Source organism: Tasmannia lanceolata, unplaced genomic scaffold (assembly GCF_043159265.1).
Source record: "Tasmannia lanceolata isolate RefF3 unplaced genomic scaffold, GAP_Taslan_0.1 ptg000025l, whole genome shotgun sequence".
Taxonomy (NCBI): Eukaryota; Viridiplantae; Streptophyta; class Magnoliopsida; order Canellales; family Winteraceae; genus Tasmannia; species Tasmannia lanceolata.
In genome coordinates, this window is record NW_027518702.1 from 13830716 (window position 1) to 13893973 (window position 63258).

The window sequence follows — 63258 nt, forward strand, 5'->3', positions numbered from 1 at the left end:
CAGCCTCCCCATCCGGTTATTATCATATGTGGCATCAATATTTTTTTAAATCGTATATACAAAAAAGTAATTTGAAAAGGATTCATCCTTCTAAATTGGTAGTAAGTAGAATAATTTAGCAAAAAATCAGCCTCAGATAATATAATGTGGGCCCATTGTTTTTGGGTTCTAACTTGCAAGTGCATGCACGTCCACCCCTTACTAATGGAATGGGAAGTAGATTATTTTGCAAAAAAAAAATCAGCCGTTACTGGAGGAATAGGGAAGGAGGATTTTTCGCCTAGAATAGAGGGAGTCCATCAAAACATCTCTCCCAAACCGAATGATAATAAATCAACCCTCTTCACATCCATAAGATTAAGGCACACAAAACCAACACTTCAGTAGTCTTGGGAGGATAGATCAAGGAGATAAAATCATCTGATCTCAATAGTCTTGGGAGTAAAGATCAAGGTGATAGAATCATCTGATCAAGGTGGGGCAACAGAATTGGGATAGACATGTTTGATCGCTGGATCAATGGACATGATCATTTCCCCATGGCCCACGTAACATGACGCCAAATTTAGGGATATGATGATCCAAACCGTCCATATTATGGGCCACACTGTAAATGGGTTGTTCCCCAAAAATCATTTCCATAGGTTGACCCTAGCCCTTGGATCTAGAGGAACTGCTTATTATGGAAACATCTATATATGGGTTGGGATCATCCTATTGAGATGAATTATGGGGGGGTAAACCTATTTACGTTTGTGCCCAACCGAGATGAATTTTTAAATTATTATATAATGAAATATATTTCAACCCGTGCATTTGCACAGGTCATCCCACTTGTAAAATATTACTTTAAAGATAATAATTGACTTTTGGTTGTGAATTTGTCAGGAAGGGCAACATACGAGGACTGTGATCATGTTAGAAGGGCACTGGGGTCTTTTTCCCACCCGATTTTGAAGAATCACTCGTGTTTGATGCTTGTTTTAAAAATACCCGAAATCCTTAATTTCTCAAAACTCAAACCCCTATTCTGTACTTTTCTCTAGCTTGGAGTGTCTTATGTGAGACATAGACATAAGCTTTAATTAATACGATGGTACTCAAATACTTCCAAAAAAGTCCAACAAAGTGTCCTAAATATATTATTACCATAGTAGGAAATAATCTTTACGGTTTTTTCTTATAAGCTAAACATTAGGGATATTTTTGTAATATTGAACGAATAATTGGAATAGAGTCTCTAGCCCTTGGTTTCCATTTGTCGTTGTGTGTCTGTGTTTGCCAAATTCTCGAATGGCCACTGTTTGTTGCCTATCTTCCTTGCCAACATTACTAGATAATAGTTAAAATTCTAACCTTGTACAGCATTTAAATTGTGTAGAAGAATATACAGTAAGACCTTGGACAATCTGATGGATGCTTAGAATCCTAATGAGATCGTGATAAAGAAAGTAAAATCATGGATAGATAAACAGAGTAGGACTTAACTTGTGTTATGGTCTTGAGTGAGGACCCGCCTAAGTATGGGACATAGCCTGGTATGAGACAGGTTTAAAGGGCCTTGCCTAATGCGTTACATCATCTCCGGAGGTTTTGGCATATTGGTAAGGTACCCAACAACTTGGTTAGGATTTAAATGGATCGTGAAATAAGGATAACTGGATCCAATCCAAATTGCAGCCCCAGTTTTTTAATTTCCATCCATACTTTTAGGAATGCTAAACTGAAGGGCACAATTGCAAAAACCCAACCTCAAGGGCACCCCATTGGATTCACGTCAGCAAACAATATCAGTGTCATTATAAATTTTGTTGCATAATGTGTATCCAATGGGGCAACCTTGCAGCTGGGTTTTTGTAAAGGGCACCCTTAAATTTTGTTTTTTTGGTAAGTAAGCTGGGATTGAACCTCCGGAACAAAGCCTTTGACCAACTGAGCTAGAGTTTCAACCCCAACCCTTCAATTTACCATTTCTTCCTTTCCTTTAATTTAACATTTATAGAGATACAGTAACCCCATTTATGGACAAGAAATATGGTTTTGTGACAAGATACACACAAAAAGTTGAGTACGTAGGCTTTAACATATCAACTACTGATGCTGTTTCGATCAGACGATTTTTTTTATCGAGGTGGTCTGAGTGATGGACCAATAAAAAAAGAAATGAAGGTAAGATATACTAACCTGTGATAAGGTTTATATACAATATAGATTGAATAGCCCTAAGTAAAGGGAAGAGGTTGAGGGGCAAAGAGGGTGAAGGAAACTGCCAGATCTGTGGATTTCCAATTACTTATATCCACAGCATATTTGGAAATCTGATTTTTTTCAGTGTCAGTCACTGATTTTGATATCCAAGGATTTGATCCATATCCAAATCACAACACAAAAAGGGATGCAAATGTGAGAAATCCAAATCAAAATCTTCTCAGCATCCAAACGAGGCCTTAATTCATTTGAGATGCCTGCTCTCATGCAATAGCCAGCCGCAAAATGCCTTTTTGGGAAAGTCCTTGACAAATCCCATGACCATCTTTTAAAGTCCACTCCATCATCTCCATGGCCAATTAGACGCACTTTCGGAACAAGTAAGCTGACACCAAGCAAATGAAGAGGGTAGGATGAGAGTCAGTGAGATAGAGAAGACAAAAGAATGAGATGAGAGACAAGTAGGAAGGGCGTGGGGTGGTGGTGGTGGGTAAGGGCAACAATGGAGGAGGAAAGGGAGAGGAAGGAGTTTACAGTTGAACTTCACAACCGTTTAAGGGGCTGGGAGGAGAGAAAAAAAGGGGCAGATTTAACATTCACCAACGTGTAAAACGACACGGAGTATTCTCTTCTACCTCTACCTGAAGCCAAATGGTGGGCCCACTGAGTTTGCTCAGCTGAAACCAAATGGTGGGCCCTGATTGTTTATTGGAAATTTCAGTCCAATAATCGGTTTGGGGGCTCACGACGGCTGTCATAATAATCTTAAACGAACAGGGCCTTAAGATTATGGCAACCGATTTGGCACTCACAATCGGTTGCCATAATCTAGTATTTGGAAATGTAGAAAGCAAGAACGTTCATCTGGTCAGCACAACACGAGCAACCAACCATAACCCACCAAACATAGGGGCATATGTATATTTCATGTGGGTCTTGAAGTTCAAATTAAATATATATTGCCCAGAAATTTTATTTGAAGTAACAAAATAGTTCAGTTAAAAATTCTTGCAATGCTAGTTTGGGTTCAGGAAAAAAAAAATCAGAGCACTCTTCATAAATTTCCGTAAAAGTTTCTACAGCAAACAAAAGAAGGAAAACAATACATTCTTTCAATCTCGATCGTTCAGGCAAACGGTCCTGATGATCACAAAAAAGAATAACAAAACTTCTTATAACTCAAATGGGATGAACAAATGAAGAGGAATGAACAATGCCATCAAACCCTGCTACTAATCTACACATGAATCAGCAGGTAATGGCATTTCCTCATACATAGCTTCAACCCAGAATTCCCAATGCAGTATCAATTTACAGCAGCCTGACATTAAAAAAAAGAAAAAAAAGAATTCTTTTACAGGGGAAAACATCGAAAGCACTGTGGGAAGGCAACATACCGGAACAAATGCATAATATATAGCAGCAGAGAGAAAACTTAAAACCTCTGATCTTTCTTTCCGGCCCACGCACGAAATCACCAAATTCAGTGTTCTTGAACAAAGCCTTTTAAGGTCTTCAGAAAAGCTCCTCTGAATTGAGCTTGTTCCAGGCTTCCTGTTTTTGCATGTTTCTAGTGTTAAGTAATAACACACATTGATTCAATTATAATTACCAAATAATAAAATTAATATCATTACAAGGGCTACAGGGGCTATTATGATTTCCCAATCTAGATCTTTCTCACGATAATGAAATATTTGTGAAAGACCATGGCACAGATATTCAAGGTTCTAAGAACTATTGTTAGAGAAGAACAAATGGGTCACAGCACAGATATTCAATGATACACACGGGAACTCATATCCTGTACTGTAAGCTAAACAATGGCATACAATATTGGAGGGGCTGCTGTCAAATGTAGGGGTGCAACTCAGGTCGGGTTGGGTCGGCTTGAGGCCAACCATAAGTCCATAACCCAACCCAAGATAGCATTTCCTCAACCCTAACCCGACCCAACCCGAGCATCGGGTTGAGGACTGTCAACCCTAACCCAAGCCGCCTCCAAATTGGGTTGGGTTGGGTTCGGGTTGAGTCGGTTTGGGTTTGGGTTCATCTAGGGCCAAACAAAAAAATACAAGGAAAAAAACACAATCCTAAGAAAATCATGAAAAAAATAGAGGAGGGAGGTCGGGTTGCCAGGGCCTCAAACCCTAATCCAACCCAAAAATAAATCGGGTTGGCTTTTCCCAACCCAACCCAACCCGAGAAAATGCCAACCCAACCCGAGCCAAAATCGGGTTGAACCTGTCGGGTTCGGGTTGAGCCCGACCCAAGTTGCACCCCTAGTCAAATGAATGTCAGATACAATAATTGTAGGAAGACTTTATGAAAAATTTAAAAAAACAAGTTACAAAGTAGGCAAAAGCAAAACATCCCAGTACTAAATAAAATATGGACAGTAGATCTTTGGAGAGATCAATCATTAGTCTCTTAAAAGATAGGGTGAAATGGAAATAAGTAGTCTGCTACATTAAAATCATGACACAAAGGCCACATAATGTACCGTTAATCTACCATTACATCCCTAAACTCTTCCCTGCACATCATCGAGGAATGAACATTAATCTGATTGTCTTGTAACCAAAACTGGATCTATACCCTCGATGATCCTTCCTTTCCATATGCACGTAAAATAACCAGAGGATAAATCATTAGCATGGGTGACCGAGCTAGATGTCCCCATCACTAAAATGCACAAGTGAGCCTTGGGGTAGAGACACTGAAAGTCTCACATCCTAGAAGGGTAAACCACAAGGAAAAAGGATCTAAACCACAACCTCCAACCCCTTGTAATAAAACAAACAATGTGGACCAAAACATGGTTTTAAATTTCTACCGAAATTGACATGAAACAACCAAAATGTTTCCATTTCCATCCACACCGAAACCGAAATCGAAAAGAACAAAATGTATAAACCAAAATGGCAAGTGTAATAGTGGTATACTATATTAGTATATATTAAATAATTATATTTATATGAATTGCATGCCAACTATGGTGCATTTATTTTGTATGAATTGCAAGCAAGCTGTGGTACATGTATTATGTATGAAAATTTATATGAATTACATAGTGAAATTTTCTATAGACTAAATTATTAGACATGCACAACAATGTTTGTCACTAAGTGTACGATGTTTTTAAACCATTATGGATGGTTGTTTTGCTTATGTGATGGTTTCTGAGTGCATATTTGCAGTTATTCTAGCATTTCCTCAAGTTTCATCTTTAAAATCATATGTTTCCTAAATTTTACAGGATATCGGCTGAAATTTCCAACCAAAACCAAAACGTTTCCGTTTCCATGGCGACTGAAACCGAAACTGAAACCAAAATTTAAAACGACCAAAAGCATGATTACAAAGATGATTGCTGTTTCAAAATCAGTAAAAATCACAAACACTGGGCAGAGCCACAAAAACCAGCACCATCTTGCAGGAAGCCAATCTATTACTGGGCCCTCCCATTTGATGATCCAGTCTATTCATCTGCTCGCCAACCCTTTAAGTTTTGGAGAATCTCTCATGAATGTGTACCATTTTCATTTTCTTCTATAATCATCTATGTAAAGCATACCAAACAAAGGATAAAGATCAGTCGATCTGTGGGATTTTTGGAATAAGCATATGGTGCGATTAGAACACCCTAGTACCCTCTTTATTTTTCAAAAAAAATAAAAGAATACCCTAGTATTGATGATAGCAATCCTCAATTTATTTTACACTCATTATTCGGGCCAAGTACAAGCAAGTAAAGTATATGGTTCCAACATGTTTGCATAATTCATACCGTTCATCAGCTGGGCCCTGACCTAAATAGGTCGTGCCCCCAAAATCATGTCAATAAGATGATTCTAACCCTTTGATCTGCAGATGTTTGTATAATGTGTCCTCCATTTTAGAACCCTACAAGTCGGAGGGTTAGGATCATTGATGCAGTGCCAACTTGGGAGCTTGGGTGGGGTACCCAAGGTTGTTTTGAAATAAATGCTAAAAAGACTTTTTCTATACTCATTTATTAGTCCTAGTAAGTTGTATTTCATTAAGTGGTCTAGTAAGTTGTGCTTCATGAACTAGTGTCTTGTAAGTTGAGTTTCATTAACTAAGTCTAGTAAGTTTTGTTTCTTGTTTCCCTAGCCTTACTTTCTTTAGGCGTATTGCTTTCTTGTCTTTTCTAGCTTGAGGTGTATATAGACGATAGAAAGACTAGAGAGGCATTCCGGGCCAACTACAAGACTACGACTACAATACAAGTCATCAGCGACAACGAAGCCAAGCCGTATAGGCTGAAGCCAATTTTGTTTTATGTCGAAAGCCCCACATCAGCATTTCGAGAGCGAAGCGAGTCAAGTTTAAAAAAAAGAGTGAAACAAAACAAGCACGAAGTCCGCCCGGTCGAGCAAGTCAAAGAAAGAGTAAATTCCTCAATAAGTAGATGATTCCGTATAGATCTCCCGGCCCAGCCCACCATGCGAAACCGGTGGTTTCTTGGTCACGACCAGCTAAATCTAAAGTTCCATTAAAGAGAGTTTCCACGGAGTAGAGCCTCCTCAGGAATATAAGGTTTTCATGAGAAAGGCCTATACTCTACTAATAGGAATAGGACTACAGCTCTCTTCTTAGAGTCGTTCCGTTCGGTCCCTCTAATGAGCACTCCACTCATAGGACAGGAAGAAAGTCTAGTAAGTTGTGGTGTTAAGAATTGTAGTAGTTAATGTTGTGTGGAGATCCCTATATAAGAATTCTATATAATGTGTTCTATGAGATGGAGTTGGGGGATTTTGTACAAACTTATATTATTGATAATATATCAATTTGGTTGAGCATTGCTCTCGTTTCCTTCTTCTCTTGGTTTTGTTCTTGTGTTCTACTTTCTTCTTCTTCCTAACCACCAGCATCATCTGATATCAAAACTAATGTTACCTTCTCAGGCTAGCTTCACTTTGCTTCTTTTTCATCGTGGCACGGAGAGGTAGAGGATGATGCGGTAACCAAATGATGGAAGATTTGAGAGATGAAAGAGATGATAAACTTTAAGCACTTCGAAGACAAGTTGAGCAACTTATCATGTGACTTGAACGCCAAGAAGCTCATAGTGAGCGTGGTGGATGAAGCCGTAGAAATTCTGGTGATGAGTCTGATATGAACCCCTTCACCAATAATCATAAGGAGGCTATGTTGGGAAGGTTCTATCGAGATTTCAACACTGTTAAGATTGACTTGCCAAAGTTCCATGGTCGTCTTCAACCTATGGCGTTTCTTGAATGGTTGTGCCATTGAGAAGTTATTTGATTACGAGGAGATACCTGAAAGCCAACGTGCCAAGATTGTGGCTACAAGGCTGCGTGGCTACGCTTCGACATGGTAGGACAAAGTTCAAGAGATGAGGATCCGCAAATGAAAGAGTAAGATTTCTTCTTGGGAGAAAATGAAGTTTATGCTTAAGAAGAAATTTCTTCCATTGAAATTCAACAACCTATGCCAAGAATCCAAGAATGTGTTGTACTACACCGAAGAGTTTTACAAACTCATGGCTCGTAATGATATTCAAGAAAGTGAAGATCAACTTGTGGCAAGGTATGTTAATGGTTTGAAGTTCCCTATTTATGATGAGGTTGAAATGCACTAATCATTGAGGGTCAATGATGCTTATCAACTAGCCTTGAAGATAGAGGCTGAGCTTGCTTGTCATAGCGCCAAGAAATTTGTGGATGGTCGTAGTCTCTATCCTTCTCCCAAAGGTGAATCTTCATATGGTGGAGGTGTGATGCAGGAGCATCCCCTAGGAATTCTACATCGGCCCTCGAATTACTCATTAGCATAGTTTTACAACTCAAGGTGTCTGATATCCCATTTTGTACCTGGTAATCTCATATCGATCAAACCGCATAATAAATAGGCAATAGATGAGGCCAAACTTCAGTTACTTAAGTTTTTCACAAGAGTAAAAAATTATTATGAAGCAGATAAATGACATAAACATCTAGACATAATTCATGAAGTACCTTAAGGAGATCGAACACCTTCTCTGCAATATATTTTTGTTGAAGAGTGGCACCTTTCTGTTGCACCTTATCAGGATGGATGCACAAGGTTGCTTTTCTATAAACTTTCTTTACTGACGCAGCAGTAATTAAATCAGTCAAAGACACTGGCTGCCATCCACATTCAGGCCAAAGCACCTGCACATAATGTACAAGATAAAAGGATACTAATTAGGATATAAATAATTATATTCATTAAATTTTAAAATTATTCAGGGTTAAATAAAATTTGATGTCATTTGATGAAATATATAACTTTAATATAAACTCCATTAACGATACTCATCATACTAAAATCCTACTGAAACTGCATATGAAATTTCTTAAGTTTCTCAGTTTGTAGAAACTTTAGGCGAGAAGTTATAAGATCTGTGCAAAAGATGCACATTTTAGGCCTACTGCATGTAGAATAAGTGCATTTTCAAGCTATTTCAATAAGGGAAAAATATATGATTGAAACCGTGGTTTTAAATTTTGACCGAAATCCGAAATTCCGGTCGGGACCGAAACCGAAATTTTACGAAATCCAAAATTTCGGATTTCCCAGATTTCAGCCAGTCGAAAATTCGGAAATTTAGGTTGAAATTTTGTTAAATTGATTTTTTTTCAAAAATATATAATTTTTCTGGAATTTCGGCCAGAAATTACCAAAATATTAAAATAATACTTTTTAAAACCGAAGTTTAAATCCATGATTGAAACACAGCAAGAAAGAGACCAGAGAGAAAGGACAGATTGACTTCACTCATACAAAATTATCGCGAAATCAAACTCATATAAATATGCATAATATTGCAGTCCGGACATTCGGTAAATATCAGGCAAATTTTCAAAGATTAACCCACATATTGCAATGTCGATAGCAAAGCGCGCAAATTGCCCTCTTTTCCTGCAGACCACCGTTTTATCTCGAAATCCAGTGTTTCAGCAATCCTCTGAAATCAGTGCAGAACAAAAGAAAAATGATAATTAGCTTAACTGAAAACACCCAAACATGAAACCAAGCAAAATCCAAAATCTCAGGCACTAGGACAAAATATGTGAATGTGCATATGCATGTGTGCATGTACGTATGGAAGAAGGACAATTAAGATTATTATTTTTTGAATGGCTAATTAAGAAAGTATTATATTTCAGGAAATAGTGGAAATCCAAAATCACATTAGAAAATAATAAATTTAGAGAACCGATCTATAATTCACTATCATAACAGTACAGCTCAGCAGCATTGCAGTGTCAAGAAGGCATACCTGTCTCTCCACCTGATCCCTTTGTGTTTGAATGTCACGTTCATTTTTCTCGGCCAGTGCTTTTGCCTGAACATATAGACTCAATAAATTATCTAAGCATCAGAAGTTGATGACAAAGACATGTAGTTTTTCACCATTGGATAGCCATTCACTCTGAAAGGAAAATACACACAAACACACACACACAAGAGAGTGGGGCCACATTTTGGGTCGGATCCAAAGCATTCATTTGATGGGCGCTTTCATGGGTAGGGTGTCCACCAAAAATCAGCTCCATTAGATCACCTTAGGGTGTCCATTTGTGAGGCCAAAAATGGACAGATTTGTGGACAAACAGTATCTGTCCATTTTTGGCCCCATAAATGGACACCCATTGGTGATCCAATGGAGCTGATTTTTGGTAGGCCCCCCATCCATGATGGGGCCTTCTAAATGAATGCTTTGGATCACCCCCCCCCCCCTGTTTCTGTTCTCGAGCGCAGAAACCATCTCTGTCTCTCTCTCTCTCTCTCTCTCTCTCTCTCTCTCTCTCTCTCTCTCTCTATATATATATATATATATATATATATATATATATATATATATATATATATATATATATATATATGTGTGTGTGTGTGTGTGTGTGTGTAGCAGTGTGTATGCTATATGTATGTAAAAATGCAGTTATCTTCATCATAGGAATGGGCAATATTATAAGGGAAAACATATACCGCACGCTCAAGCGTCCTTTGGTGCCTCTCCAGTCTGGCCCTTCGTCTTTCTTCAGTTTCGCCTTCAACTTCTTGAAATTCTCCGGATGATGGCGCAGCTTTTCAACAAACAACAGTTGAACCAATTAGCTTCAAGATAAAGAATGCCCCAAGAGCGGTCCATCATGTTGCAGAGCTTTCTAGTGAAAGTAACAATTCCACAATGATGATACCTCCAAATATGGAAGTCAGGTCATCCACTATATTTGTCGTAGAAGATGCCTTTCTGATGTTAGATGGAATTCCAGAAGACGTCCTTCGTGCCCCTTCGAAGCTTCCTTGGTTCTGAACTTTGGGGTCAAAAGCAGGATCCTGAAACATCCAGCAAGTGGATGATATTTTGTTGATATCACAACAATAATAAAGATAAGGGGCTCACATTTTCTGGTCCATCGACCAAAAATAGGGTGCACCCACATTGTTTGGGTGATCCAAACCATTCATCTGATGAGCCCTGACATAGATAGGTAATAGGTTGTGCCCAAAAAATCCTCTCCATAGGATCATCCTAACACTTCGATTTGTGGAGGTTTAAAGCCGTCCATTTTAACCTCCACAAATCAAAGGGTTAGGGTGATCCTATGGAGATGATTATTTGGGAACAACCTATTACCTATCTATGTCAGGGCCCATCAAATGAATGGTTTGCATCACCCAAACAACATGGGACCACTCTATTTCTGGTCGATGGACCAGATAATTTATCAGGTCCAACGTACTAGAAACACTTTTCCCTAAAGATAATGCTTCCATCACAAGATTAGGTACTCACAGAGGCAGTAGTAGCCCTTTGCCTTGGTGCACTGTTTGGTCGAGCACCCGTACCAAAAATGGAATCCATATCATTCTCATTTTTCTGTTGCCTCTCTCTTGCAACAGCAGCAGCCCTTTCTCGAGCCTCAGCAGTAACTCTACCAACTGCAGCTCGTTCTGCCCTAACCCGTACTTCTGCTGCAGCCCTCTCCACAGCCGCTCTCTCCCGTGCCTTTTCCTTTGCTTCGGCCGCTGCCCTATCCCTAGCCTCTGCCGCCGCCCTCTCCCGTGCCTTTTCCTTTGCTTCGGCCGCTGCCCTCTCTGCGCGTTCCCTTGCCTCAGCAGCTGCCCTTTCACGTGCTTCATTTGCTGCTCTCTGAACTGCAGCCCGCTCTGCCCGTTCCCGTGCCTCAGCATTTGCCTTCTCAACAGCCGCCCTTTCAGCTCTAAGCCGAGCCTCAATAGCTGCTCTATCCCGAGCTTCCTTTGTAGCCCTGTCCACAGCTTGTCTCGCTTTCTCCCTTTCCCTCTCGATTTCCCTCTGTCTCTCCCTCTCTTTTTCAACTCTTCTTTGTTCTCTCTCTTTCTCTTCCCTTTCCCATTGTTCTTGTTCCTCATCTAATTTTTCCTGTTTCTCTTTCTCTTCTCGCTCTTGACCATCTTTCATAGCTTTTGTATCTTTTTCTCTCTCCCTCACTTCCCTGGCATGTTTAAACTTTGCCTCAGCTCTATCCATAGCCTCCTTCATAGTTGCAGCAGCCGAATTTGTCTCCATCTCTTCTTCGCTGGAAACAATATCTGTGTGTTCATCGGCATAAGTTTGTGACCTACCCATGGCAAAGGCTTCAAGTTCATCAATTGAAGATTTAGTAACCTTCCCTCTTGAATTTAAACCAGCAGAACTTTTGTGTGTCATGGAAACTCTTGCTGGTTTAACGACAAATGGAGGAGGGGGCCTTGAAGGCGGCGGAGAAATTGTAGGTTGTGTAAAGAGAGGAATCTCGGAAACAGTAAGCCATACATCACCTGTTTCCAAATTTTCTTCAGATTTTGGAGACACGTCTACCTGTGAATTTGTCTCGGCAGAATTAGCATTTGCATCTGACGGGAAAAAAGCACGAGAACCTGATGAACCTGTTGGCATGTCAAACAGTGTTTCGTGAGATTCTCGATAATTGTCAACAGGCACTTGCTTATGTGTTCTGTTCTCAAAGTTCTTTGTTGCTGGTTTCTCAGTTGTCTCATTGCCAGCTGTAGTATGTGAAGAGCTCATGTTTTGTCTAGCCTTTAAAGGACTTTTATCCTTCGTATTGTTAAACTCGGATGAAAATGAGGGCATTGATTTTGTTAGTCCATCAAAGGGATCAAATACTCCCTCACTAACAGATGAACTGTCAATTTTTGTGCTGCCAGAGGTAATGGGAGTACTAAACGTCGATTCAAATCCCTTACCACCTGTGGAGGAATGTGGTGGGTCCGAAGTCGATTCTAAAATGACAAAAGGATCGTCCGATAAGCTGGAGGCTGGTTTAGTTGAAGAAGCAGTTGATTGGTTGGGCCGATTTATCTCTGAAGGCCCCCTGTCCAAACGTTATAATGTTTTAGAGATAATAATGTGAATTATATAGCAAAAAGTACCTTTGACAGGGCAAAACTTTGAATGAACGGGTTCTGTCATGAAGAATCAAACAAAATGGACCGACTTCTTACATAAACAAGGTCACACAGAAATAAGAATGTATAGAACCGAATGTACCTGATGAGAAACATGGAACTCTAAACAAGTTACTGATAAGTTTTTCGAAAAAAATAAAATTGAAGGAGCAATACCATAATCTAGTTATGCAGTGAAGAATATCTCCATTGATGATTGGGGAGTTCATTTCAAACATTAACTTCATATGAATTACACACTGTGATTCCAAGTAGATTAACTACCATGAGCTCAAGTATGCCAGATAAATAGAGTAGAGCATCTACCACAGTTGGTTATAATTGTAATGTTGAGAAGATAACGTAAAACTCTTCACAGTGAAAGCAGAAAAAAACAACTTAAAAGTGGAACTACAACGACAAGGTAGAACAAATAGGCAAAGAAAAATAAGAGAAGGAAAAACAGCTACTGATAACATTAACTAGAAGAATTGAAACCTTTATTTGCTTTTTCATAAGAATAAATCTGAGTTCTATAAGCTTTTTGTGTCTAATCTAGCAAGTAAGTCCTACCAACTCAACTCAACTCAACTAAGCCTCTGTCCCAAACTAGTTGGGGTCGGCTAATGAATCCTTCAGAAAATATTCATGAAGAAGGTGAAAGGATCTACCAAGCTCAAATTGACTAAGTCTAATCCTGACACAAGTTGGGTTCGTCTACATGGATCATGTTCTTCCATTCTATCCTATCCAGGGTCATGTTCTCTGTTATGTTCCTAGCCCTCAAGTCTTTTCTCACCGTTTCTACCCAAGTTGTTTTCGATCTGCCCCTACCTCTTTTTACTCCATCAACTTGGCATGAGTCTTACCATTCAAAAAAAAAAAAAATTTCTAGCAAGTTAGTCCTCATCATCAGAAAATCAAGGTGACCAAAACATGCCAGAAAGGTTTACGTTCAAAAAGTACAAAAGCAGCATAATTTTTTATCTTAGACAGCATAATTAGCCGCCATGTAACCTTACAAAGGCTATACGTATAGCCAAAACATGTCAATGCTAACATACATAATGCATGCTTCTAATTTAGTTGGTATTATCATGCTATGGAATAAATTAGCAAGGTTTTAAATTTCTGTTTCTGTCGCCATAGAAAAGGAAACGTTTTGGTTTCACTTAGAAATTTTGGTGGAAATCTTCTAAAATCACGGAAATGTATGGATACATATGCAAATAATAGAATTTTAAGATAAAACTTCAAGAATTGCTAGAATAAACACAAATACACACTTGGAAATCATCACATAAGCAAGACATCCATTCATAATGGTTTCATAACTTAACACTTAGTGACATGCGCTATCGCACATGTAATAATTCAGTACATAACACATTTCACATATACCTCTTCTAAATATGCATAAGTAGTACATAAACCACATTTCACATGCAATTTATGTAAATATAATTATGTAATGAGTACTGAAATAGGTCCATGACTTCAAAACTCCAAAGCCCAATAGCAACCCCAAGTAAGATATATGTAAAGTTATATCTTATGACCCAACACCTTTGCAAAAGCATCAACAATATGCCCTTCAAATTGCAACCCCACCATCATTGTTGTGACACTTCTGCTTAGATTGTTTCTTGAATAGAATACAAAGACTAGAGAACCATAATCTTTAAAAGGAACAACTTCTATGACAATAAATAGGGCTCTGATTAGGCATATATGTTCCTTGCCCTCAAAACACTATGGGAACCTTTCAGCTCGTATTGCTCAAGCTCGTAGAACCTCAAGGCACCTCTGCCACCAGTGTGAGCTGGGAGCAACTCCAAGAGGTAGGCATAATTCAAAATTTGTTTAAGGTAAACGTCAACAACAACACCATGAAGATCATTGCATGTGGGATCAAAGATCTTACAGAGTACAGACACTTAATCCCCTCATCAACAATTGGAAACCATAGTTAATGACCAAGACTTATCTGTTTAGGCCACATCTTGCTAGCGAATCAGCCTTTGCATTAGCATCCATACCCACATGATGAAATGATATCTAGAGGTTGGCTCCAAGCAAGGCTTTAAATTTCGGTTTCAGTTTGGGTCATAAGCAAAACAGAAACATTTCAATTTCAGTACAAAATTTTGGCCAAAATCTTGTAAAATCATGGAAACATTTTGGTAAAAAATACGACCAAAATCCAGGTAAGATTCTTCACCAATAGTTTTTCCTTTTATTTATTGTTATTATTTTAGATGTCTTAAAGGAATATCGTTATTCTTATCTTTTCTGCAAGTAGAGCTGATTTTTGTCAGGTCTCCGTCGAAATGTCCATTTTGACATAAATTTTGTTTTTTTTTAAATCTAAATAGTTGCATGTTTCGCATATTTCTACCAAAACATTAACGAAATCTTGAAGTTTTGGGTGAAATCTGTTTTCTTTTTAATCCAAGTGGATTTCATTCGGGTAGGAGCCGAAATCAAAATATTTCCGCCGAAATGAAATATTTCGACCAAAATTTAAAACCATGGATATAAGCTCTAGAGATTCATAATCCAGCTGCTAATCACCAAGGATATTCATTTTATGATCGCATACACCTAATAATTTTAGTGAATCTGACTCAATTAGGTAAGGGTCTACAGAGAACGATGTGAATAACATGATTCTTTCCCTTAGACCTATACAGCACCTCTGTCTCGTTTGAGTCCTTCACACCAAGAGTGCCCGAAAAGACAAACCACATATAATCTTCATGGTTCATTGTCGAACCCTAGTTCCCTATGCTAGAGCCATCAAAATTCAGGTTGATAGTCAACGAAAGGAGAGACCACCAAGGTATAACCCTATCAAGATACTCAAGGCTGGATAAGAAACACTGCAACCCAATGAAACAACTTATCAAAGGTAGCCCATAGGATGATTCTATTAAACAACACACCCCTCAAAAACTCAATACTTTTGCTTTTACCTCTAAATGTTGTCGTATTGTGTTTTTAACTTCATTCTAGAAGGTCTGTTCATATACAAAAAGTGCGTTCACCTCCACTGCAAAAAATAAGGTTCACCTAAACTGCGGATCTCAGGCACTGCTAAAAGGAAATCTATGCTGCAAAGGAAAGGGGGGAACGCCATATCCCCATTGGAGCCATTCGGATCTTGGTATGGCAAACCTAAATTTTGATGGTACGAGCATCGAAAATGCTGGCCCAGTCGGTATAGGGTCTCCTAAGAGATGAGGATGGTATTAATTTATGGTCTTTTTTCGGTCCAATCAGTATCGAGGATTCCAATGAAGCAGAGGTCAGGGCAGTGCTGCAGGCAATCAGAGTAACTCAGATTGATGAGTTGAGCAGGTTGATGGTTGAAGGGGACTCTCTCAATGTCATCAAATGGCTAGAATGGAGAAGCCGCTCCCCTAGGAAGTTTGCAGATTTTATTGAAGAGATTTAAGATAAGCTGGAGGGCACCGTGTTTGTTTCTGTCATGTCAGGAGGTCGGCCAATAGCAGGGCTGTCTGTTTGGCCCATATATGGGTGGATAGAACTAGGGTAGAGTTTTTTAATTTCCATCCCATGATCTTGTTATGTTTTGCGCTCTTCTTTTCAGTTTCTTCCCTTCTTTTCCTTTGTTCTGACTTCTGACCACCTAGGCCGTGTAATTTCCTTCCTTTTTTTCTTAATAAAATTTATCATCATTCAAAACAAAAGGTTAAAAAGAAGATGAAAAAAGCAAATGCTGAAAAGAATGACAATACTAAAGAAGCAAGACCCATCATCCATGGATGAAAATATTAAAGGAATTATAGCTGTGAACAGTAAAATGCATGGAAAAAATAGCTGCCACTGAGAAATCTTTCATTTGTATTGTCCTCAACAATTGATACAAATGCTAACTAACAGCCGAAAAATTTAGCAGGATCTCCTAAACTAATGCATTAACCAAAATATGATAAAGCATTCAACTGAGATGTTGATCTAATTACATGACAAAACAACATTACAAAGAGAACTATAAGCCTAAATACAAAATCAAACACTCAAACAAAAGAATAACAGACAAATTTCATCATCAAAACATTACCTGTCCTGTGGAGGACTACTCCCACCAAACCCAGGAATCAAATCATCAAAACCAGACACCTCAGGCTCCGCTTCTCTAGACCGCTCTGGCTCCATTCTACCTAAATTATCTAGAAGATCATCATAAGAAGACGCAGTTTTGGGAGGCGAAGAGATTGACCCAAATATATCCTCATACTTAACAGAACCCGCCGAGCTTTTCATACCAGGGACCCCATCAAAGATATCATCATCATAAACAGGTTTATCATAAACAGGTAGAGAAAAAGATTTATCCACATCCTTAGAACTCGGAAAGACGGACTCAAAACCAAAAGCAGATACAGATGAAGAAGAAGTAGAAGAATTATACTTGGTGGGTCCACCATACACATCACCAAAACCCCCTAAAATATCATAATTTTGCGAATTTTGATTTCCAAACAACCCATCATGATCTTCAAGAATAGAAGCAGAACCCGATTTTCTAGATCCTGATCCAATCCCTCCTTTTGAAGCTGACATTGGGGCTGGTTTTACCTGGGGTTTGAATCCGAAATCCCTAGCTAGTAGACCAGGAAAATCATCCATTTTTTTTGTACAGATCTAGGGCAAAATTGACCTAATTTTGATCAATTTGAGAAGATCCAAATTTAGGTTTTTGGGTTTGGGGACAAACTGATTGGGAAACTAGAGAATGGGAAGAAAAGAAATGTGAGGGATTGGAATCGGATTGATGGGGGTTTGGAGGGGAATCGGACGGTGAGGATTGAGTCCTCGTCCTTGCGAAGGGGGATGGATTGAGGAGGACGAGGGGGGGTGGAAATCTGAACTTTTTCTCTGCTCTTTTGCCCTTTGGAATCCCTCGTCCCTGTTTCTTCTCTGCTTCTTCTAATCTTCTTTGCCTGGCCTAGTCAATCCAAAATTCTATTCTATTATTCTGATAACATTGTTTTACTTTGTCCTCATAATCTAAACCTTGAATAAGACTTTGTCCCGGATTAAGGGGATGATAGATTGATAGCAGATGGAAATTATATGATGGCCCGCTTTTTTCAAATGTAAGGGGTACAGTCCACTCCATCCAAACCGTCCATTTGTCCCTCCACAGCTTAGATAGGTCCTACTCCAAAAAAATAATCATTTCCTAACCCTCTGATCTATAGGAAAGGGGCACAACCTATCTAGTTGTGGCACAACAAATGGACAGTTTGGATCATCCTATGGAGTGGGCCGTATCATCCGGACTTCTTGAAAAATATGGGTTTGTACAGCCACCCATCATATAATTTCTCATGGATAGCTTGTCGTGAATTAGTTTATCTCTGTCGAGTTTGCTTTCTATCATGGAATTGTTTTTATATGTTAATTGTTTCACCCTCTACTACCGAGGATCGCTTCACCTCCGTCGCGACGAATCGCATCACCTAGAGAAGTAGCGAAGCACTACTGAGCAATTGACGTATCACTTGAGACGGACGACTTTCGTTTTTCCGCCGGACCAAACTCTTGACCTCCCGTCGAGCTACATATCCTCCTGATTCACCAAACCAGACCTTTCAAAGACGGTGATCATCGATCGATGAATTGAGAAAGATAGGACCTGTGATTCCATTTCCATAGAGAAAACTATCGATGGTCACATTGGGACGCGGTTGAATTATCCATTTCCGTTTTTTCAATGGAAGTTGGGAGTTCAGGAAGCTCGCGATGGAGTGAAAAGAGTGAAGTGAAGTGAAGTGAGACTCTTAAAAGAAAGAGTGAGAAGAGTGAATGCGACGCGCTTCGTCGCGACGGAGGTGAAACAATCTCATACTATCAAGGAGTAAATCATGTACAAGGATGATTAAGTGAAGGACACCCACCACAGTTGGAGCAACCCTAGCTCATATAAAATGACCAAAATTTATTCACCTCAAAGAAAATGATCATAATGCCCGTATCTCATAGAAAATGACCAAAATACCTATCTTATGTAAAATGACAAAAATACCCTCTCATAGAAAATTACCAAAGTATCCGTATCAAAGAAAAATGATCAAATTACCCATATGCCCTAAAGAGGTATGGGTAAATGAAAGATGAATGTATTTTTGCCATTTTCTAAAAGATTGGAGTACTTTGGTCATATTTTGATGAGGTGGTGGACTTTGATCATTTTCTCATAAGATAAGGGTATTTATGCCATTTGCTATGAGATTAGGGTATTTTGGTTATTTTAGGAGATATGAGTATACAAAAGTATTCTAGAATTTTTAAATTATTTTATTATTTAATGTCTTATATTTTGATATTTTTTTCTCAAACTACTATGGATACACAATCTGTGTATGGGTGTTTTGGTCATTTTCTGTGGAGTAAGAGTATTTTGGTCATTTTTTCGTGAGAAAAGGGCAATTTAGTCATTTCCAATGAGGTAGAGTATTTGTTGTGTTCTAAAAGATTGAGGTTGGTAAGGATTTAGGCTTTGACGTGTCTGGGTAGAAAAATAGTCAATGTTTGGAGTTATCTTTGAGGGCAAAATAGGGAATTGCTAGGGTATTTATTGCCCAAATGAATGCCGAGAATACCCTTAAGGAAAATAGAAATGTCTGTGCAAAAGATATTGTGCTGGAATGTGGGACATGAATGCAAATAATGCAAAAGTGATGATGACTTTAACCCCTGATTCACGCTTTATATATAGTATAAGGATTTTTATGAAATAAGGGTATTTTTGTCATTTTCAATGACGTGGGATATTTTGGTCATTTTCTATGAGATAGGGGTACTTTGGTTGTTTTTTATGAAATATGGGTATTATGATTTTTTTTATTTTATATTTTACTGTCCCGAGTAAATGAAATTCCATCTCTCAAGTCTTATCTAGAATTTTAGTTAAATTTTAGTTACCCCCATTTTCTAAGTTAAAAGTCATGATTTGATATTGTTTTTGTCAACGATAGAAGATTCTACCTCATCTCTCGTACATACAACTATATACAAAAAAAAAGAAAAAAAAAAAAAGAAAAAAAAGGGCGGCCCCAGTTCACGAGGCTCCCGCCATTGCGGGTCTGGGGAGGGCTAGATGTATGTAGCCTTATCCCTGCTTTGAAGAGAGGCTGTTTCCGTGGCTCGAACCCATGACCACCAGGTCAGAATGGAGCAACCTTACCGTCGCGCCAAGGCTCACCCTCACATACAAGTATACAACACATTACGGAATATGAGATCCCTTCATCTAAGGTTAATATGGTAGGTATCAATACTCCGCACATTGGTGGTATTGTTTCCCATGTAAATCCCTTGCTCTAGTGTTGGAACATCATATATTTTGACAAGACCTTTCCTATGCTTTCTTATATGCTTGGTGGCTCCAAAGTCCACCTCCCAGCATTGAACTGTTCTTTGCCTTGATTCTACTCAACGTTTCCTACGTTTCTATGACTTCCACAATACGTTGTAGAATCGAGTCTCTCATCCCTTGCTTATAATTCAGGTTCGAATGCAAGAAACTCCTTTATATTAATATTTATTGTGATGGCCTTATTGAGGCGCCAATTATATTTCATGACGAGGTAAAATATTCATAATAATTTCCACTTAGGCTATGTTCACTTGCGTTCCCTGGAAAGCAAATCCCTGAAAAACAGCCTCTTTTTTCCTTGACAAGACCTTGACAAGACAGAATTCTAGTGCTCTCTTACTTTCCAGTGAAAATAGAATTATACATGTGGAATTTCTGCAATAAGTCAAAAAATGACATGGAAAAGCCCATTTCCCCCCTCTTTAGGGATTTCATTTCCGACCAAAAACACACGGATTTCGTTTCCCTGGAAAACTAGTGCAAAAAAGAAAGGGCAAGCAGTTTCCCTGGAAACATTTTCCTGTGCAAGTGAATAGTCCAGAAACAGTCCAGGAAAACCTTTTCCTGCACAGATTCCCTAGAAACATTTTCTTTTCCTTTCCCGGGAAAACAAGTGAACAGAGACTTATGTTTTCTTAAAAATCTAAGTTCCCACTCCGGCCAAGTCCTTAGACATCACCAACATATTATTTAGTATTGACGTGATCAATCATGTTGTCCCACTCCTTCATAGTACAAGTGCTATAACTATGAAGGAGCACATGAACATTTGTTTCTAATGTGGTATCATATTTAATTTTGATGGCTTCCAAAATAATATTAGTTTCCTCATATTCCTTGAAGACCATGATGAGATTGTCATCCATATATACAAAACTAGGAGGCCCCTAACGATCTCATCATCTTTGATCCACTTGGTTTATTTCTTTCTTTCCAACTCCTTTGTATTTTTTTTATTTTATTTTTTTGTCATTCGGTTTTCAGCCTTCCTCATGCAAGCTTTTCCCTCATTAATGAGCATAATTTATTTTCTGACTCTATATGTCATAGCCCATGCTATTAAGGTGCTAAATCTTAGTTATCTGAGCAAATAATAATCCTTATGTACCAACTATATGCAATATGTTATTTCAAAGATACATAATTAAAAATAATACACTAATGTTCCCTAACTAGTTAGCAAAGCCCTATAAAACTACATAAATAAATCACATTGAATCCATGCTTTTAAATTTCAGTTTCAGAACCCATTTCGGTAGGGGCCGAAATCCCGTAACATTAAAAAAAAAAGAATATTTTATTCCATATTGAATTACGGTTGAAATTACCTAAATTTCAGGAAAATATTATTTAATTATTAAATTCCTCGATTTTCTCCTTCATTTTCGGGCGAAATTTCAGAAAAACTCAATTTTGGGGCTAAATTTTCAAAATTTTGCCCAAAATAAAATACCATTTCGGGTTAAAAAAGGATATTTTATTCCATACTGAATTTCGGTTGAAATTACCGACCGAAATTTTGGGAAAATATTATTTATTTATTAAATTCCTTGATTTTCTCTTTCATTTTCGAGCGAAATTTCGCCCGAAATAAAATACCATTTCAGGTTTTATCGATTTCGATTTCGGTATCCACTGAAACCCGAAATTTTCGATTTCGGTCGAAATTCAAAACTATGATTGAATCTTACAAAAGTATGATTTGTTTTTTAATTTGCCGAGGGATCTGAATATTTTGCAGATCTTGAATATAAATCAAAATTTTCAAAAATGAATCGGACCGTCTGATTCTAATGGCTTACATATGCATGTGATAAAACAAAACAAAAAGCAATTTACCAAAATATTCTTAGTTATGTATAAGCCAACTGAACTGTGTTGAGTATTTTGGGCTTCATATAACTATGCCAATTCTAATGAAATCACTCGGATTGATGAACCATGATAAGATCAATATTACCAGGGTCACCCTTCCTTCGACCAGAGATACGGAGTGACCCTAAATGTGGGTCGTTCGCGACCCGGATCACAAAAAATGGCGACACGGGCGACCCGTAGGAAAGGGAGAGATGATAAAAATATCGGGAAAAGTGGATAAATTAAAAATATTTTAAAAATATAATAATATATAATAAAAAAACATCGTAAAAACTGCATAGAAATATCATAATATTATCGCGGTAAATGAAAATATCGCTATATTTTTAAAATTCTTGGGATTATTTCAGAATTTTATCGTTTTATCAAAATATTGCAATAAAATCACTATATTTTGAAAATGTCAGAGATATTTGTGACATAGCTATAGTATCAAACCTGCCATCTAACACAGGGATGTTAAAGCCACCAACATACTGTTGGATTAGACAATATGGGCGAGGATTTTGGACTGGTAAAGCAGAGTAGGCAAGTGCAATCTCATCTTGCTACAAGAGTTGCCGGACACCATGGTTGCCTGGCTTCAGAGGATGCCCTCTATGGGCAGCTGATGGAGAAGAGCGATGTTTACAGCTTTGGGATGGAGGTTCTGGAGACAATGAGTGGAACGGGCTTGATTTGTCATCCACAGCGTCACTACAAGCATTGGTGCTTACTGATTGGCCTTGGTCTCATGTCAAAGCTGGTCAGATAGAAAAAGTTTTGGATAAGCAAATGAAGTATGGAGATCCCAATTCCAAACCCAGAGGGATCATGGAGAAATTCATTCTGGTAGGAATTTTGTGTGCTTGTGTGACAGTTGCTTTAAGGCTTACCATCTTGGAGGCATTGAAGATGTTGGACGGAGACATTGCATTCCTCAGATACCATATAGGCCATTGTATCACGGCCATGTATTTGTTTATCCTCTTTTGCTTCTGCTAAAGGCTTGCAGAATAGTGATACAACATTGTAACTATAAAATATCCTTTTTTGGGATTTCATTCAAGCTACTGGCATAAACTAAGTATAACTAGCACAATAGCATTTACATTGGAATGTAAAAGGTGAATGAAGGGCCTGCCCCTCATCATTCTAAGGTTAAAAGGAAACGAGTAAAAAGAACAGTGACAGATTTACAATGAGGCAGATTACTAAAATATAGATACATAGGTAATCTCGATGGTCCATCGTTTTTTCTGAGCGATAACTTTATTGAAATGAAAAGAAAACACAACTACTGGGACGAGGATTCCCATGCGTAAAATATAAAGATCTCCTTACATTGCATGCCCCATCCCAAACATATCCTGCACAGCACAGTCCTCGGTCCCTCAACAGTGCTCCAATGCTATCCTTCAAACAGCCATTGTTCCTAGTGCTACGGGGAAATAGTATCCCTAGAAGAGTTGATTCAATGTAGAGGTTTCATATGGTGCCTTGACAGCAGAATGAGCACACATGTCCTGGCGTCTAGATCCGGATCCGTTTGATATCATTCTCTGGGACACTTACATCACTCCCATTGCCCTTAGTTGTAACCAGTGGTTGTTCTTTGACCTGCACATATCATTGGAGTGAAGTCACCACCGTAACCATTTCTATATAAAGATAAAGTGAGCTGACAATGTGCAATGAAAATTACAAAGAAACTAGATAATTTAGATCCATACAAAATTAGAATTTATCTGCAACCAAAAGGCTATATAAAATATAAAAAAAGATTTAACTTACAGTTTCATCAGGAACAATTGCATATCTTTCTAATGGTGTAACCCAGACTTTCCCTGTTTGCACAAAATCAGAAATGTAATTCTAACGACAGGAGAGTATCTCTGCTTCCACACATAAAGTAGAAAAACAGAGGAAAGAGAATAATTCTTACCTGAAAAAGACTCAATTTTTGAAGACTCCTTCCGTTTGCTACTAGATCCATCCAGGCTCAGAGCCTCTATAACCTCGGGTGTATTGCTGCAAGTTCCCAAGGGTAATGATGGGTTAGTTCAAACTGTTCTTTATATATAACAAATCATCAGAGTTGATAGCTCACATCCATTCAACATTAGATGCAAAAATTTTCAAATAAATCCAGCTATCAGAGTGTGGCCCGCCTCATATTGCTTTGAAACAAATCATAACATGGTTTGGAACTTCATATTTTCTCCAATCCCTTTTCAAATACATGTTGGACCCATACCAATCTTTGAAACTTCATTCAGGCCTTTTACATTTCAACTGGAATAGTAATTAACTTAATCTCTGGTAATAGATGTATTTTTTACTTCACAGGGTTTTTACTTTCATTTCTAATCTAGACTAGTACAGTAGTTTCACAAATCTCTAACATATCAATCCTAATGGATTCACATGCTCAATCTGAATTTTTGTCTAAGCCTGTATACATAAAACACATACGTCAATTTAAAGAGCACGATAATCAGCCATACAGATTTCTTAGGATGGGCCACAGGCCCACAGCACCTTTCTTCTCTCGAGGATGAGAAAACCATCACTTTGTTTAAGCCAGTTGAAACATTAAAAAATCTCATAAATATAAAAAATGAGCACAGAATTTAATGCCAAATGGAGAGCATACAACTCCATCGATGTTATATCAGTAGAATCAAGAGAAGCAGAACATCAGAAAATCTTACTTCACAAGTCCCTTGTAGTTATACCTGCACATTTATCAGTTGACCAGGTTATCTTGTTACAATCATCAAAACTGAATTACTTACAAGGAGAAATTATATGATGCCCGACCGTGAAGTGCCGTCAAGGTGGTACATCAGAGGTATCACCCTTGATATTTGATCCAACAACAGCCTTTTAAAAAGTAGTCTGCTGTTGGATCAAATATCAAGGGTGGTACCGCTTTGACGGTACTTCACTGTCGAGCATCACATAAAAACTCACTTACAAGACTCTTTGATGAGACACCTATATATCCTCCATGTTTTTTCTCCTGTCTCTCAAATTTATAGAAAAAAGGCTACTCGTCAAGAATATAATATGGTTAACCTTTTCGTATATCTAGAATTGCCCAACGACAGAATTCAAACTTGAAAGCGAGGTTTCTGCTGTTGAAAATGTGATCATTCATAGCTCTTTGAACTTGTGAAATGTATATGACAACAAGAGATAAACATATTTGACAATAAGTGGTCACTTATGTTATTTATAGTATTTATTTTGAAATGGATTATTTATAGTATTTATTGTGGTCACTTATGTTATTTATAGTATTTATTGGTCCTGAGGGTATCTAATTACTATCACCAATTGTAAGTGATTTTAATCTTTAATAAAAGCTTAGTGGGGAGACGATAGATTTTCATTCCTTCAAATCCATTGTTCTCTCTTTTCATTTCAAAGACACAAAATCTCTCACATAGACTTCCAGCATTGCTTTCACAGCAGAACCATCGATATTGATTAACACAACAAAGGAAATAATAATGCCCTCTAAAAAAACGAAAGGAAATAATGCTACCACATCACAGAAACTATTGGGTGATCAGGATAGTATATACTTCAGATAATCAAAGGATGACACGACTCACTATATGAAACCAGTTGCAAATGCAATTACCGGTCAATGGAATCCCCATGTCCGAGCTGTCCACTTGTACCCCTACCCCAAGAGTAAATGTTTTGTCCTTCTGCAACAGCAAGTGTGTGCCTCCATCCACAGGAGACCTGGACTATGATCTACAAACAGATCCAAGAGAATCTTTGTAAGTGGCTAAAGCAAAGATAGTTTACACTTCAGAAAACATCTTTCCCTAACTAAGAACTGAAAAAGAAATCAGTCTTTCTCGAGTCAAAGAATTTGTGCCAATCATGGTCATAGTTTTAAATTTCTGCCAAAATCCAAAATTTCGGCCGAAATATTTCGTTTCGGTCACATTGAATCGGATTTTTATTGAAATTTCATTTTTCACCCTTATTTACAAAATTTCTACTGAAATGTTAAAGATTTCCAAGGAAATTATCGAAATTTCCACCGAAATTACAAAAACTTCCACCAAAATTTTATACATTTTGGCAGAAATTTTAAAAAAATCCGAATTTTTGTCAAGGTTTTACATGATTTTGGCTGAAATTTCAGTTTCAGCCCCACCAAAACCAACACAGAAACTGACATTTAAAACCTTGATCATGCGATCTCAACAGGTTTTGTGAGCCCAAGAAACAAGATTTTACCTGTTCATTTGGAAATTTAACTTGAACTGGAGAGCAGTGATCAACATTATCACCAACACCGATCTGTCCAAACTGTACAAGGGAAAGCATAAAAGAACTATTAGCAACAACAAAAAGGCAGTGCTTGTAAGGAAAATTGTAATCTCATGCAAATATAGCAGAAGGGCCCAAACTCTAACAGAAACAAAATCCGTCTAAGATAAAAATGGGATACGAATAAACTCCTCAAACTACATTTACTTTGACGCCAACAAGAATAAACCATTTAAAATATAAAGCAAAAGTTATAAGGTGTAAATAGTTATCCGAAGGAATGCAAATAGTTAGAAGGTGAAACATAAGCCAAATGTATAACTAAAGCCATGTCTGTGCTGATGTCGTGACTGTTCATGCAGACAAAGCATTAACATGGATCGTATCATCAAAATAATCAACACTGGAGGAAGTGGGACATTGTTGATAGGTATTGGGGCACACACCGCCACTCCACTCCACACACACGGTTGCACTGACCAACCGAGCCACACCTAGTGACATCTGCTGTCGCTCAAGTATGGTAATTCAGTACATACCACGTTCACGTGTAATTCATATAAATATTTACATAAGATACACACCACATTTCACATACAACTCATATAAATATAAGTATGCAACACATACTAATATAGTATACTACTGATACAGTTAGGTTTTAGTTTTGGTATGCGCTTCGGTTTTGGCGTGCATTTTCGTAAGGATGGAAATGGAAACATTTAGGTGATTTCGTGTCAGTTTCGGTAGAAAATTAAAACCATGGATGGAAGAAGAAAAGTCATTCATAACGACATAGTATTAATTAGAATGTATATTTTGGGGGATTATTTCAAACTTCAATGGCTGTTTGGCGTTCACCTTGTAGGTCCAAATGGTAAGAATCAAGTAATTGATGCTGAAGACATACTAATATGGAAAGGTTAATCAAAATGCGTTGAAGGCAATATTTTGATCTTCATCAGCTAAATTAAGAAAGCTTTGAGACCTCGTTGAAACTTCTTTAGATTGTTCATAGATATGGAGGTCACCTCCATGGTTTTTCTAGATGCAATTTCTCCTACATCTGTTACTGAAGTAAATTATGGGGCATCTTGTAGGTACAACCTTTTTGGCATCATATATCCATTTTTTTTTAAACAATGTAACCTTTTTTTTGTTTCGTTTCTTTTCCTTTTATCAAGGCCCTTTATTGAGAATTGTAATCCTTTTGTGCAATTATTTATTTATCAATGAATCACACGTTCAAATATGTGTGTGTGGGTATATACATATATTTGGACATTATGACAATTTGAACTCACAAATCAATGGCCTAAAATCTGTAAAAATCATTTTAGGGCCACTCATAACTTACTGTCACAATTTCAAATTAAACTTAAGAAACCTAAGGTGTTGATAATATGCTCATGCCCTAGGCTTTCCTTGGCTATGCCACCTTCAGATCGGTGCGTCACTACTAGTGTCACTCTGTGATGATTGTTGCAATATTGCCAATGACTATACCACGGGGGAATGCATTTTTTAGTTCTAGAATCTTCAACTATTTTCTGTGAATCTATAAGCATAAAAATTTGCAAGGATGACTCCATCCTGCCAAGATGTGCAAGATACCTCGAGAATTGTTTGCTTAATTTTATTCCCACAGTTAATTATCAATGTAAATCTTTTGAAGGAATCTCAATTGTGCCAAAATGAATAAACAAATAAAGAACTCTAACAGATTAAGGACTTGACTTTTTTTATGCAGTCAAATGTACTTTCAATATCAACTTTTTCGATGAAGACTACTCTGATGCATAGTTGAAATGGATAAGAATAAGAAATGAATTAGATGACTTAAAATCCTGACATGTGACAAACAAACCTTATTCCATCCCCAGCCATAAAGTTTTCCTTCAGAGGTGAGTGCCATACTGTGACGCCAACCCCCTGATATCTGAAAATTTTGAGCCAAAAAAATGTTGTCAGGACCATAACTAAACAAATAACAAAAGGTATATCTAATGGTAAATACCTAACAATACTTATCAGGCAGATAGTTATTAAGTTTGAACATGTTCATTAGAATCTCTCACAACCCCACATTTTATTCTTTTTTTTTTTCAAATTGAAGTAGCAATACAAAATACTAAAAAGCTATTGGCACGGTAGATGAGTTAATGTAACCTTGGGACAAATACACAAATCAGTGTCCAAAACAAATTGGGGAGTCCAATTAATGGTTAATAAGTTTCTCATTCTCAGGATATCATATAACAAAATGATAAATAATATGGTAGTTGGATGCAAACACGGCTTTTAGATACTGGCCAGCCTTTGGACATGGATATAATATGGATGCTTTGCCTATTTAAAATACCTTGGTATAATAACTCTTCAATATTAGTGGTACAGGGGGAGAAGCTTTTGTATTTGAGGTTGGGGACAAGATGAGTTATCCTATTGCCTTGACAATCAAAGACAAGTTGAGTTATCCTATTGCCTTGACAATTCAACAGCCATTTGCATAAGCATCCAATCTAGTAATTTCATGAACAGATAAAACACATTTAATCTGATTGCCACTTTATATGAGAGAAGGTGTAAATGGGAGATATTCACTCCATTTATTCATTCTACAAATCATCTTGCAGATGTTTATCTACTTGAAAAGCGGTGCCCAATAGATACTTGGCCCAATGTTACCTAGAAAGCAGTTCGTTTCGGTACACAGTACGGGGTACAATGGTAGCCTGGTACGCGGTACGATGAGCATAGGCAAAGTTGGTATAGGTTGATCCAAACCGTCCATGTGATGGAACACAACATAAATAGGTTGTGCCCCAAAAATCATTTCCATAGGCTGATCCTAGCCCTCCAATCTATAGAGGTTTCCATAATATGTTGTTCCTCTTAAATCGGATGGTTATGATCGCCCTATAGATTTTTTATTAAAAAAGCATAAAGGAGGGGGTAGGATTGAAATTATGTGGCTTTAATGGGTGCCTTTGTTAAAAAGCATAAAGGAGGGGGTAGGATTGAAAATATGTGGGATGAATAGGTGCCTTTGTTAAAAAAAGTCAAAAAAAGTGATGTGTAATTCTATTAGAATTTTGGAACAAATAAAAAATTCAAACCTTTTCTCTTCTGCTATATATATATATATATATATATATATATATAGAGAGAGAGAGAGAGAGAGAGTTCCTAAGCTATAGCTTAGATAAGCTTATCTAAAGGTATAGCTCAAAAACACATGTGGCCCCACATTTTTTGGGGATCCAAAGCATTCATTTGGAAGGCCCTTCCATAGATAGGGTGTGGACCAAAAATCAGCCCTATAGGATCATCCTAACCCTGCCATCTGTTGAGGGAAAAAATGGGCAGAAACATGGACACACAGTGTCTGTCCATTTATGATTTACCACTCCACCTTTGATTGGGTTAGGAAGATCCTATAGGGCTGATTTTTGGTGCACACCCTATCCATGGAAGGGCCTTCCAAATGAATGCTTTGGATCCCCCAGAAAATGTGGGGCCACATGTGTTTTTGAGCTATAGCTTAGATAAGCTTAGATAAGCTATAGCTTAGGAACACTTTCCTCAATACACACACACACACACACACACACACACACACACACACACATACATATGAGAAATCCATATATATATATATATATATATATATATATACAAGAATCTCATTCCATAGTACATAGTTACATACTACATAGATTTAATAAACAAGTGGCCCTAGCTTCATACTTCTGTCACCATGTTTTCCAAGGAAATTTATGCATATCCATCAATAACAACTCTTCTTTTAAACAACTGTGGCAACAACAATGAGTACTAGAAATTTATTTTGGTGGCGTCACACACCAATGCACCAAAATGCACTAAAGAGAAATCATCTTGAACATTCTCAAAACTGAACCTAGAATTTCAAGATTTACCCTTGGTACAAGACCTCCACTCAATGGAAACAGAATCCCCTTTTAGATAATGTCTAAGCAAAAAATGGATTTTATGGTTGTGCAAGTTAAGTTGAGTTCATTGATTTTTTCCTTGAAATACAAAGGGACCATAAAATTTCTTATAAGTTTTTATGAAGATCAAAGTTGATAAAGTCATTTGAGAGAAGGCATCGTTGTATGGTTGGGAGTTAACCTGCAACCGTGTTCACCTTTATGGATAAAGACAAAAGGAAAGAGAAAAACATAAAACAAAACAAGAACTAGACTATCAAACCAAACATTATCTTGAAAACTGAGACTGAAACTAGACTATAAGACTAAACTTTATCCTGAAAAAACTGAGACATGATGCCATACCGCTTTTTATTTCGGTACAGATTTTTCCTGATTCACATTGCAGATGCATTCACTGAGTTGGCATAAGTGACTATACCTTAAATTTGATGGTTTTTTGTGAAGCCATAGTTTTGGTGTCTAATGGGAGCAGAGAGAACAAGGCTAAATTGAACTGGTGGTAGCAGGAGTCTCAGCCAAATTCCTACCAGTGCAACTAACATAATTGAAAGTCGAGTCCCAGTTTTTGGCAGAGATATCATAGACTCAGGTGTGCGATTAGTTGTGGAATTTTGCTTTTTGACAATGTTGTAAAATTTTCATATCCAGCACTAAGTATTCATCAAGTGGAGTTTAGTCAGCCAAGTTTTGAGCCAACTCGACTAGCCTTTTAAAATTCTTCTCTAAACAGATGCATTAACCACCAAGGTTAAGGCAAAATTAAAAAGCAATAAATCATTATCAATGCAGCAAAACAGAAATTAAAAACCTGAGACACGTAGTTGTTTCTTAGAGCCTCCAACTGATGAGGAACGAGGTGATCCTCAAAGTTTCCATGTCCTAATTGCCCGTATTTACTCCATCCATAGGTGTACAAACTTCCACAAGATGAAACCGATATTGTATGCCGCCAACCACAAGCAACCAGCACCATCTTTTCACCCTAAAAAGATACAATTATGATAGACTTAGCCATAAAACAAGCAAGAATGCAGAGCAAAAATGGTGCAAGTAACTAATTGAAACAAGTATAACGTGTAAGCAGATTATCAAAATTCACAAAATACTAACGCTGAAGAAGAGAATACTGTTTATTATGAATCCATAACAAGAAAAAAAAGAGGACTACATATAAATATGCAATAAATTTGATGTTTTAAGTAATAAAATGCATCATTCTGTTAAATTTAACTGATATAATGGTTTGTGTTTTTGTGATAATTTCCCATTTTTTGAACTGTTAAAATTTTAAACTATTTACAAAAACTCTAGTCATAGCGTTTTTTGAAAAACGAAACACTAATGCCCCACCTCATTAACCAAAACGAAATGCCAAGCGAAATGAAATTGGCAACTAAGGAGTAAACCCTCTAAGTTCAAACTTAATATATGACGACAAATATTCCTTTGTGGAATGATCTCTTTGAGTTATCTGGATTAACGGAAACAGAGTTTTCTGTATTTTAAAAACTACAATGTGGGTGTAGAACACAAATGTCTGCATTTAGAGTGATGGTTTCATCCTTGACAGTGGTCTAGATGTCACTACAACCAAATTCAAAGAGCATACTATCTGAGGAAGAGCGCTGGCTCCTCTATGATGCAATTGTGGGTTTCAGTCTAACATGTTCCTCAGTGTGGGGCTAACTAGTCCTCTTCTTTTATATTGATCCTTGTTTAATGAATTCTTGTTATTTCTCTCAAGAAAAAAAAACTAAACATAAAATTAATTGTCAAGTGTCAACTGAAGACAACAATATGTAGTAACATGTAACAAGGAGCAAGTACAGAGATGCATTTTAGCGATATACAACATGAGGTGATGATATGAAATTGTATATGAATGTGCATAAAATAATTCATGTTTGGTAGTTGGATTGCATACATCAACAGCACAAACTTTCTCTGGAATTTTGCGATCATTTCTGTCGCCCAAGCCCAAATTTCCATACCGACCCCAGCCCCACCCATAAAGCTCACCATTTTCAGTAACTGCGACCGTATGTTCAGCACCAGCTGCAATCATTTTGATGGGTATTCCCTACAAGTCGCAGAAAAAAAAAACCCATTACATAAAATCCATTAGAAAGAATATCTCGTCCCAATTGATAAATAAAACCTGCCAAGAAAGAGACAAATCAGAAGTAAAAAGAGTTGTCCGTCATAATTTCCCATGGGAAATGTACCATTAGATACAGTGATCTGGAAAAGATGGACATTTATTCGGGGAATAATGTTTTCAAAATGTAATGGCAAGTTGCAGTGCCCTAGCTTGTAGTTGCAGTTTCCAAGGGAGCAAGATGAAATCAGTAGAGATACATAAGAGGATAAAGAAATGTCTAATAAATTAGTTGGCATACAATAAAATGATGAACAAAAGATCACTCAAAGAAAATATGTTATGAATTTGGTGAGAGAGACTGGGAAGTTGGGTGCTCGCCTGACAGAGACTCCAATTGATCTTAATCAAAAACTAAGTAAAAATGGTGGTGTGATCTTCTAAATAAAGGTTTATTTCATAGGAATGTTGGCTGTTTGTTATACTCCTCTCTAACCCGACCAAATATTGCCTGTGCAGTAAGTGTGCATAGTCGTATATGCATGCCCCAACATCATCTTATCTTAAAACTGGAAAGAGGATAGTGAGATAACTTAAATCTTCTCCCAAGATAGAGCTACTATTCTCAAACAATGGTCATCTTTGAGTTGAGGGATATACTGATGTTGACTTGGCTATATCAATAAATGATCATTAGATCTAAAGTATATTGTACCTTCGTTGGAGGCAAGACACATTTAGTTTTGGCCGGGTCCAGTGTAAAGGCAGAGTAGATGGGCTATGGCTCATGGAGTTTTAGAGATTCTCTAGTTGGAGATTTGCTATATGCATGTAAAAGGCAACAAAGATTAGACAATGAATAGTTGAATACCATAATTTGAAGACACGCAGATGTGTTAAGAAAATTCATAATATTTAAGTGTAGTCTAAGGAAGCAAAAGTTTAAAGATGTTAAATAGATCAATTTTTGTTTAGATTGTGCATAGAGGGTAACCAAGATTGGAAAAGAAATCAAATAGAGAGATGGTGAAGCGTTAGCTTTTTTATAATATGAATTTTCTCACACAAATTTGAACAATAATTCACACTCAAAATACCAAAACATAAACATCCATGCAAATATCTTACAAAAATAAAGAAGTAACCTAGGACACCTGGAAGGCTCGTATTTTCTGTGGCACAAGTGAGTCCTCAGTTGTACCAAGACCAAGTTGTCCATTTTGATTACGCCCCCAACTTCAACAGGAAATTAAAACACAATAAATCAGTGGATGGAAACATGAAAAAGACAATGCCTAATAATTTAAATAAACATAATCCATACATCAAAAAATTAAAAAGGCAAGATAAGAGTTAACAAATATCAATAAGGCATCCTCTTAAAAGAATACTTTAAAAAATGGATTCGGGGCTCTAATGGAAACCCTCCATTTGGCATCTAACATTGCATTAATAAAGAATCTAAATACAACAGAAGATCATTTGATACACAACTAGCAATTGCAATTTCAAAAACTGTACATTAGTAAAAAGTTCTTTCAAACTTCAAACCAAAAAAAAAAACATACAACTGACATGGCCATCACCTAGGCTCCCATTATGCATATAAAATACAAAGGTGAAGAGCTTCACATAGAGACTATTTGAAATCCATGGATCATGAACTTCATTTAATTTAGTGGCCCCAACTTTAGCATTGAGTCATTGTTTTAGATTGCTTCAATGCAACAAATTGCTATCATCATTTCAAAGTGAAATATCAGCAATTTTCCTACGTTGCCCTTATACATTACATGGGTGCTCTCACTCCCTTTCCATGTCCTTGGAAGCTTCTCTGATGATTGATACGAGCGTCACCCATCACATCTCAGATGACTCAAGTAACATGCCTCCCCTGTTCCTTATTCTTGTCCTCTTACACCATAATATATGATAGATATTCTCTTTCCATCACAAATGGTGATTCAATGGCAATGTCCTCCCCACTAAGTTCTTTTCATGTTTGGATGACTAACTTTCCCATCTGCAATTTTCCCCTATGGCCCTTATACACTGCATGTGAATCTTCTTGGGTGATTGACACGAGTGTCACCCAACACATCTCAATTGACTTAGGTAATGTCATCTCCCACGCACTTTTTCCTAGTTCCTCTTACATCATTGCGGGCGATGGATATTCTTTTCTCACCATACATGTTAGTTCTAAGTCAAAGTCCTCCCCATTTGGTTGCTTCGTGCTCCAGATGTCTATATTGGTCCTAGTATCCAACAAAATTTACTTTGCATCTCTCAAATTACTTCTTAATCTCGTTGTTTATTATTACCAAGGTTTCAAACAAGGTTTTAAATTTCGGTTTCGGTACCGATTTCGGACCACGAAATCCAAAATTTCGGGCCGAAATTTCATAAAAATTAAAACAGATTAATTAATTCATTTTTTGGCCGAGATTTTGTAACATTTTTTTTTTTAATTACATTTTCTCGAAATTTTGGACCGAAATTCTCGAAATTCCGAAATTTTGGCCGAAATTTGGGAAAGTCCGAAATTCAGGATTTCGGCAAATTTCGGTTTCGGTGTCCACCGCAATCCGAAATTTTCAGCCGAAATTTAAAACCATGGTTTCAAATGTCGGTTTCAGCATGGACTTGGGTCCCCAACCCCCACCGAATTGGAAGTACAATATTGACTTCAGTCTCCACAGAAGTGGAAGTACTTTGCAGAAGTCTATGGAAGTCCATGGAAATCCTGTAAACATCATTAAAGTTTATTGAAGTTCATGAAAACAAAGGAAATTTAAGATGAAACTTCGGAAAATGCTAAAATAAGAACAAATACTTACATATAAACCATCACATAAGCAAGACAAATATTCATGATGGTTTAACAAGATCAAACACCTAGTGAAATTCATTGATGCACATGTTTAGAATAGTAAGGTTCAGTCTAACCATAGATATTTCACATATTTTGAAATTTGATGACCATATCGTTTCTTTTACTTTTCAACTTACTCATCCTATTAATAGAATGATATTTATATCCCTGGATATATAGGGTTTTTTTGGTTATATGGGTGCATCAGAGTTCAGTTTGGACGTTGAGTTCAGTATGGACTTCGGTCCCTCTGAAGTTGGCACATGTCAACGGAAGTTTAAAACCATCATTATAAATTATAACCCATTCTTATATTCTTTTGAAGGATCAGGGAAGCACCCAACTCGAAGTCATATGAAACTTTGGTGTTCGTGCGGCACTATAGATTGGCTCATGTGAACTCCACATTTTACATTATTAATTATCGCATTTTGTTCATTTCATGTAATAATGTTCCTGAATCTTAAGTTGTGTCACATATGTCAACTCGAGAAACAATCTAAACCACCATTTTCATCATATAATTAATGGAACATAACCAACTTATATACACCATTATTCAATCTATATAAGTCATATGAAATTGCCTTTTTTTAATGGTAATTGCATTCAAACAAAACAGGGAGACTGAGAGAGTCTCAAAACAACAGCGAGAGACATAACAAAAACAATGACAACAAGAAAAAACACATAAAGGAGCATAACATCATGAGAAGTCAAAATTTGATATCAAATCTCTGACGACTCCAGATCAGACAAGATAGTCTTCTTCGAAATTGGCAGATGGCCTCACATGCCTAACCTCAGTGTCATGACCCTCAATCGTGTCTCTCCATGTGTAACTGGATCCCGCTTTCATCCATCTATCAACATTGAGGGACTCGCCCTTGACGATAAGGTGGTCAAGCAAGGTTTGATTCACAAGATGAATGGCAAAATGAAGGGCCTGAACTTCCGCTTTATTGCAATCTTTCTTGCCAATGGGCACCGAATAGTCTCTCTCTCTCTCTCTCTCTCTCTCTCTCTCTCTCTCTCTCTCTCTCTCTCTCTCTCTCTCTCTCTCTCTGGCCCTCAAGAGGCCCTCGATACAAGTTGGGCCCGGATTCCTGAGGCTCGACCCATTGTAGTTTAACTTCAGAAATCCCAGACGTAGGGGACCCAACCTAGGGAAGGGACACTCCTTCCTATCACTTATCAACAACATCTCAGCCCATGGTCAGTAGAAGGAACCCACGCTCACCGGATAGTGTCAGAACAAATTGAGGTTCTTAGGCCAATGGACCACTGCCTCAAGAACTTTTCTTTGGACACTGAGCCCATTACTAGATACTTCTTTAAAGACTCTTGTATTCTTCTAATTCCAAACAAGCCAAATTACAGCAGCAACAGCGAGATTCTAAAGAGTTCTATGCCTAGAAAGCCAGCAGAACAAAATCCCATGCCTCAAATAAGTTGGCTATATGACTTGGAAGGACCCAACTAACCCCACTCAGGCTAAAAAAGCACCAAATCTCACTCGTTAACCTACAAAAAATAAGTAGATGGTCAACGGATTCCTCATCAGCAATGCAAACGACACAATGATTAGCTATGAGTTTCTTTCTGTTACAAAGATGGTCCTATTGAGAAAAGTCGTCCAACAAAAAGACTAAACTCTCTGAGCGGCCTTAAAAATCCACGCTTTCCTAGAGAGGGGCAGACTAGCGTGAGTGTACCAAGAAACTCCCGGTAGAATCCCTTCTCCACTAAGAAGATCTGTGAAGTTGCCCATTGTAAACAAGTATATACGGACAAATAGTTATGTATATAATTAAACAGATATTACCTTTAGTCCCTCAGGGCCTGTTTGGTTAACAAGAAAGGCCTTTCGACATAGAAAAGGCTTTCCTTTCCATTAATTTCAAAGAAAATTTTTTATTGTTTGGTTCAACAAATATGAAATAGATTGTTTATTCCTAGAAAATAAGCGATTCACTTATATTCAGTGATGTACTATGGCCATTGGAGCCCACAGATATACTCTTTAGTTAATTATATATTGGTGGGGGAAATATTTTTTTGAAAAAAAAAAAGAAGCTTATCCTATATACATCTTAGCTTCTAATTTTTTATAACCGATTAATAAAGTCAGAATTTTCATTTTAAAAACCAATTATTTTATTTACTTTTGTTAAAAATCTTTAATTTTCATCATTACACTGCATTCCATAATATGGTACTTTCTTTATAAATTAATGAATGGGCGAGACTTTTTTCCTACATTTTGAGTTTATTTGAAGCATATGTGGTTGTATGCATTTTCAGTTTAGAATGGACCTTACTATTCCAGACATGCACACACACAAAAAAACCATCACAAATACACACTTAAAAACCATCACATAAGCAAGATTAACAAACAAATCCACCCAATATTCCAAATACAATCATTATAAGAAAAATTGTACATGTCTAATACAACAATTAATAACTATTCCTAGCCCAAATTTATGATTGAAAGATAACTTGATCCAGTCAAATAAGAATTGCTAACGTAGCAAATCAACATTTATGTTGGAAGGGTGAGTGGCAGATACACTGAATACCAACCTCTGCACCTCGCCTTCCATAGTCACTGCTAAGCAATGGCTATCCCCACAAGCAATTTGTTTGATCTTCAGACCTTGAAATGCTTTGATTGGTTGAGGAGTAAACAAGTCACTAGAATTACCATGGCCCAACCTTCCAAAGTCTCCCCTACATAAAGCCATAGCAGATACTTGCAATCTCATTATAGTTATAAAAAAAACAGAACTGATAGCTGCAATATTTGGACGAATCAAATTGAATGGTAGGATCATAAGCGGGAAAAATGGAGTTAAATTCTATAACTAAACTATAGGTAAGATCCTTTAACAGATTTTTAATTATAATAGAAATTAATTATTTATAGCTTATTAATAATGTGCCAGAAAGCATATTATGCCTTCAATTACACTTGAGAAACCCCAAAATTTGCTAGATTGGTCAGCCTTTGTGTTCGCCTCACGATGAATATGGGAAATGGAGATCTCCACAAACTTAAGCAATCGTTCCATAATATCATGAAAAGAACTCCCGTTCTCCATGGAGGAGACTCTTCCTCTAGCCATGATATATAGTGATTAAAGAATTGCCTTCTATCCTGACTTTAGAGATGTCAAAGGATGTAAATTTCTAAATTCCTGCTCACACCGGCGAAACATCATCATTTATTGTTGGCCTATCACTGCATGGTCCAGCAAAAGCTCAAGTTTCCATATTGGTTTTTTATGAAAATTCGATGAAAATCCTGTAAAATCACGTAAACATGTAGAAACATGTGCAAATGATATACATTTAAGATGAAACTTTAGGAAGTGCTAGAATAAGCGCAAATACACTAAAAAATCACATAGCAAAAAAAAACATAATGGTTTAAAATGATTTTTAATGTTTTATTAAAATTTATAACAAAGATAAAAAAAAAAGTAGTGAGAAAATAAAACATAAATTTTACCTATAATAAGGCATAGCTAAAATTTGTACATGCCTTGATTTTGTTAGTTTTTCTATATTTTTAATGATTTTTTAATTTTTCAATAAAAGTACAAAAACTTAGTTATGATATTATAAAATTTAGTATATAATACTACAACAGTATGAATTGTGACATTTATATAATTGTCTTGCACATTCGTTTTTTTATAATTTTTAAATATTATTTATTATTTTATAATATTAGTAATAAAATAAATTAATTATCTTCTCATTCTTTAAATAAAATAATAATTTTCTATCATTTATTGAAGTTTTACATATATTTCCATACCTTTTCGGGAATTATAGGATTTTCACTAAAAATTTCAACTTAAATCGACATGTTTCCAAGTATCGACCAAAATAATGTAACACATACAGTTACTACTTTCGTTTCCATATGCATTTTGGTTTCGATAAACGTTTCTTTGGGTATGGAAATTTAAATGTTTTGGTCAATTTATGTCAAATTCATCGGACATTTATATAATATGATTAATTGTTTTTCCCAAATGATACATATCCATGCAAGATTGTATCATTCTGCTAAGGCCCTGTTTGTTTGAGATTGTGGCATGATGAAGAAGGTCAATATCAGCAATAGGATTTGATCCAAGCATACCTACCAAAGAAATTAATGCTGCATGTCTTCCCTACTACATTCAGAAAAATAGTCTGCATCTGAATTAAGTAATCAACAATCGTTTAGCAAGGACTCACATAGCAGAATGATACTATCTTGCATGCATAGGGATCATTTGGAAAAATAAATAAATTAATCATATTTAAGCAATCTCTATTGCATGATGAAGAAGGTCAATATCAGCAATAAGAAAAATAACTTCAAAAACAAAAACTAGCAGAAAAAACACACCATCCCCAACTATATACTTGCATCTGAGATTCAGAATATGCAGTTGTATGATCAGCGCCACAAGTAATGGACACTATGTCAAGTCCATCCAACAGACTTATCAGTGTTGGAAGGAGTCGGTCTTCAGCATCTCCATGGCCCAGCTGTCCATCCTCTCCTCGTCCCCAAGAGCAAACAACATTCCCAGCTGTAATTTATAAACAGATTGTTTCAATCTTAATCCATGTCACTCTTATGCCCTGTTCGTTTGGGATTATGACAACCAATTGTCACCCCCCAATCTGATTATTGGACCAAAATAAATGGGTCCAATAATCATATTGGGGGGTGACAATCGGTTGCCACAATCTCAAACAAACAGGGCATTAATGCAATTGTTAAGGCCCTGTTTATTTCAGATTGACAACTGATTGTCAGCCCTAAACCTATTATTGGATTCAAATTAAATGTAATTTTGATTCCAATAATAGGTTTTGGACTTGCAATCGGTTGTCATAATCTCAAATGAAAAGGCATAAGAGAAAAGAAGCTGGAGAAACTGCATAAGAAAAAAGGCCAAATAGAGGTCTATAAAACCAACAATTAATAATCATTATGAGTACAATTAATTTGTGAATGCCTGAAGCCTGTGGATAGCTAAAGCTATAGGTCATGTTGCTAAATAAGGATCAAAGATGATAAATGGACAATATATCCAAGCGAAACAAAACCATGCATTGACAGATTAAACGAAACTCATAAAGAAAATGTGACATTGCACTGGCTAGCATGATGCATGAATAACGGCCAGCAATCAATTATTTTTCAAAACCATAAACCTTGGAAGAAAAATGTTTTGAAAACCACCCCCAAGAGAGTTTGATGTGGAGGAGGCGAACCCTAAGCGAATGCCTAGGAGTACTGGAGTAGGAGTGCCGAAAATAGAAGAATATAAAAGCCACTTCCCCCTTAGATATAAGGGAAAATTACTACCGCTGGGGCTTTATTAATAACCCAAACAGTAGAAATTCATTCTCTTCGCCTTTGTTAGATCAAACTATATGAAAATATGTACGAACTGCAAATAATAAGCTAAAAGACTATGCATTAACATTGTTATATAAGTTGAGAATATATAGATAAAGAAAAGAAAAAAGGCAAAGTAAAATCATAGCTCTGACATATGGTCGTTTCCAGCACTTTGTTAGGCTGGCTTTTAAACAGTAACCTTAATACAAACTACAAGTATACCCCAACATTATATTAAGAACATAAGCACAGAAATAGAAAAGAAAAAGGTAGAATTCCCACTGCATGTAAGTACACACAAGCCAAGAATCAGAAAGGTAAGGCAAAGGCTATATCAGATCAAAGGTAAGAACAAGAAAGTTCTGATGAAGGGAGAGCCTCAAGAAATCGTGGTTCTAAGAAACAAACTCGAAACTTTGGAAAAATATGGATGTTCTACAATTGTGGTAAGCGGGGCCATTTTGCTAGAGCTTGTCGTGCACCAAAGAACAAGAATGGAGAAGGTAACTCTGCAGCATCTGAAGATCCCCAGAAGGCTGATGGTAATGAGGAGTGAAGTTCTCTTCTCTCCATCGCAAAAGAGCAAGCAGATGTGTGTGAAGTTGCTCTTCCGACTACAAAGGTTGTGGATGTAGCTAGTTTGGCGAACACAAACAAAGGTGAGAGAATAAAGTATTCTATAGATTGGATAGTTGATTCAGGATGTTCCCATCACATGGTCGGGGATGAGCAAAAGTTTGTAATAAAGACCGAATACAAAGGCAGTCGGATGGTAGTAACGGCGAATAATGTGAAATTGCCTATTATCCACATAGGTAATGTTTCCCGATCCAGTGGAGAGCACGATTTATTGAAGGACGTCTACGATGTTCCAGACATGAAGAGGAACTTAATGGAACTTAATGTCTGTATCTTAGTTTACAAGAGCAGAAAATTATATTCTCTTTGGCCCCGACAATATGAAGATCTACAAGGAGTTACATGTCTCACGTACTCCTCTTATGGAGGGAAAAAGAGTAGGCTCAACCAAGGTGACTTTGGCTAAAGAAGCATATGTACAAAGAACCCGAAAGAGTGAAACTATTGATCTATGGCATGCAAGATTGGCATATGTTGGGTACTCAAAGCTCGAGTTGACGATCAAAAGCAACTTGTGAAAGGATTTCTTGATCTAGATGTTCGACATGACACGGTGTGTGTCGGGTGTCAATATGGAAAGGCACATCAACTTTCCTGCATTGATTCAACGTTTCAAGCGAACAAATCGCTCGAGCTAGTGCACTCTAACGTCTTTGGGAAAGTAAGAATAACATCCATCGAGGGTATGAATTATTTGCTGACGTTCATTGATGATTTCTCACGTCATGTCTGGGTTTATTTCCTAAAAGAAAAGCAAAAGTTCTTGGGAAGTTCATAGAGTTCTGAGAACTGGTGAAGAGTAATCTTGGTTGCAAGATCAAATGTCTGAGAACCAATAACGGTGGCGAGTAGCCGAGTACACATCGAACGAATTCACAACTTACTTATGTAAGCACGGAATTCATAGGCAGCTCACGTGTCTTGATTAAGGATTGAAATTTCGGTTTCGGTTTCGGTTTCGGCCTCAGACGAAAATGAAATTTCGGTGAAAATCTTATAATATTGACCTAATTTCGGTTTCAGTTTTAAATTTCGGTCCTGGACGAAAAAAGAAATTTCAGTTTTTTGGTTGAAATTTAAAACCATGGTTCTGATACACCTCAGTAGAATAGAGTGGTCGAGAGAAAGAATCAGCATTTGGCAGAAGTTTCGCATAGTATGGTGCATGCGAAAAATATACCGTCTCGGTTTTTTGGCCAAGTGTATGAGAACTGCCCCTTATGTGACGAATCGTCTTCTATAACCGAAGCTTGGGTTTATCTCACCATATGATAAGTTATACATCATCAAACCCGTTGTAAGTCATTTAAGAGTTTTTGGTTCAGCATGTTACATGTTTGTGCCTGACCATCTATGCAACAGACTTGATAAAAAGGCAATTCGGTGCGTCGTTACTGGGTACGACTCTGAAAGGAGGGGTTGGAGATGTATGAACCCAAAAAATGGCCATGTGCACATTTCAAGAAATATGGTATTTGACGAAGCCTCATCATGGTTGTCATCTGTTCGAGTTAGTCTTCCAGATAGTCTAGAGTTAGAGATTAATCTGCTAGAGAAATTAAAAGAAGATGTTCCAAGTAGAAATGATGTTGAATCAACAAAACCTTAGGAGGTGGTGCCTAGACAATAGAGCCATAAAAGTCCGAAGCGTGGAAAACAGGTGTTCATCTGACAAAAACAGATGAAGAGATGAGAGGGTCTCGGCTAGAGGAATCTGGCGTTGAAGTAATCAAGCTTAGAGCAAACGACTTTGAAGAACTTTACAAAGGAGCTTAGCGTGACTTTTAGAGAGTCGGCGCTAAGGGAGGTGTTGAGAGTCATCAGTGACTTAGCGCACGGTGTCTGAGGTTCTGGGCAACGCGGGCGGGAGATGCGGGCCAACACATGGATCTTTCCTAGTTTAAACTAGGACCTTAATTTGGTAGTAAAGAAGTTTCTAATTTGACTTTGGAAAGTGGTTTTAAATTTGTTAAAGTTGTTTTAGTTAGAAAAGCAAAGTGGTTAGTTTCTAATTAGAAAAGAAAAACTTTAATTAGTCAGACTAATTAAAGTTTTCAATTAGTCTTTAAAAAGTATTTAGGTTTTATAAAGTGGTAGAGTTAGAGAAGGAAGTTTACTTTATTGTTTTAGAGAGTTGGCGCTAAGGGAGGTGTTTTTGGGTTTTTGCTTCTTGCTATGATCTTTGTTTTCAACAGTTTGGTTGTTGGATTTTACTATTCTCCTTCTTTGGCTCCACTACCATCACACAGGCCATCTTTGGACTGGTGGAATTTTATGAAAAAGTTTGGAAAGGAAAAAAATGTAAAATTGATTACTTGTTTTACCCATGAAGAAAAATAACTTGGACAGTTTGGTCTAAAATCGCTAGTGGGCGTGTGTCTGGCGGTGTGTGTGTGTGTGTGTGTGTGAGAGAGAGAGAGAGAGAGAGAGAGAGAGAGAGAGAGAGAGAGAGAGAGAGAGATGCACGGGCGTTCAAGCCTCCTAGGAGGCAAAGATTGAAAACTCAATTCGAGGGGTCGGGATTGAAATGTTTCTGTCCCCAGGGATTGGATTTCAGGCGATTGAGGAGAAGAGGGGAATGACACTTCTTCCTTGGCCTCCTGCCATTACACAGATGGAAAGGACTTTTTACAGTATGGACGCGATGGCAAATGTGGGGGTGTTGACGCACGTAGAATGTGAACAACACGTCGATGCGCACATAACGCAAACGATGTCGCCGAAGCACGCAGGATGAAACTGACTTTCAGGGTCTCCGAACCGTTCGAAAGTGAAACACCGGTGCGAGGGATAGTTGAATTAAAAAGGAGGACTCACCGGGAAGTTGAATTGATTACTTCCTTAATCCGAAAAGCTACAGCTACGAAAAGTAAAAGACGGTACAAGAAAAATGAATGATAAAAAGATAAATGGTAAGACATGTTTGATGTTGGTTCTAGGACCTCTTCTCTGGAGACACATGTCTCTTTTTATAGCTTTCCTTGAGTACCTCCTCTCCAGTAACCCATTCTTTCCTGTAACTCCTCACCACCACTCCATGCCATTTGAGAGGGAACTAGCAATAACCACCCACTCTAGCTTCCAAATTCAGAATGGGTGCAACCATGAACCAGCCTAATTCAAATTTTTTTTTAGAGGGAACTTCAATTTATGAAGATATTCCTCCAAATTAACCATAATCATATTATTTCCCTCTAAATTGTGGAAAGAAGAAATTTCCCATAGAAAAAAAATATATATTCCATCAGAAAAGTTTTTCTTCCAATCCAAACAGGGCTAAAAGAAAAAAAAAAGAGCTTACAGAGTAGAGCAACAGAGTGACTAGCTCCAGCTGAGATTACAACAACTCTACTAACAGGTTGACAGATTTCACTGCTCTCTCCTTCCTCTTTCTCCATCTATTCTCTTCCCTCCAAACAAGGGTGTAAGAAAAAAAGAGAAGATTTAACTCTAGTGAGAAGGAAAGAGAGGTTTTATGGGCAGAGAATCCGAGGAAATATAAATCTGGTTTTCTCTTTCTCTGTTGAAGTAATAATAAAGGAAGGAAAATGAAGGGGCAGAAATTGAGAGAGCATGTGAGAGCTCGACTGTCCATCGCATTCACCTCTACTCTCTGCTTTGCCTCTCTGTGTTTTTTTTCTTCAATTCGTACGTCAGATGTAGAAGGTGTGTCATTATCAATTTCTCTCCGTTGACTGACAAATCAGGCCAATTCATTACTCCGTATGTTCAGTCAAGTAGAATTTACTGGAGCTTTTTATGGTGTACGCCCGTACAGTCCAGTATTTTTCAAAAAGGGGCCTGTAGGGACCACTCCATAGGATGATCTAAACCGTCCATTTGATCCTAGCCTATAAACCAGATGGCTAGGATCATGCTATGGAAATGATTTCATATTTCCATGGAGAAACCCAAAACAAGACTCGATTGATCAAGCGGCTAAGATCATCCGATCAACTTAGGATCAAGTGGTAATGGACTGGAGTTGTGCTCGACCGTTAGATCGATGGATCCACTCACTTCCACGTGACACATGTTAGGTGTTTTAATCGGTACACATTCTTATATTAAATTCTTACCTATGTGTCCTATTTCCTTTTATTAAATTCCTACCTGTGTGTCCTATTTTCTTTTATTAAATTCTTCATGACTACTATTTTATCCTCTTCCCAGAGGCGTGCACCATGTTTTCAACTCCTTTTTCATAATGCTCTGTTTGGATGCCGGTAGATGTTGGGAGGATTTGGAGAAGCAGAAGTCAAAGGGAGATTGAAAGTAAATCAAGAGGGAATCAGTCAAAGAGGAGATTGAGGGCAAATCTCCCGGTGTTTGGTTGGTTTGGGAGATTTTTTTTGGAAAATGTTATTGGCACTATTGTATTTTGATGAGGGCACTCTCACTTTATTAAAAGTATAGTATGGCCCGCACCATTAGATGATCCAAACCATCCATTAGATGGACCACAACCTAAATAGGTTGTGCTCCAAAAATTATTTACATAGGTTGATCCTAACCGTCCAATCCATAGAGGGTTAGGATCAACCCTCTAACATTCAGATCGGAGGGTTAGGATCAACTTACGGAAATGATTTTTGGGGCACAACCTACATGGGTTGTGGCCCATCTAATGGACGGTTTGGATCATTCTATGGTGCGGTCCGTACCGTACTTTTAATAAAGTAAGAGTGCCCTCATCAAAATACAGTAGTGCTGATAACATTTCCCTTTTTTATTTTTACAGGAATTTGCTAGCCACCTTCGCAAATTCCACTTGCTCGGCTTGTGGCCCGTCTTGATGAAAGATTGGAAGATTGGAAGAAGTAAATAGGTGAAAAGGTGGCTAGCAAAAGTAGAAAAAAAATAGTAATCATTAAGGTTTATTAGATTTGCATAGAAATGGTAAGTTTTAAATGAAAAATTACCGAAAATGGTAATAAAGAAGGAAAATTACAAACAAAATATGACAATTACCAAAAAAAACTACCCATAAAAGTTATGACCTTATGACAATTACGGAAAAATTAAAAGAAATACCGTATTTGTATTTTGATGGGGGCACTCTCGTTTATGAAAAGTATGGTATGGCCCGCGGATGATCCAAACTGTCCATTAGATGGGCTACAGCCTAAATAGGTTGTGCCCCAAAATTCATTTCCATAGGTTGATCCTAACCCTCTGATCTGAATGCTAGAGGGTTGATCCTAACCCTCTATAGATCGGAGGGTTAGGATCAACCAATATAAATAACTTTTGGCGTATAATCTATTTAGGCTGTGGTTCATCTAATGGACGGTTTGGATCATCCTACGACGTGGGCCACACCGTACTTTTAATAAAGTGAGAGTGCCCTCATCAAAATACAGTAGTGCTGATAACATTTCCCAAATTAATTTGCCGAGAATTTCTCCCCTTATTTCTTCGAATTGGTGAAATTTCTCGGGCGAGTTTTGAGGCTGCCACGTCACCGACAAGCGAACGAAATCCACGGCGGTCAAACACCCCCATTTTGTTTAAATTTCCAACCAAACACACTCCGGCGAATTACTAGAATTACATACGCTGCTATTTCTCTCAAAATAAGAGAACCAAACAGAGCATAAGGGCTACTTTTTTCCTTGATAGAAGGACAATTTGTCCTCCCCTGTTGTTCAAAAAGGTACAATTAGGCTGTCAAATTGCTCTTAATTGTCCCCTGGGGGTAGGTTTGGTTTTTGGGAATTCGGGTTGAGCTTTTACCTTAAAATTGGGTTGTTGCGGGGTTAATTCCAGTTCATTTGTTAGAAAAAGCTTAACCCAACCCAACCCGGCCCAAGTTGCACCCCTAATTTTTAGGACCAGGTATGGTATCTGTTAAAAGATTGAGTGTCCCTACGCTATATCCTTCTTTATTTTTTTGAGATGGAAAAGTGACAAGGGTGCAACATAAGGACTTCTCAGGAGGTGATCCAGTGCATTTGTGCTGGTATGATCGCACCATGTACCTAAGTTAAACTTAATTTCATTGGGAAAATAAGCACAAAAGCACCTTGTGGAAGGAATAGGTATTGTGCCAAGCGCTTGGGTGTTAGGATTTGATGACATTTTATGTGACCTTGCAAGACCATTTCTTTTATTGTTTGTTATCTAACTCTCTCTTAGCCTACTTTAATAAACATCAAATTTGTGGTGATAGGATCATAGATCAGCTGATGGAATTGTATCATGGTACATGGAATGTTTTGCTAAGGTTTATATAAAGGGGTCAGCCCCTAAAGATTGATAAACCTATGTATTTGAGGAAACGAATTGATTCTGTGTAGGTGTGTCTCACACTGAACTACACTTATTCACAACATGTAGAAATAGTGAAATACACATTTGTACATGGGATCAAAATGTAATTCCATGAAAGTTGGGCTAGTATATGACTTTCTGGAACGTTGAATTACATGCAGAGATGTAAAATACTAGTTTATAGGCATTATGCTTAAGTAACCAGAGAAGTGGTTTTGTTAAACTATTTGGCATGGGACTTAGGGCACTATAAGATAGAGAGGGACGATTGCCCCTGCCGGGACTAATTGTAATGTACTAATTGAAGTTAAGGAATTAACTGTGGAATTTCTGATTAATTTATATTTAAATACGTTTAATTTGAGTGTATTTAGAGCACTCAACATATGCACGATAATTAGATATAATACCTTGATTATACTTTATCATTGTTCATGCCAAAATAGAATTTTGTTATTGAAGAAAATTAACAATGTAATTTTTACAATAATAATATATGAGGATTGCTAGGGACAAGCAGTTAAGTCTACGTAACGGAGATCGCCAGTTTATAACCTACAAATTGAATTGTAGTAGACTCAGGTAATTTTTCATGCGTCGCTGATTCAATGGGCACCCTTCGTAGATAGGCCTATGCGGAGGTCGCCAGTGATCAACCCACCCGTGTTCTTCGTGCTTACGGCTACGCCAAAAAGGAACCTAGATTCAGGTGGGTTGAGGTCTGTCACAAGGTCCATTCATCACCCGTGACTTGTTCTTCGTGCTTACGGCTAGACCAAAAAGGAACCTGGAATCAGGCGGATTGAGGTCCATCACTAGGTCCATTCATTTGTTGCTATGGACCGATGACATCCCCAGATGGATTTTCTGATCATGATGAGGGTGATGGAGCTTACCAACAACATAAAGCAGAAAACTGTGTTATGCTAATTCTGTTTGGTTGGTCATGAAACAGTAAAAGAATCAAGGAAAAGGAGTGACAGAACAAGGACCCTAAATTCTTTTACATAAAGCACTCCATCCCAATTCTTTATAATTTTGATGGTCTTAAACTCTTAATAGCAGGATAAAATTGTTTTATTTCCTCAACAGAAACCACAGTTCAAACAGCAAAGACCAGATGTTGCTCATACTGCTCTCTTCAGACCATTATTCATAGCAGAACTCTTCTGGCATGTTACAAAGAGCTCGAATCGTGTTGCTGGCCACATCCATTAGTTGCAAATACTCGTCTGCTCCATCAACCAAACACTGAAATCCACAAGGGTCACAGTAAGAAACAATGCCCAACCATGTGTTTCAATAAGACAAGAACAAACATCTCAGGTCTCAGGTCATGCTTCACAATTTAAAGAAATTCAATTTTACTTGATGGGTTTTGCATGAATGTGCAAACTGCAGGCCTATTATCGGGTACGTAAACCATCAAAGACTCGAGTATAAGAAAACTTTCTAATCCAAAAAGATGTTTATTTATCAGTTTTGAACGGGTAAAAAGAATATAAGTCCACGCTAAGAATCATAATGTCCAATTCAAACTCAAACCAATGGTAGAATAAGGACCTTATCTGCTTCAGCCAATCTTCTGCAGATTCTTGCCTTCTGCTGATCTGATATATCATCTGCTCCTACAACCACATCGAACAACTGGGAAAGAAAATCATATTAGTAATACTGTCTGAATAACAATTGTGAGGGTGAAAAAGTTGGATAACAAGACCTGAGAGAGCATCTGTGAGACTGGATATCCCTCTGCAATTACATTGTTAACTTCCTTGTTTGCCAACTCAAATTCACCAGTTTTACATGCGGCAAAGAGAGCCTTAACAACATCCTGGGGGACTACCTGAAAAAAAAAAGTTTTGAAGCGTTATGGGGCAGCAATAAAAGAAAAAGTATTTACCGATTACTCTTACACAGTACCATCACAAGCCTCGTTTTGTATCAGTTTGTCAATAGGTTTGCAAAAAAAATAGAATTATATAGAAAAGATAGAACATGAATATTTAATAATTAATGACTTCTTGTGTTTGTCTATCTGATAAACAACTTTGGCATGGACCCTCCAATTGGCAGAGGCACTTGAGTTGCATGGGAACAAAAAAAACCCAAATAACACTGAACAGAGCTTTAATGGAAATGGATTTCAATATGAGGAATCACTTGATCGGTACGGCCACAAAGTCAAGTGGTTGCACAGGTTGTGAAGATGCACTCCTGGCTCCCAGTCGAAACTGATTTTTTTTTTTTTTTTTAAAGATTAACAAATTTTATTGATAGTGTAGTAGCGAGGCTACAAATACGGGGATGAGTCAGACCACATGTAAACATCAACTACGCGTCTACGCCTATATCAATTTGTCTGCATCATATCGAGGCATCCCCCTTGGAGTGGGCATGGCCTCCTATGGAGCCTTGGGATGTAATGGTGGAGCAGATGGAGCAAAAATTAGCTCACTAGAAGAAGTGTTCTTCATCTATTGTGGAAAAATCACACTCATCAAGGCTGCATTGGTCAACAATCTGGCCTACTTTGTCTCATGGTTTTAAATTTCCACCGAAACTGACACAAAATGAACGAAATGTTTCCGTTTCCATCCCCGCCGAAACCGAAACTAAAACAACCGAAATGCATAAAACAAAATTGTAAAGGTATTCATTGTATATACTATATCAATATATATTTCATAATTATATTTATATGAATTGAATACAAAATGTGGTGCATGTATGATGTATAAATATTTATATGAATTATAGGTGCAATTTGGTATGTTCTAAATTATTAGATATGCGCGACAGTGCATGTCACGAGGAGGTGTTTGATGTTTTTAAACCATTATCGGTGGTTGTCTTGCTCATGTGATGGTTTCTAAGTGTGTATTTGTGCTTATTCTAAGAAATAAAATTTCATCTTTAAATTCTCTCATTTGCATATGTTTCCGTGAATTTACAAGATTCCCACCGAATTTTCAACCGAAAAGGAAATGTTTCCGTTTATGTGGCGGCCGAAACCGAAATTTAAAATCTTGTTGTGTCTCTTTTTTAAGATGTTGGTGGTGGTAGCTAAAATGATTGAGAAAACCCAGCAAGATTTTCCTTCAGAAGGGCAAGGATGTGGGCAAAAAAATGAAGCACCTTGCTAAATAGGAAGTTGGGTGCCTGTCTAAAGAGGATAGAGGTCTTGAAATCGGCAACATTTGCCTTAGAAATAACGCTCTTCTTGGAAAAAGGTTATGGAGGCATGTAGAAGAGAGATATTCCCTTTGGTGAAGAATTATTGTTAGAAAGTACGGGGAAGGTTGGGGCAAGTGGGAGGAAAGAGAGGTACGGGTTGAGGATCGATGGCATGTTAGTCTATTTGTGTCGGAAACGAGGACTTGGGCCCCATGCCCAAATCACCTATTCTTGGCCGTCTCCTTTTTCCATTTCTTGTCTAAGGATCCTCGACACCATTCGATAATCCAAGATGTGGCTTTTTCTCTGCCGCTCCAAAAGTATGAGGACTTTGTTAGATAATGGGGCATGATAAGGCTAACACCATAGACATCCTTAGGAGGAAGAGTTGAAAAAATGCCAATTGGTGCATTCTTCGCAAAAAGGATGGCATTCACGTTGACACTGTGTGGGTTGTGTGGCAACGGACCTGTAAATGTTCTACATTCCTTAGTGCTCCTGTTCTCCTCTAAATTCCTTCTTGTAGTTTGGCACTGTGCGCACCTTGTGTCAATCAGAAAATATTAGGGACTCTGGCACCGTTTGCAATTGCTTAGGTCCTTTGGGTAGACTGAAATAGAAGAAAATTTGAGGGGAAGGAGAATGTCGTCCATTGGATTGTTAGGCAAGTTAAATGCACTCTCTATCTTTGAAGTATCGTGAAGTCCAAGTTGAGGGGCTATTCCACTCAGGATCTGATTTGCAAGTGGAACTGCATCCTTCATGAAAAACCCATAAAGAGGGGGTGTCCCAAGTGTTGACCTCCCCACCCCCCAACCCAACACGGTCAAGCACACAAACACAATTTTGATGTGGACTCTTTTGGAAACTCGGGGCTGGAAAGAATAAGTGGTGTACTAAGAAATCATGAGTTGTGTCACTATTTACTCCGGTCCAATTGGTACAGCAGTCCCTTACTACTATGGTACAACAGTCCCTTACAAGCAGTCCACTTTGGCACAACATAATAGTCTACACATGTGCACAACGCAGTCCTCATGATTAGTTCATATCATCATCCATTTGACTAGTTAATTATAAATTAAACAGGCTTTTAGAGGTCTGCTTTAATTGGCACAAAGAAAGATAACGGAGGTGCACAGCTTAAACACCATGGATTACAATGTGGTCCATGAGGGATCGTGAAGAAGGGTTAGGGTTTGGGTGGATGAAAGGTAAGGCATAGAGTCTGTGAAGAATGAAAGAGGGGTAGATCTATTGAAGGGTTAGATCGAGAGATGGGAAGATGGGGTGGGAGATCTAGGGGCATGGTTTTAAATTTCGGCTGAAATACTGAAATTTCGGATTTCAGCCGAAACCGACACCAAAATTTCCACCGAAATTTTAAGCCGAAATTGCTGAAATTTCGGTTTTGGCCGAAACAGACACCTAAACCGGCATTTAAAACCTTGCCTAGGAGTAGATCGCGGGGGCGGGGGGATGTTATGTGGGGTCGATCTATAGTAGAAATAGGGATTCGTGGTGAGATCTATGGGATAGAGGGTTAAGGAGAGGAATAAGATGAGATCAAGGGGAGGATGAGATAGATCTAGTTATCAAATGTGAAGATCTAGGGAATGAGATCAGATCAAGGGTTTCTAATGGTTTTTGAAGGGTTTCGAATGGTTGAGGAGGTAGAAAATAGATAGAGGGCTTTGACGGGTGTAGAAAGGAGGTTTAGGGCTTTGAAGGATGTAGAAGATGGATTTAGGGTTTCAAAGAGAGATTTGATCTCTCATAAATGCTGAAAGCATAATCAGATCTTAGTCTTCATCCGGGATACCAAGGAAGAAGACATATGGAGGTACAATCGCCAATAAGGATGAACACAAGATCAGATCTAGTGTATACCATCCCCAAATAAGAAACCAGAAAAAAAGATAAAAAAATTCAAGGGACATAATGGAAGAAACCAAAAGAAAAGACGAAAGATCCAACATCAGACCAAATGGAAGAAACCAAAGGGAAGATAACGAACCCAGGATCAGATCTAATACTATAATTGCATGTCACGATTAATAACCTTCATCCATGCAAGCTTGAAAGAGAAAGTAGAAAAATGAAGATGAAGGATAAGAAGGAAGAGAAGAAGGGAAGGAAAAGAAAGTATTCGTGCAAATTAAAGCTCTTCCAAGTTGGATGGGAAGCTTACTTCGGAAGCTAAGTTATTCTCGCTTCCTAAATTTAGGAGAATGTGCTTCCTACATGCTTCCTACACGTCTCCTCTTAATTAAGATTACACTTTCAATTTAGGTGATTTTTTCCATAAAACAATGTTTTCTCCTTTTGATAACGCTGAAAGAGCATACTTAAAAATAAGTGTATTTAAAACTTTAAACTCATTTAAGTTTCAAATAAAGCTTATGTGGATCTTTTTCCAAAAACATAGGATTAAATCTACACGAATAAAATATGTTATACTATAAATCCCTAAAACTTGTAATTCTAATCAATCGGGAAGTTCTTTTTACAACTTGTAATCCCTACCTACATTAACCAACCTACAATAAACTTATTCTTTCTATACACTTGTTGTTTGCTTCCAAAGAGGCTTCTACATGTTTCATGTTAGACTTTCAATTATGCCTCCTCTTTACTTTTGAGCTTTTCGATTCCAGCATCTTCTATTTTCTATAACCCTCATTTCCTGCATCGCTTGCTTCCTCGTCTGGCAACTAGGGTTTATTCCTCTTTTAGTGCTTTAAAGTGAAATCTCCCATTTATTCATTAAACAATTGTGATAGATAGAAAACAATATAGGTATAAGCTATTTAGGTTCGAAGTAGAAAATAATATAAATGAAAATTGAATTATCTCTCCTACAATTTTGGTTAAAAGTTGAAAACTACCCTTGCTATAGATTATGTCCATAAGGTCATCATGATAAAAGAAGAATATTGCATAAGATAAATAAGCTTTCAGAGAAATGCACAAAGACGAATGTTTCAGCACTTATATCATTTAAATTACCCCAGAGACACTAATTAGGTCCTTTGAAGAAATAGATGATCCAAACAATCGCGCCGCACCCTGAAATTCCAAGACACGCAACCCAATAAATGGTTGTTTTAAGCATAATAACTCTACGGAGACAATTAAAAATTCGAAATTACATCCATAATGGCCATTTGCAAAAAAGGATATTATACATAGGGAATGATATTCAAACTCCCTTGTTTGATAATGACGCTCACTAATAAAATACGCATACACACACATTCAACACAAGTAATTATATTAGATTGACTCAACGCACAGTGCTGTCTTATATTAGAATAAAATATACCATATTTAGGGCCAACAAGACTCCATTAATCCTCAGATATTTAATTTGATATCAACAATCTGAAAGAATAGCTACGAGGTTAATTTGAGAGTTGGTTTCAACTTAAACTACCACTATGACATTAAAACTTAGCAGGAATATTCATAACATTTTGGGAAAATTACATTTACACCCCCTCTAGTTTCTGACACATTCAACTCTACCCTGACTTTCAAAACGTGACAAGTACACTCCATGACGTTTCAAAACGTGACAAGTACACCCCCTCCGTCAACGGTCCGTCAGTTTAACTTGACGGAAAGACTGAAACTAACCATGGTTAATATTTTGAGGACAGAAATACCCTTACTTGCAGAGGGATTAGGGTTATGCCATTTCCCACCGCCGCCATCGCCTCTTCGGCCACTGCCGCCGTCGCCATCTCCGGCCACCGCCGTCATCTCCACTACAGACAATGAAACCCCACCCTATGGCTACATCAAACCCACATTTCAAGAAAAAAATATTGATAAAAACAAAAAAATAGCCCTAAAATATTAGGGTTTATGTGCAAATCATGATAATGGTGTGAATGAAGACAAATAAAATTCTTAAACCGAAGGTTTACGTTGATAAATAAACAAGGGTTTGAATCAAACCCTAATTTTCAGTTTTCAAGCTGAAAACCCTAATTTTCAGTTGGGGAAGACGAGGGGCATTTTGGTCATTTCCGTCTCGCCGTCTACTCCGTCACGTTAAAAAAACTTCAGGGGTGTACTTGTCCCATTTTAAAAGTCAGGGTTAGAGCTGAATGTGTCAGAAACTAGAGGGGGTGTATCTGTATTTTTCCCTAACATTTTACAAGCATAATGAAAGAGAAAAACTTATAATAAACTTAATAAATAGCATCTGTGTGAAACATTACACACCTGCAGATATGTTATAGCCCGACGAAGATCACCTTGAGAGATAGAGCTTAAGGTTGAAAGAGCCTACATGGATGAGTAGACCATGTACAGAGATGTTAGAACAAATAATAGATTCTATGAAGTCAATTTTACATTGGACCATTTAGCAAAAAAAACATGAGATATTACATCCACACCTCTGAACCCAAATTTAGGCCCTCTTCTTTACAAATGTGCAATATACGGTTGCTCATGATTTCCTCAGAAAGTGGTTTGAATCTAAACTTTGCGCATCTGGAAGCAAGTGGTTCTATAATCCTACAGAAAATGTAAATTAACATTTTTCAAATCTAACCCACTCAATATTTGTTCACAGCACAAAGAAAGGGAGTAGAAGAAACAAACCTGCTGATGTAGTTACAAATGAAGAAAAATCTTGTAACTTTGGAATAAGTTTCCATGGTACGTCGCAGGGCATTCTGTCCAAAAGAGTTATATAAGGCAGTGATCATGGTTTTAAATTTCGGCCGAAATCCCAAAATTTCGAATTTCGGCCGGGACCGATATTTAAACAAAACTGAAATTTAAAAATCTCGGCCGAAATTATAAGATTTTCACTGAAATTTCGTTTTCGGCTGAGGCCTAAACGGAAATTTCAAACCTTGGTAGTGATTTATCATTTATGGTTCATGTAGTGACACAAAAATTACACTTATAAAAGGAATGGATCATGGTTACAATTTATGCACCTGAGCATCTTCAGTCATTGAATCAGCCTCATCTAGGATGATGATCTTGAAGGGCGGACAAGGATAACTGTTATAGTTGACAATAAACAAAAGCCAAATAAAATCAAAGATGCAAAAATAAATCTAAGTAAATTCCCAACGAAAAGTACACTGTTTGAATCCAAAGATTGCAACATACCCCGGACGGCTACCAGAACCAACAGCAACAGCTGCAAAATCCTTGATCTTAGTTCGTACTACATTGATGCCACGATCATCACTTGCATTTAGTTCTAGCACTCTTGACTTGTACAGCTCAGGTCTAATAAAAGAAAACAAGAAAGAGGGAATATAGCGATAAGTCTTGTAACCTACAGGATATAGAATAATGAGGAAAAAATTGTAACTAGGGAACACATCTTGTCCGTTAAAAGAATGCAAAAAAATATGGACACTAATGTGGGCCATGCAAGTCAACCATCTAACTTCAGAGAACTAGATGATAACATGTCCAAGATGGTTGTCCATGGCTGTTGGTAACATGTCAGAACTACGAACTTCAAGCTGTGTTAATATAATAAAAAAGATGTAGAAGGAGGCCATATAGCACAGATCGTGCAAACCAAAGAGCTACTCTTGCAAGCCAGTGATGATGAGGTCATCAAAAAGTCAGATCTTGCTTAGGGGCTCAAAGCAGGTTGGGATCTCGACTAAATGTTAGGAATCAAAACTTAGAGCGGGGCTAGTGGCATAATGATGTCCAAGTAGTCCAAGGTTCACGAGTGTTGCAACAGAGCAAGTGCCAGAGGATCGATGAGAACCTTTATTGGTCACCTTGATGGACACTTAGGCCATGTTTGGATACCCACAAGATTTAGATTTGGATTTCTCACATTTGCAGTTCAGATTTGGAACTGGATCAGATCCTTAGATTTCCAAATCAGCTACAATAGTGAAAAAAAATCCGATTTTCAAATCTGTTCTGCGAGACATTATTTGGAAATCAATATTTGTGGCAATTATCTTCACCCTCGCTGCTCCTTGACCTTGCTGCAGCAGCAGTGAGACGCCCCTTCCTTCTTCCGTCCCTCGTACAACATGAGCATTGTATTTTATATCCAAATCCAAATACAAATACAAAAACAAGAGGTATCCAAAAGTGGCCTTAATGTTGAAGGCAAGTCTGAGATTTGATGGATGGGTTGAGTATCTTGGTGATAAGTTTCATTCCAAATAGAAATAGCAGAAATAAATCAGTTTATTTATTATCCTTTGTAGAACAAATTGCAAACCTTGACATCATTGAACTCTAATAGAATGACATCATTGAACTTTAATAGAATAAATTCATCATCATTATTTGAAAATTGGCATTTCCCTAGTGCAAGCCTGATGTAAAATCATCTTTTATTATAAACTCTTCTTTTAGCTTATTTTGTATTATAAACTCTCTTTTTTTAGCTCATCTTTTCCTAATATTTGTTGTTATATCCCCTCCCCTAAACCTAAACCTCTAAACAAACTCTTATTCGAATGTTATATTCATTGTATCCTATTTGTCACCCTTTCACCGTAAATTGGACACTGAAGAGAACTGGATTAAATTGATACTTTTGCTGTTTTTTTTTTTCTTTTGAATGGTTTGATGGATGTGTTGTTACTTGATTATCTCATGTTTTTTTAGATTAAAGTTAATCCTAAGATTTATTAGTTTGTTATCTGTATGGGTGTCAACCGACCCCAACTAGTTTGGGATAAAGGCTTAGTTGAGTTGAGTATGGGGTGTCACCATTTCTAGATTTTTAGAGGAATTTCATTGTATAAATGTTTGGTTAAATACATATAAAAACCCAAGACTCCTAGACTCAATCGCCCACCAACAATATAAATGACAAAGAAACCTAGACTTCTGCAACCAAACCATACCTATCATATCCATAAAGATTTTCTCTAACCATCCCAGGACTTATTCACACAACCTAAACAAAACACATATGAAAACATATAATTGATTGAGGCATTTACCCAAACAGCTGGTGGGCGATTGCAAGGGCGGTGGTAGTTTTCCCAGTTCCAGGAGGGCCGTAGAAGAGCATGTGAGGGCACTGCACATTATAATAAATAAGTTTCAGAAAAATAAACAGAGACAGACAGAGAGAAATAAAGAAGAGAAAGAGATGGGTTTTATGTATTTTTTTGTTGTTGTTACGTTAGAGGTTTCGAGGGTGTTGGTGAGGACTCGAATGACCTCGTCCTGGTGAGCTACCTCCTTCACTTGCCTTGGTCGACTGTATCGATTCACAAAATTAAAACCTAATCAGTTAGTAGAGAAAGGGGAGAGATGGGTTGAAAAAAGATGAAGATGGGAGAGGCGATTTTACTATTTTTCCACCCAGGGTTGCGAGCTCTGCACTACAGGAGCCATGCTCGCTCTCTCTCTCTCTCTCTCTCTCTCTCTCTCGCTTTGCTTTTTTTCCCGCCTAATCAGTAAAACTTATAGCATGTTATGGTCGCTCGCGTGTAATACAGTCGGACACCCCTGCAATTCGGGTCGGGTTGAGGGTGCATTTCCGGCCCGACCCGACCTGAGTTTTAAGCTTTGAAAAAAAATCATAAAAAATTCCAAGTTCCACTCGGGTTGGGTTGCCCAAACCCGAGACCGACCCGAACTCAACCTAGGTTGGCAAAACTCAACCCAACCCGACCCGACCGAGTTGCACCCACGATTGAAGGTTATAAATGGGGGGTTTTGAAAAGAAGCCCTCGCTTTGCTTCATTTGAAAAAGCACTATGGTGTGACAATTTTCAAAGGAACAATTGGTGACTAAAATTAGGCGGAATTATCAACAGACCCATGCTTTTATGAATTTATCAACGAGGGACAAAAGAGGTCTTGTCAGTAAAAGCTGGGCGAAAATGCCCTTTTCTTAAGCAACAAGTTTTGCTTTTCCACTTTTCCCTCTTCTCTCTTCTTTCTTTTTTCCCTCTTTTTTTTTTAACATTTTCATTTTCAACATTTTTTTTTGTAGCCTATCAACTTTATTTTCAACTTCATTGTTTTAACCACCATTGGAGGCAAGAAAGCTCGAAAACTTAAAACGTGAGTTCATTCCCATCTATCTCTCTGTATCTAGGTTTTGTTTTTCATTTGTTTTAGGATTTATGCATTTCTCCTTCTCTCTTTCAATGTCGGATGAGGAAGATGAATAGAAGGTTAGAAAGAAAAAAACGGTGAAAATGAACGAGTGAAAAAAAAAACAGAAAGTAAAAACGTGTTCATAAGGGACTTGATAAGCTCACTCGGAAATTGGTAACCCCATTTTGATATTGGATAACTCCAATCCCAGAGACTTGAAAACCCTCTTTCAAAACTCCAGTACCCTCGGCAATTTTAAGGGACTTGATAAGCCCATTCGTGAATGGGTAACCCCATTGTGATACTAGATAACCCCAATCCCAAAGACTTGAAAACCTCCTTCTGAAACTCCAGTACTGTCTGCCAATTTTCAGGGACTTGATAAGCCCATTCGGAAATTGGTAACCCCATTTTGATACTAGATAACCCCAATCCTAGAGACTTGAAAATCCCCTTCCAAAACTTCACTACCTCCGGCCAATTTGCAAGGACTTGATAAGCCCATTTGGAAATTGGTAACCCCATTTTTTATACTAGAGAACCTCAATCCTAGAGAATTGATAACCCCCTTCCAAAACTCCAGTACTCCCGGCCAATTTTTAGGGACTTGATAATCTCATTCGGAAGTTGATAACCCCTTCCAGAGAATTGATAAACCCCTTTTGCTACAAAACCCCTTGCCTATAACAACTCTTCTAATGGCATTACAATTCTGCTCATGATAAAAATAACAAAAGAAATGGATGTTGTTTTCATTAAATGTGCTTGATGTATTAAATCCCAATTTGTGTAATACAAAAAAAATTAAGTATATCAAAAAATGTGTAGCCATCCATTCATGTATTACATCAAATTTTTCTTATACAACCACTTGTCTTCCAAAAAGTGAGTGAAGCCATCCATGCATTATCTCCAGAACACACCCTAAAATACAAACCGCTTAAATCCTAAACAAGATAAATAAGAAACAGAGGAATGAAAAATAATGCAAAACTCTAAAAATAAGAAAAACAAACCCTAGATACAGAGAGATATATGATATGAACTAAACATTCAAGTTTTCAAGACTTGCCAACAACAATGGTGGCTGGGCAAGGAGGAAGATGGAAAAGTAAAAGAAGATGGAAGAAGGAAAAAACAAGATGAAAACGTATTGTAAATGCCAAAGGACATTTACGTCTAGCTTTTACTGACAAGACCTCTTTTGTCCATTGTTGATAATTTCTGAAAAGCATGGGTCATGTTGATAATTCCGCCTAATTTTTGTTCCCCATTGCTAATTGTTCCATTTTCAGATAGAGTAAATAGGTGGAAATAAGGTGTTTTGACTGAATTTTGCAAATAAGGTCATGTCATCAGTTGGGGACCAATATACCCATGATAGATTTGTTCTTTACTAGTAAAAGACCAAAATGTCCTTATAGGTGGAAAAAATGGAAATTACCTCGTAAAAAGAACAAATTATCCGTGATGCCTAGTGACATGCTTTGATAGCGTGGTTCCAACCAACTCAATTCAAACCCATGCATCGGGTGGGCCCACCATTTTGCCTATGTCCCAGGATTTCCTGCCGAAGTCAATTTGCTTATAAAAAGATATCAATGAAATGGTTTCACAGGATTTAGCCAATTGTCTCGATCCCATGCATATGGTGGGGCCCACAATTTTACACGTCGTGTTTTGCTTTGACGGGGTGGTCCCATCTGTTTTACACCCATGCATAAGAATTACCGTACACATAGAAATGATATTCTCACACCCCTAGGTTCAAACTTATCACTAATTGTCATGGGTATTTTGGTCTTTTACAAGTTAATATTTGTATTATCACGTATAAGGACATTTTAATCTTGTTTAATGAGTAAAAAAATATCTTACATGCGTATTTTGGTCACAGCATGACATGATTTGCAAAATTCACTCAAATGTAATCACTATTTGCAAAGGGAAATCATATATTCGCCCCTTCTATTTACTTGGGACAGCCCCTTCCAGCGTAAAAGAGTAGTCATAAATACACTAGAGAGGGCTGTTCAAGTAAAAAACAGGTGAATATATCACTTCCCTATGCAAATTGTCAAAGTAGAAGACCTGAATTGCAAACTTGTATTTTATTATACTTTATTTTCCTAATAATCCCCAAAATTACAAGGGATTTGCTAAGGTCCATCGCAAAAGGCATTTCACAGCTGGTCTGTCGCATGTCAGACCAGCCACCTCGTGAATGAAGACAGCGGCTTTTGTCTCCATTCACAAGGTGGATGGTCTAACATGCGACAGACCTGCCGCGAAATGCCTTTTGCAATGGACGCTAGGAATTCCCAAATTACAATAGTAGATGATAAGTTTTGAATCAAAGGGTGTGGGAATATCGTTTCTATATATACTAGCATTCTTATGCATAGGTGTAAAAAGGGTCCACCCCATTAAAATAAAACATGATGTGTAAAATTATGGGCCCCACCATATGCATGGGATCGGTAGAAATCGTGGGACCTAGCCCAGCAAAACATGAGGCAAAATGCTGGGCCCCACAGATGCATGGGTTTGAATTGAATGATCAAATGAACCCTAAGGAAGGAGACAATAATAATGTGTAAATGCAAGGCCTACAGTCTATATTCACAGCCATAAATTGGAGTTAGATTCATCCATAACAAGGTCTAGCAGATAAATGGTTTGGATCATTTAACAAATGATCACTCAAAATAACCACAATCATCCTGACTGCAGGCCCTGCATTTGATTGATCCTGACCGTCTATCTAAAAGGCCCTACTTTGGATATCTAGTACCCCAAAAGTTCATGCCAATCGTGCAATCCAAATGTGCAATAACGTGTATTTTTGTTCAAAAACTACATATAAACAATGGGTGCATAATTTTGGATGTTAAGATCAGATGATTTGTATAATTTTCAAGCCATAGTAGATAAAATGCAACATCTACGAAGTAGACGATCCAGATCAATCAAAGGTGGGACCCAATAAGAAGATCCAATGCGAGGCCTATCAAGTGGACGATTCATTTCAATCAAAGGTGGGACCCAATTCAAGGCCTATCAAGTGGACAATCCAGATCAATCTTGGGACCCAATATGGAGATCCAATTCAAGGCCTATCAAGTAGACAATCCATGTCTAGAAATATTTTCCTCCAAATCCAAACAGAACCTAAACATACGGCTCTGTTTGGTTGCAAAAAGCAAGGAAGACGGCTGAGCATTTTTAGGAATATGAAATACCAAATGTTGTTTGGTTGTCCATTTTTAGCTCAAATTCCATTGGACTACTAGACAGGGAAGAGACATCATTATTAGATTTTTGCTTAGGTGACGCCTAGGTGGTAGGATTGTTCCCTCTCCTACTTTTCCAATGCAATACCTTGTTTTTGGTGGATTTTAGAGGGGAGAAGAGTAGAATATGTCTTGTCATGTGTAATCATTACTTTTCTCTCTCTTTCTCTCTCTTCTGCTATTTATTTTGTTAATAACACCCCTCCATTCTCCACATGCTTTGATATCCAACCAAACACACTACTAAAATTCCCCTAATCTTCTCTAGACAAGTCTACACATATCCCACCCTCGTCACCTCCTTGTTGACTACTACTTCCGCTAAAATCTCAGCTAACTGAACAGAGCCTTGGTAATGCAAGGGGGGGTTCGAACGCTCGTCACTGGGGAGCAAACCCATGACTTTACGCGAAAGAGCCACACCCTTCCGGGTTTTTAAACATCAGAGTTTGTGGGTTTGAATCTGTGATTCCAAAATATAATATGATCACATCCAACTTAAAAAAAAAGAAAAAGTAAAGACAAAGTGATCTCTTAATCATTTCATTTTTCAAAATAAAAAGCTTTTCTAAATGAGCAATCAATGGGATCTTTCCACAAATTTCTGAAAGCTGTAGAAAGTCAATAAAAAAAGAAGGGACGAATTCTCTTTCTTTTCATTTTATCACGAGCAAGTTGATCTAATAGACCATCACATGGCAACACAGTGGGTCCAGGTCTACAGCTGAATGGAAATCAAAATCACAAGATAGAGCAGTACAAAAATCAACGGCTTAAACACATCTTAGAGGACTTCTTTTTCATCATGCATGATCAACGGTCTAGAATCATCCGATCAGTCATTTACCCAACCACTGTTGTGCACATGGTAGTGGGTCCTTCCCTCACACCAACCTTCTCAAGTCTCTCTCTTTCTTTCTCGCCATCTCTCTCAACTGGCCCCACAAATATTCTATGGAATATTTGTTTTTCGGTTGCAAGCATGCCCTTCTATTTCCGTTATTATAGGTAAGGTTACTTTAGTATTAGCTTTCTCCCATGTAAGTCAAGAGGATGCTTAAAAATTCAAAACATCTTTGTCCCACACATGCACTTTTGGTCCCACTTTTCCTGGTCTCCCGCCCCTAATTTCGCCGAGAAAAACCTTCTTCCTCTGCAATTTCTTGTTATAAATGTGTGTGTATGTGTGTGTGAGAGAGAGAGA

At 37.6% G+C, this 63258-nt stretch overlaps 3 protein-coding genes and 1 pseudogene across 4 annotated transcripts; 1 reads left to right on the top strand and 3 right to left on the bottom strand.

Moving 5' to 3' along the window:
• Nucleotides 1-3234: 3234 nt before the first annotated feature.
• LOC143857524 (auxilin-related protein 1-like) lies at nucleotides 3235-17689 on the bottom strand. Of its 2 annotated transcripts, XR_013238688.1 has the most exons (9): nucleotides 16748-17689; nucleotides 11027-12587; nucleotides 10428-10566; nucleotides 10216-10313; nucleotides 9503-9568; nucleotides 9098-9187; nucleotides 8214-8390; nucleotides 3651-3762; nucleotides 3235-3529 (listed from the first exon to the last, which is right to left on the bottom strand). XR_013238688.1 is itself a non-coding variant. In XM_077367968.1 (8 exons), exons 1-8 carry the CDS (start codon nucleotides 17314-17316, stop codon nucleotides 3724-3726), a joined length of 2739 nt encoding a protein of 912 aa, XP_077224083.1. In that variant the 5' UTR covers nucleotides 17317-17689; the 3' UTR covers nucleotides 3235-3723. The 2 variants fall into 2 exon arrangements, 1 of the variants encoding a protein (XP_077224083.1); XM_077367968.1 differs by having other exon boundaries at nucleotides 3235-3762.
• A 2555-nt stretch (nucleotides 17690-20244) lies between these two features.
• Nucleotides 20245-23010, top strand: LOC143857674 (putative receptor-like protein kinase At1g11050 pseudogene; annotated as a pseudogene).
• Nucleotides 23011-23104: 94 nt separating this feature from the next.
• Nucleotides 23105-44858, bottom strand: LOC143858160 (ultraviolet-B receptor UVR8-like). Its single transcript, XM_077368798.1, has 12 exons — nucleotides 44537-44858; nucleotides 39589-39775; nucleotides 37767-37913; nucleotides 33457-33538; nucleotides 32129-32284; nucleotides 31013-31186; nucleotides 28095-28166; nucleotides 26195-26266; nucleotides 25581-25699; nucleotides 23874-23959; nucleotides 23723-23775; nucleotides 23105-23548 (listed from the first exon to the last, which is right to left on the bottom strand). Exons 1-12 carry the CDS (start codon nucleotides 44631-44633, stop codon nucleotides 23462-23464), a joined length of 1332 nt encoding a protein of 443 aa, XP_077224913.1. The 5' UTR covers nucleotides 44634-44858; the 3' UTR covers nucleotides 23105-23461.
• A 3085-nt stretch (nucleotides 44859-47943) lies between these two features.
• EMB1968 (ATPase family associated with various cellular activities (AAA)) lies at nucleotides 47944-58238 on the bottom strand. The gene is made up of 12 exons (XM_077368297.1): nucleotides 58007-58238; nucleotides 57835-57913; nucleotides 57651-57730; nucleotides 55825-55947; nucleotides 55647-55713; nucleotides 55303-55376; nucleotides 55095-55215; nucleotides 54919-54981; nucleotides 53695-53754; nucleotides 49229-49354; nucleotides 49072-49155; nucleotides 47944-48759 (listed from the first exon to the last, which is right to left on the bottom strand). The coding sequence occupies exons 1-12, from the start codon at nucleotides 58048-58050 to the stop codon at nucleotides 48658-48660; spliced, it is 1023 nt and encodes a 340-aa protein (XP_077224412.1). The 5' UTR covers nucleotides 58051-58238; the 3' UTR covers nucleotides 47944-48657.
• Nucleotides 58239-63258: the final 5020 nt, after the last annotated feature.

What these genes read in the sequence shown, in the direction of transcription:
- LOC143857524 (XM_077367968.1), bottom strand. Translation starts at nt 17,316, where the DNA reads ATGGATGATTTTCCTGGTCTACTAGCTAGGGATTTCGGATTCAAACCC. An exon ending in AAAGGGCTACTACTGCCTCT is followed by an intron (nt 10,567 to 11,026) that starts GTGAGTACCTAA and finishes TGGATGTTTCAG; the next exon opens with GATCCTGCTTTTGACCCCAA. An exon ending in AAAGGACGCTTGAGCGTGCG is followed by an intron (nt 9,569 to 10,215) that starts GTATATGTTTTC and finishes CTATATGTTCAG; the next exon opens with GCAAAAGCACTGGCCGAGAA.
- LOC143858160 (XM_077368798.1), bottom strand. Translation starts at nt 44,633, where the DNA reads ATGGAGAAAGAGGAAGGAGAGAGCAGTGAAATCTGTCAACCTGTTAGT. An exon ending in AGAAAGTTTGTGCTGTTGAT is followed by an intron (nt 31,187 to 32,128) that starts GTATGCAATCCA and finishes GTATCTTTTTAG; the next exon opens with GGTGAAAAGATGGTGCTGGT. An exon ending in CATGGGGATTCCATTGACCG is followed by an intron (nt 23,960 to 25,580) that starts GTAATTGCATTT and finishes GGGAACTTGCAG; the next exon opens with CAATACACCCGAGGTTATAG.
- EMB1968 (XM_077368297.1), bottom strand. Translation starts at nt 58,050, where the DNA reads ATGGCTCCTGTAGTGCAGAGCTCGCAACCCTGGGTGGAAAAATA. An exon ending in CAATGACTGAAGATGCTCAG is followed by an intron (nt 55,377 to 55,646) that starts GTGCATAAATTG and finishes TCTTTTGGACAG; the next exon opens with AATGCCCTGCGACGTACCAT. An exon ending in ACCTAATTAGTGTCTCTGGG is followed by an intron (nt 49,355 to 53,694) that starts GTAATTTAAATG and finishes TTTTTTTTTCAG; the next exon opens with GTAGTCCCCCAGGATGTTGT.